This window comes from Podarcis tiliguerta (assembly GCF_965153285.1).
Source record: "Podarcis tiliguerta genome assembly, chromosome: 5".
In the NCBI taxonomy this organism is placed as follows: Eukaryota; Metazoa; Chordata; class Lepidosauria; order Squamata; family Lacertidae; genus Podarcis; species Podarcis tiliguerta.
The window spans coordinates 47,631,829-47,703,917 of record NC_139538.1 but is presented as its reverse complement, the minus strand read 5'-3'; the positions used below and the strand labels follow the sequence as shown (position 1 = coordinate 47,703,917).

The 72,089-nt window shown below is 42.0% G+C and overlaps 1 long non-coding RNA gene across 1 annotated transcript; it reads left to right on the top strand.

Annotated features, from left to right (window-relative positions):
• The first annotated feature begins 45,768 nt into the window (after positions 1-45,768).
• On the top strand, positions 45,769-48,375 carry LOC310678225. Its single transcript, XR_014511703.1, has 3 exons — positions 45,769-45,844; positions 47,503-47,636; positions 47,974-48,375. It is a non-coding gene; the product is annotated as an uncharacterized lncRNA (long non-coding RNA).
• The last annotated feature ends 23,714 nt before the right edge of the window (positions 48,376-72,089 follow it).

Here is a 72,089-nt window from a genome sequence, read left to right as displayed (position 1 = left end):
GAGTGGCACAGCATGTGCTAGTGGAATTGCTTTTGTGCAAGTGGGTTGCCACAATTAGGTATCACCCTATGCTTGTAAACTAAACTTATTCCCCACCTCGAACTAGAAAGAAAATCTGCTTCTCCCCCACATTAATCTTTAGCGATGCTATACAAGAGTGTGTTAAATATAATGATGTTAAATATTTACTTTCTATGCTTGTCAATTCTTTTGTTCTGTTCTGTGAAATTACCTCCCCAAGTGGTTATGCTAGACCATGAACTTTAACTACCGTCCTCAGTTTCTGCTGAATTATGTATGCCCATTCTTTCACATACCTACAGTCCATAATAAATTTCTTTCTCCCTCTCCTCAACTCTCACAGGGCTCACAAAACTATATAACGAAATTGCAGAGTCGCTTGAATTGGACAGCTCCAGGCTATTCTTCTTCACTCTGTGGGGAAGGGGGAGTTTGGATCCTACTATAACAACTCAAATCATTTGGTAGATTTGACTCTTGAGCAACGTTTATAACACTGCTTTCCTGGTGGCCTTGGTAAAACCAGGAACACAAATACGTAACTTAACTATATTAAGGGGATGAGAAGCAAAAATGAATAAACAAATGGGGGGAAAAACCCTCTTCCATTTTGATATAAGTAAAACCATAGGTCTGAAAGGGAAATCTCTTCCAACTCCCTGGTTCTCTCTCTCACTTCAGTTATTTGAAGGAAGCACTAGGGAAGAAGTTTCATTCAAAAGTGGAATGTCTTGCGTACTTACTTTGCCATACCTTTATTAGGCATTACAAATGTAGGCCGTGATAAAATAGCCTTCTATAAAATTTTAAAATATTACATGTAAAATATGTAATAATGAGGATTTTCATTGAAGTGTCTTCCTGCTAAATAGTGCCATTCACCACTCTAAGAGATACTATTAAAAGAAACTCATCCACCCTTGAAGTTACTTCCAGTTTAATGTCAGACAGATAGAATCTGATATTTTCATTGTGTCGTGATGTTAGACTCCCCCCAAAAAGGGGATAGCACACGTTTGCGTAGCTGGTTGTACAATGGACAGTAGAAAAGAATACGTTCTACAGTGTCCGGCACATTCAAAGTAAAAAGGTAAAGGTACCCCCTGCCCGTATGGGCCAGTCATGTCCGACTCTAGGGTTGTGCGCTCATCTCACTTAAGAGGCTAACATAAAGACTGGAATTGGACTGGAATTATTAATTTTGAAATATAAGTGACCCCTGTTAAACCATAGACTCGATGTTTTGTTTTTCAATCTCCCTTAATATGGTTTGAATATTGCGATAAATACATCGCTCACTTGAGTTATACAAGAGTTCCAAGTCGATACCAATAGATCTAATTTTGCTATGTAAGAGTTGGAACCATTTGGATTTATTTGTTGTTGTTTAGTCATTTAGTTGTGTCCAACTCTTCGTGACCCCATGGACCAGAGCACATCAGGCACTCCTGTCTTCTACTGTTTGGATTTATAAGAGTTCTTAAGTAAATCAGAAAGCAGACTCAAAGTTTGGCAACGAAAATTGCAGAGCAACCCGTATTTTATAGTCCTAGCCCATATCCAATATTCCATTGTGTGTATACCTAGTTCTGCACACATTGTCTCATATTTCATTGAACTTGGGAACCCCAGGGTACGTCTTAAGAAACTTGAGTGTATCTTATCTAAATCACTATTATATGCCTGTATCCATCTTGGTATCTCAAAAAGTAGTTGGCACGACACTTTAGCTTGAAAAATCTGAATAGCAGCTGGTATTGAAGTGAAGGCCCAAGACAGGTGTTGATCATCATGTGAGCTGCGCACAGGTGGGCTGAAGCGAGCTGCTGCCATTCCCGTGGAGCCTCCTTTTATTGAGACAAATGTGCAAGCTAGGCAGATACATTTTGGGCTGTGACCTTTACACATCTTCCATCCCGAGATCGTGGGGTGGTACAAAGCTATTTTGGCACTTGTTTCCACAGCGTCATTTTCCCCTTGCACAGTGTATGACGAAGGAGACAAAAGGTCTCAGGGACAAAAGGTTACAGACAGGACATCGCTGACTGCTGAGACCGCAAAATATCAGACATAGGGAACGATGTTACAGACAGCTGTGGCTTGTCTGAGGGGGAGTTTGCCTTGCACCCCAGGGTCACGCGTGCAGGCAGACTGTGGCTGCCTGCTGGGGGAGAGTGTCTCCCTCCGGACCTCACTGTCCACTCCGCGATATCCCTACGGGTATAAATTAGTTACCATGCCAGGCAACTGAAAATAGGACCTGGAGAAAATTCATGTCCAGGTGGAAGAGTATATGGGTGGGAAGAAGGATTGCTTGCTGCTTTGGCACAAAAACCAGCAACTTAACACTCACTTTTGGAGGTAGGTGCATCTCCCTTATATTTCTTCACTCTTATATTTCTTGTGATGAAATCCAATGCTTGAACATAAGAAAATCATCTTTTGAAAGGTTGGGGCAAACGCTGGTCAAACATAAATTAAATATATCAAAAAATACTTTTGCGTGGGCAAGAGATTAGAGGAGATCATTGCTTAGGCTTAGTTATTTCACTTATGAATCACTTCCCATAAAATACCCCAAAGCTATCAACCAATCTTTTTTAAAAAATGGCAGTAAAATCATATATAAAAACAGGTTCAAGTCCAATACAGATACAGATTGGGATAAAAAAAAAAACCCTTCTTACATGGCATGTTGAAAAAGGAAGGTCTTCATTAGGCACTAAAAAGATAATGGCACCTGTCTGATATGTAACAGAAGTTACAAAGGGTAGGTGCCACCACACTAAAGGCCCAGTTCTTTTACAATAACTTGTTTGAGTGTATACAGGGTGAGATGATGATGATGGGGATGGAGACGCTCCTTCAGGTATACAGGACCGAGGCCGTTTAGGGCTTTAAAGGTCAGCACCAACACTTTGAATTGTGCTCCGAAACGTACTGGGAGCCAATGAAGATCTTTCAGGACTGGTGTTATATGGTCTTGGCGGCCACTCCCAGTCACCAGTCTAGCTGCCATATTCTTGTTATCCTGGTCCCAAGCTGTATAGTGCTTAGTATGCCAGCACCAGCACATTGAACTTAGCCCAGCTGTCAGCAGCAGGAGCATATGGTGCCAAAATTATTTGCCATTGATCAGTCAAGCCACTCATTTTGCACTAGCAGCAACTTTCAAATCTCACTCAAGAGCACATGACAATAATCTAATCTGGAGGTTACCAGCACATGGACAACAGTACATGAGTAGTGCGTATTTCAATTCTTCTCTTCTATAAGTGTCCTAGACCAATATATGAATGGTTAAATTGGTCATTTTCCTTACAATAAGATGGGATAAGGGATACAAATCCAAAGTTCCAGAAAAACATCATACCCCTGTGTTCACTGCTTGATCAAGAAAGGAAATAATGAAGCATGGCTGGCTGTTGCAATTATTGTTAGTACTTCAAAAGAGTAAAATATACTGGATGAACAATATATGCAGCCAAATTGTTTTTGCCACAAAGAACACAAGGGCTTGCAATGCAAATGAACCCAGTATAGTAGAGAGAGAGAGAAAGAAATAACAGCTTTTATTAGTTTTACTATTGTGATTTTTCAGAAGGCTGGGCTAGAGGATGTTCTTAGCAGGTTATAGGTTATATTCTTTGGTTTGTTTGTTCTTTGCTTCAGATTGTAGCTCAAGTTTGGTAGGTGGCTAAATGGGCATATAGTCTTCCAAAAGTACAGCTATAGAATTCTGGTGAAATCATTTTGCTTCACTCCTGTATCCTAGAATAAAAATACAAGGTATGTATACAGGACAAACTAAGACCACAACTTTTTTGGGACAACTGTTCTGCAAGCTAAGACCTTAGTTAACTGTCCTACATACCGAATTACCAATGTGCATTAATCACCTCTTAGGTGACAATTTGGGAAACTATTGTTCCTTGTTGCCTTCCTGATTTGGGTGATACCACCCAGTCCTATACCCAATCCTATACAAGTGCGCCTTTGGAGGTGATGTCAAGCTGTTGGAAGGTTGCAGGATTTGCTGTGGCTGTAGAGACTGATGTGGGAGAGACATGTTTTGTTGCAGCTGGGGGAGATGAAGGTGTCCAGTGGTGCTGCTGCAGATGCACCATGGCTTTTCTTCTCTCTGCACTCCTTCCTGGGGATAAGTTGAACTGGACTTAATAGATACATATTAAGATTGTACTCTTATGCTTATTACACTGCAAGGGGCTAGGGACTAAGGGTTTATTCATGGAAAAGGTTGCTTCTGTGGAAGGATTTGAAGGAACAGAAAGAGTTGGCATCATGCAGTTCTGCTAGACATTAGGAACAGTGAGGAACAATGGGTTTAGGCATTTCTCGTTGACTACCACACGTACCTGGAATTTTGCTTGGTAGGACTTTTCCTTAGCCCCACCTGAGCCATGTGCCTGATATATAGAACTATGATGAAAACTTGTTGACATTTTGGGGGACTGCTTAAAACTGACTAAAAATGCAAGCACCTCTTGACAATAACTCAAGTGAGCAAAACTAAAACAGAGTGTTTCATCTCAACTCCATTATTTCGGTCAATTGTCTTGACTATTTCTTGCAAACATGTGGCTACTGTCCTCCCATGTAGATTGAAAACCTTCTCCTATTCCCTGTTGTGTTGTGCTTTTTTGAGGGGAAAGTGGTGGCTGGATTTCCAACTGTATCTCAGGAGGAACGATATAATAAAGTATTATCAAGGAACATGCACGAGCTTTGTGAGCCAGAAGAGGAAACAGATGAGCTTTTTCAAAATGCTTGCCAAGAAATATACCAAGCTGATTCTGACAAGCTGGAGGGAATTTGTTCATCACTAAAAACAGACCATCTTTTAATTAACTTTGTATAGCATCTTGTATAGTGAGGTACTTTGTCCCTAGATGCTACTTCTGTGCAAACAATACAAAGCATCAAAAATCTGGGAGAGTCACTAGATAAATTTCTTTTTAGATAATGCTTATTTTTCCTGTACATACATTCTGACTGCAAATCTTTGGAGTTTTTACTATTGACAAATGAAAACTCCCCCGCTAGAATAAAACTGAGAGCCTACAGTGAGTGGTTTGCACCTGGTATATTAGTACAGCAATATGGTAGCTTATTGTGGAATCATTGTGTATTGGGGTATTTGGGGAAGAGCAAGATGGATTGTTCACATTACTTGTATGGCTCCCTATAGTACAATTGGCATCAACTGTTCTTGAAAGTTGCTAAGGAAAGTGTTTTTTCATTTGTGGCTTGTTCTAACAGTAGAACAACAAAAAGTGACCAAGAGTACATCTGAATTATAAACTATATTGAGAAATGCATTTAAAGGAGGCGGGTGAAAAACAGAAGGAAACTTTGAATAGTATTTGTGAACTTGTCAAACAACAACTACTAACAACTCTGAAATTTGGCTGAAGCAGTAGCAACAACAAAATCAGCAGCTATTATTCAGAGCAGCTGTTGATCATCCCATCTGTCCCTTATCTCGAGAGATTCTACTCATCAAAAGATGAAATCAAGTTTGTAAACTACAGGGCTACTACTGAATATGGATCCACACAATTTTTCTCTTCATTAATATGGTATCCATAATCGGGTTACCAGAACTGACTCCTATAAACGTGTAGTCTTGTAAGTGCCACTGTGTTGTGTCTTTGGTAAACGTTCCTTGAATATCTTCTCTAGTTGGGGAGCCCATTTGTCAGTCATTGAACATCACCATCATGTCAGGTGGAGTGTTTCTCTTTGCAGATTGGCTTGAATTCAATGCAAATTGCTCCCCAGGACACATTAGGTCTACTGTTAGGTCTAATTTGGCTTACGGGTCCACAGTTGACCACCATTGCTCTAAAGTAAAAGAAAAACCTCTTATTATTTCATTGATAAACTAAAGCTATTCTCATATGTGTTGCAATCTTTACCCTCTTTGCAATATGTCATGACTAATTTTGTTGAGATTCATGTTGCAAAAATCATTCCATTTCAGTTGGGCCATGCTTTATAATGTAAACCCATGCAATGGCAAAGTATGCCAAATAATCTTACTAATGGTCATATGACATCAATATTTTATAGTAGCATCTTATGGCTTCAAGGTTACTCTAAGTTCTCTGGAGGTTTGGAGAGCTGACTCATTTCCTAAGGAGTATAAAATATTCAAATATGATTTCGTATTTCAGTTTTATTTTATTTTTTTTTGCTTTATTTACAATTCAATAGCAGGAAACCAGGAGCTTGTAGGGGTGGGGGTACCTCTGCATCTATGTGAAGACTTTTGACTTTAGTGGAGTTGTACCTGCATGAAAATGACATATCTTCACAAGAAACCAAACCAAATGCACTTCAGGCTTGCTCCGCTTTTAGTTTAGCTGAGAACAGCTGCTTTACTATTCTGTAGTTTGAAGGCATTTCTACCTGAGAGTCTGCAATGTGTGTGTGTTTTGCAAAGTGCCACTGTCTGTTCTGATTACCAGGCAAGGCTTGTCGAGGAGGAATGATCCTGAGGGCAGAGAACAGTGAGAAACAGCAGAGATGGACCAGTTGGCAAGCAATATCCCCTGAATACAAAGTACCCATCATCAAGTAGTGCCCAGAAACTGTTCCTGAATGAAAGGAACTGCCAGCATATTTCATAGTTTCCTATTGGATTTTTTCGACTCTCTGAAAACTTTGTTTACAAGTTAAATAAGTGCTAGGAAAAGTCCAAATAACCAGGATTGTTAATACTGCACAATACAGTTGATCCATGATACTGCCTTATATATGTCAAAATGAAATCGTGTTTGACAGAAATCACTTTTCATATTATTTCCTCACCAATATGTATTTTAATGGCAATACATGCAACTCTGAAAGTATGAAAATTGAACAGTGTTTATATACAGTAAGGGTCAAGCAGTGCCCATAGTCCAAGCACTGCCTATTCTTTGGTGTAGAAGGTGCCCGTTAACCAGGGTAAAACCAACTCTGCAAGGTAGAAGCTGCCAGCATTCCTGTTGGCCCAGCCATCCCGAACCAGGAAAATCTCAGGCTGTACACTGGGAGTCTTTAGGATTCAAGAAAAGCAATAATTAAACTGCCAGAGTCTTGACTAGCAAGTCTCAAATTATTCTGAAGCAGGCAAACTCCTCCTCCTCCTCCCCCACTCCTCCTCTTCTTCTTCAATTCCCAGAGTAGTTTAACAACCAATCCCTCTTGCGTGCTGAGGTCCCCCAAAACACCCTAACCCAATAACTCACACTTCACACATCATTTTGTTTAAGGTTTTTGGCATAATTTTGGCCACAACTTTATTATCATACAAATTGTGAGTGGTTGCTTAGGCATTGGTTATGACTAGCTGTCCCCCCCCCCGCCTTGGGGGACAGCACTGACTCCCGGACTCCGGCGGGAGCCAGTGTGGAGGAACAGGACCCAGGGATTACTGGAGCTGCGCCACAGACCCTCAGTACCATCCCTGCCTGCTCCCAGGAGCTTACTCGGCCCGCACCCTGCACCAAGGGTTTGGACGAGGGGGATGGTAAGCCCCTGAATTCCTTTAACGGAATTCCCGTGCAGCAGCAGCATTGGAGGGGTAGGCACAGCCAATCCACACCCCTCCACCAACCAATTTAACCAATGCCTAACCGCCAACCTTACAAGTTGTGACGATTTGCTACGCAGTAGGCAAAACCCAATTGGCACGCACTAATCAGCCAAAAGGTAAATTCCTACCAGGCCCCCGCACCAATGCAGACGACCCCATGACAGACATAGCAAGGTCAAAGCGCAAGCCCAATCAAGGGAGGGCGGGCGGGTGATCCGGTGCCCACAGCGAAAGAGAAAGGAAAATGCTGTGCACCTTGTTTAAATAAGCTCTGATCCCACCCCTAAATTGGCAACATCAAATTTACCCCAGTAACACCAACCACCAATCCAGTTCCATCCCTTTGAAACTAGCCTGCCTGGTAACCCTGGGGTGCTTTGTTTGGCCCCATCCGCAACACGTGCTCTCCTTTAATGAGAACATGCTTTCCCAGGGAACTCTAGGAATTATAGCTCTGGGAGGGGAATAGGGGTATCTTAACAATTCTTAGCAAACTACAGTTGGGGGAAGCCAAGACTGTTAAAATGGTATAACAGTGCTTTCAATCTATAGTGTGGATGTGGTCTTAGAGTCACTAATAGAGTTCTGCAGCCTTTATAAATGATTTCCACTTTTCAGCACTCTAATATTTGTGACTTGTAATGAATTCTAATATTTATGAATATTTAGGCTGTTCTTCCATTGGTATTTTCTAACTGTGAAGTATAGACTGTATGAAATGAAATAGTAAAAATTCCGGCAAATGGATAACTTATAGTCCCTTCATGTACAATGGCCATCAAATGGTGTAAGTTTATCTTAGAAGCATCACACAGAGAATGCTGAGGTATGATCCAGATCTCAAAACATGCAGAGAAACAGGCTATAATAAGTGAACAAAATTTCACTATAGTTGGGATTGAGATGATAACAATAGAAGTGGATAGAGATGAAAGTATGAAAAATTCTGCTTGTGGGGGAAACATTAGATTGACTCTAGATTGAGCAACATTGAAAAATAATTCTTAACGTAAGATAACACTAAACCAGGTTGCTTAGAGATGCCACCTTTGTATTAGAACATTTTATCTTAAAAGGAACAGAAATAGGGTTCAGAACTATCAAAGCAAAATAACTTGTGGATTCAGCACAGGAAAAGCATCTAACAATTGTTTACTGGTTTTGTAGTTTTGCTCTCTCTCTCCAAATCCAAGCTATCTTCAAAAGATAGTTTTATGAATCGTTTCTGCTTTCTTTAGTGATGTGTCTGAACACTACAGGGGGTATTATTTTTAAATTAGCTTTTGCATCATGTTAAGGACTGGAAGTTTTGTAGAAGTAAAACACAATGATGAGTTTGGTCCTGAAAGGATGGAGCATTGCAATAACTCAAATACCCAAAACAGAAATATGCCACTACAGAGACTGATATTTGCACCTTAACAGCCTCCTCTCTTTATGTGGATATTTCTGCACTTGGGTAGGAAATGGCAGAAATGCCTATCAATCAAAATATAAAGTGGCTGAATTCCTGCAGGGTTTGCTAGGAATGGATAAACAAATTAATATTTATGTTGCATAAATGGAACAGAACCATATTAGTTATTTAATGTTCAGAACAATGATGGAACCATAGATTTTACATTTTCAACACTTTTTATTCATTTTTATATAAACTGCCTTGATTTGTTTATTGGAGACATTCAGCAAGATATAATAGGGTCTGACCCCTCTTATAGCCTATCTATTTAGGAGCCATTTTTAGCTGCTGAAGCTCTCAGAACTGCTTCCAACTTGCAACAATAAAAACTCTAATAAAATCACAATTTAACAAATCACAATAGTTACCCTGTACTTAATAAAACTATGATACCAGCTCTGTCCTACCCACCCACTAGCATACGGGGGAGGGGAAGCAATGGGTTGAAGGAAAGTCTGGGTCTCTAGGCCCACTGCATTCAGGTGTACACATAGACATTGTTCCTGATTGCTCATCAATTGTACATTATTCAGGCTGTTTTCACCTTCAGCCAAGTGTGTGAAGATGAGAGATGCCAGTGGCTTGGGGGGCGGGCAGAGTAGTGTCAGCTGATTCTTCCATCCATTGATTGAACTTGTGGAGGAAATATGAGAAGGGTCCTTTGCCTTCACAGTGCAGCTGGAGGGGCTCCTGTGCTTGTAAATTTAACCACTCTGTCTAAAAGGGGAAAAGTTAAAGCTGGTTTTGGATTCTCCATTCTGGTGAACAGTGAAACACAAAGTTTTGTTTTACACAGAGCAGTTTGGAGTGGGAAGCCTGGATAGAAGCAAAGTGAATACAGAGCAACTCAAACTTGTAGGCATTAAAAAAAAACATACACAGATACAAATATTGTCTTGTAAGTACCATCTTTGTACTCGGAGATAAATAGGGCTATTTTATCCAGCCCACAGCTTTATGGGCTTTTCAATGGAGGTGGTTCAAAGTTGATTTAAGTAGCTTTGGGGGGGGGGGGGAGGTTTAAAAGTTCACCTGACAGCTCCCAGAGTCTTTTACTGATAAAAGCTGGCAGATATTATCATCAGTTGAGCCTTTTTATCAGGGTAATTTGGTCATTAGAGCTCCTACTCACGCAGCAGAGACTCAGTTGAGACTTGACCCGGCGCCATCTTTCAAGGCCAAACAGATACTCAGATACAAATATAAGGTGAATCTTGGTGGCCATGCACTCGCCTGATATTTATGCCCTTTCCCACCCTTAACATTTTGCATGCTGTAGCTGATTGGGAGTAGCTGGGCATGGCCTTTTTTGCCTTACCTAGGACACTGCTATGGGGCGTGGGTGGCCCTGTGGTCTAAACCACTGAGTCTTGGGCTTGCTGATCAAAATGTCGGCGGTTTGAATCCCCCCAATGGGGCAAACTCCCGTTGCTCATTCCCTGCTCCTGCCAACCTAGCAGTTTGAAAGCATGTCAAAGTGCAAGTAGGTACCGCTCTGGCGTGAAGGTAAATGGCGTTTCCATGCGCTGCTGTGGTTTTGGTGTTCCATTGAGCCAGAAGTGGCTTAGTCATGCTGGCCACATGACCCGGAAAAACTGTTTGCGGAGCGGACAAACGCTGGCTCCCTTGGCCTGTAAAGTGAGATGAGCGCCACAACCGCAGAGTCGTTCACGACTAGACTTAATTGTCAGGGTCCCTTTACCTTTACGTTTCAAGGACACTGCTATGATTTGGAACCATATCTGATTTGGCTAATTGCTTTTCCTTTATATGTATTTTTTCACAACTGGCCATTGGGCAGCAATGGAGCTGGAAGACATACCCAGAAAATGAATTAACTCAAACCTGCCATTTTTCAAATGAGAATAGGCTAGGGATTAGTAAACTACTAGTACTGGTACAGAGGTAGGTACAAGTGGTTGCTTCAAAGGCTGGCATCCTGTTATATGAGAGCTGGGGAAAATTATGTGGCAGTAAATTGGTGGGAATGGTATGCAGCTGTGTGACTTTCCCCCATAGTTCAACAAAAGTTGACATAGGATCACCACCTTTTCTTCTTCTTCTCTTCCTGAAGGAAGTTGTATCTCTTCAGAGACAAGCGAAGCCTAACTTTTCACTTTATTTACATATTGGGAGATGCGCACTCATTGAATTTCTGCCTGACATAAAGTACTATTAAGTGTCTAGTAGAGGAAACAACTATGAGTGGAAATGATGAAAGACAGGTGGTCGTTTAATCAGTTCACTGGGTGAAATGAGCAAGACAGCTGCAAAACAACAACACAGAGTGACACCAAAATAATTGTTAGGAACTGCAAAGGTTGCTTGACAGGGTTTTGTAGAGGTTTCCATGTCTCTGTCATGGTGGCCTCAGGGTAGGGTGACAATATCTGTTTGGAGCATGCCAATGCTTTGCTCCTTGCCTAAATATGTACTCTGCTCATCTTGTCTTTGCCTGTGAACTTCTGTCTGGAATAGGTTAGCTGCACCTTCCGTAATATTTCTGATTGCTAAACTGAAAGAGATTAATTTGGGCCCTGGACTTACTGATAAGTTGAACGATTTCTTTAAAAATAATAATCTAATTTTATTACTTGCATGGGAGTGAAATATCATCATGACGAAGACACTAAGGATAATTAGATGACATGTCTCTGTATCTTCATTAAACTGCGTTCTCTCTGACATTCTTCCAGATTGTCAAAATATTCTTGCAATGTAGGCATGAATGAAAGTCATCATGCATACATTTTTGGTACATCTTCTGGCTCTTGAGACAGAGCACAGTGTGGGTTGAGATGTGTGCATGATGTGTGTTTTAGCCAAGTCCTCATTGCCTTTAACTTGGGAAGGTTTTTATTTAAACACTTCTGTCATGGGATCACTTTTCCTCAGAACTGGAGGAAAAATTTTATGTGGTGAAATACTCCCCCTCCCCCCTGCAAGCTACCCATCTATCTTCTTATTCTATGATTGCGAAGCTCATTAACCAATAACCAAACTGGAGGTTATTATTTTTTGCTCCGGCTGTCCCTAAGCCGCAAGGTTAATCAGCCTTTTCCAGGCAAAATGATATCTGGAATTTAGACGTTTAGTGAGATACTCAGTAATCCAGAAACTAATGTCAGTAGTTGCCCCCATCCATTGTGTCTCTTCAGTGAGGCTTAACAAACTTTTGAGGAGACATGCTAAAGCAGGGTGCATGGTATAGAAGGGCAGGCTCTCCAGAAACCAGGGTGGAATCCACACACATATAAAAAAAGCTGTGAAATTCCAAGAATTTGGGAAGGGGAAGATCTCTGGGTTCAAACTGAATAAAGGAAAATCCAAATTATTAATGAAAAATTTACGTAAGTTGGAACAAGAGGAACTGGAAAATACAACAGGTTTAAAGGTAGCCAATAAGGTAAATTATTTGGGGGTTTGGATCATCAATAAGAATATAAACTTATATAAGGACAATTATGAGAAGAAGTGGAAGGAAATAAAAAAAAAATTAGAGACTTGGGGAAAATTGAATTTGTCCCTGTGGGGGAGAATATCCACAGTTAAAATGATGGTATTGCCAAAGATGATTTTTATGTTCCAAACAATACCTATAATTAGAGGCGTAAAGTGTTTTAAGGATTGGCAGAAAGACCTTGCCAAGTTTATTTGGCAAGGGAAAAAACCACGCATAAAATTTAAGCTACTAACAGAGTTGAAGGAAAAAGGAGGCTTCGCGGTCCCTGACCTTAAACTGTACTTTGAGGCAGCGTGCTGGACATGGATTAAGGACTGGATATTAATTAAAAACACGGAAGTCCTAGATCTGGAGGGATGGGATATTGTGTATGGGTGGCATGGCTACATAGGCTATGACAAGGTTAAATCCCACAAAGGATTTTAAAATCATATTGTGAGAAGGGCATTATATGAAGTATGGGAGAGGAGTAAAAAATCAGTAGTAACCCAAACACCATGGTGGCTGTCACCAATGGAATCTATGTCGGTTCACAGGATGAATATGAACAGCGATTGGCTAACATATAAGGATTTAGTAGAGGAAACAAGTAGTGATCCGAAAATAAAGGACTTAAGCGAATTGAAACAGAAGGGAATAACCTGGCTGGAGTATTATCAATAAAAAGCCGCCCTTGAAAAAGATAAAAGAACCAAAGGATTTGACAAAAAAATATCCTATCTGGAGAAGGATATTTTATATAATAATCAAAATACACTTTCTAAAATGTACAAACTACTTTTGAATTGGCAAAGAAAGGAGGAAGATATCAAAGAAATTACAGTAAAATGGGAGAGGGACCTGGGACATACGATCAAACCCAATATTTGGAACGAATTATGGACTAAAATATAAAATTCACGGCTTGTTTCCTTATAAGGGAAAATCTTATGAAAATGTACTATAGGTGGTACCTGACCCCTGTAAAACTTGCAAAAATAAATAAATCAAACAATAACAAGTGCTGGTGATGTAAGGAACAGATAGGAACATACTACCATATGTGGTGGTCCTGTCTAGAGATACAAAGATTTTGGAACATGATTTATGAAAAGATAAAGAGATTGATAAAAACTACATTTAGCAAGAAACCGGAAGAATTTTTACTAGGAATGGTTTCAGATAATATTCCCAAAAGCAAAACTAGGCTATTTATGTATGCAATGTCAGCAGCAAGGGTTATAGTGGCAAAACACTGGAAATATAAAAATACACCCACTAAAGAGGAATGGGTAGTCAAATTGTGCGAGTACTTGGAGCTCGCAAAGCTGACAGATGCAATAAGAGATAAACCTAAAAAATTGGTGAAAGAAGAATGGGAATGTTTAAATAATTATTTAGGGGACAAGAAAGATCTGGCTATGTTTAGAATGATACCGCATAGAGAAATGTTCCCTGATAACAAGATGAGGGATTCCTTTGGAATGCAGATAGAGTTAATTGATAAGAATAATGATCTGTTGTGAGCTTGACGGAAGTGTACAATAGATGAGCTTTCCTGCTTTGGCTCATCTTTCTTTTTCTTTTTTCTTTTTCTTTTTCTTTTTCTTTTTTCCTTCTCTTTTTTCTTTTCTTTTATCTTTCCCATAGTTGCTTATGTTCTGTGTCATGTACCATGATATTTTTTGTAGATTTTGTAGTTTTTTCCCCATTACTATTAAGGAATTTTCCTTTGTAATTTTGGTTGTCTATATTTATATGTACCTGTTTATATGTACCTGTTTAAAGCAAAATAAAAGTTAAAAAAGAAAGAAAAGAAAATTATATTGAACCATATATAAAGGAGGAAAAGGTTTCATGGGATAGCAGATATTTTCCTTCAGCATTTCCTCACACAAATATATGATCACATTCTGAGTAAGAGACAGCGAACAATATTGTTTAAAGTACAGTATACATTTATATAGATAGTACATTAACCAACATGCATCCTATGAAATCTGAAGAAATTAATTAATAAATTGATTTTGGTGGTGGCTCTGCATCTGTAGAATGACCTTTCTACTAAGGCGAGTCTTACCACCTTATTATATTCATTTGGATACTAGGTACAAACTCAGCATTTTTGTCAGGCTATTTACGAATCTTAGTACTGCTTTAATGTTTTTGTTTATTATGTTTTGCACCTCCTTATTCTGAAGTAAATATTAATTTTTTTGGAGATGATCAAGACAGAAATGTCTTAATGCATAAATGGACAAATAAAATGTGTAGGTGCCCATTAAAAAAAAATATGTGAAAATGCTGTTTTAAAAACGTTAAAATGTGAAAATGCTGTTCTAAAAACGTTTTGAAAAATATATTGAATTTGCCATAGCTCACTGTCACCATCTAGTGTAACATTTGTATATTGCACTTTACAACACACTTAAAACGTTTTACTTGTAGCTGTGTAGCTGAGTCCCAGATCACATCGGGCTCTAAAGCATAAAGGAAGCCTGTGTTTTTGCAGAGCAGGCTCCCCACTTCCAGTTTTCCCCCTCTAGTGGGTGGAGGGCAGTGGGCTGGGTGATAGGGGTGAGATGGAAGGGGTGAGACCAACAAGCACAGCCCCACCCTCCCCTCATATGTTTCCAGTTGTGTTGGGGGGTTGACTGACCAAATAGGGCTGTGGTAGCTAAAGGAATTGGGACCAAGTCTTGGGCCTGAAAAGCAGGATCCGTACAGCTCCAGTTCTTTCCCTTGCTGAGAACAGGCTTCTTTTGTGAAAACTTTTTAGTTTCTGCTCACTTTTGCCTCTGGTGCTGCCCACCATGGGCATATGTCCTCCCCCCGCCAGGGTTTCTAGAGAGGAATGTGGCCCCCAGGAGGAAAAAAGTTTCTCATGTCTGGTGTAACGTATTTAAATCTGAATGAGTGCAGTCTCTAGAGATTTCAATTAGGACTTACTAGGTCAAAATACCCTTGATGTAGCTCTGCTAAACTCATGAATGTCAGTGCCGAAATTACCTTGTGACTATAGATTATATATGAAAACAGAATTACAACCAGCTATTAGTTTTATAGCTTATTCTCTGTACTTCCTACTTTGGTTTGCTGGTTTCCTAGCAACAAAGCAGAAGAACATTAAAGATCACTGACTAAAGTGAAAAGAGAAGAATACACAAGTAAACCCCAAAATTTGCGTTTCGCAAGTTGAAAATGTGGGTTGACTTAACAGGAGTAACATTATTGCCTTCTGCTACCAGCCAAGGCTAGGAAAACGGTTGCACTAATCTGCTTATTGACATTTATTTCCCATCCAATCCCCTGGGCTCAGCATACAGGCTTTCAGAAGGCTGGTTTGCCTTCAATGATTCTCTTTCAAGGTTGCATACAACAAGTGCAGTTCCCGCTTGACATTCAGTGGAGTGCTGTGCCAAGATTTTGTGATGTTCAATTTTCAGTGGGGAAATGACAATTTCAAAGGTTGCAAGAAGGTCTGCGAAAGCCCTACACCTTCAGTTCTTTTGCACTTTGCCCGGGCTTGTTCACAGCCATTTTTGCTCTTTCTGCAGCTGCCAGGATGTCTTGAAAGATCGTTGTATGCACCTTTCTTATCTTGTCACTGCTCAGTATCTGCATACTGCTGTACATATAGTACACATAGAAGTGAGTTACATTTAACTCAGCAGGGTTTGCATCTGAGTAGACATGAAAAGCATTGCATTGCACTGTGAAATATATTTTTTTACAACCTGGTACTTAATAATCTGATGTCATCATAACAGAAATATTTTCCTTTGCCCGTGTTGCTTGATTTCAAACCACATGGGCAAAGGAAGGGTTTTCCTGTTGGGCTGGGTGATCAGCTTAGAGCTAGCCCCACTTTGCGAAGGGAATAGGTTACATGATGGAGTTCCCAGATGGAAGTTCCATGGTATAGGAGGTGATCCCTATAGGGCTTGCTGTAAGTGCAAGTCAACTGCAGGAAGCCCTGTTTTGGGCAGAGATCAGCTGTTCTATAGAGTTCCTAACAGGAACTCTGTAGTGTAGACAATCACAGTGGGGCTTGTTGTCAGCTCTGGACAAATCAGGAGAACATTAAATACTGTGCAGTATTTAATACATGGTCATCTTGCCTACAGGGGAATCAGGACATTTGCCCTATCCTGCCATATCTCAGAGGCCTCTGCTCCTTGTCTGAGCATCTTGTGCTAAGGCCCAGGACATCAGTGGCTGTAGAGACCTGGGTGCAGTCAGTAAGGGGAATAAGATGAATACATAGAGCCATGGCCCTATTACCTGCACTATCCAGTAAGGCTAAGGTTGCACACCCTCCAAAATTCTTCAGGTGAAAATAGGCGCCTTCTATTCTACATGAAGGGACGCGGGTGGCGCTGTGGTCTAAACCACTGAGCCTCTTGGGCTTGCTGATCAGAAGGTTGGCAGTTCGAATCCCCATGACGGGGTGAGCTCCCATTGTTCAGTCCCAGCTCCTGCCCACCTAGCAGTTCAAAAGCACATCAAAGTGCAAGTAGATAAATAGGTACTGCTCCGGCGGGAAGGTAAACGACGTTTCCATGCACTGCTCTGGTTCGCCAGAAGCAGCTTAGTCATGCTGACCATATGACCCAGAAGCTGTCTGCGGACAAACGTCAGCTTCCTCAGCCTATAGAGTGAGATGAGCGCTGCAACCCCAGAGTCATCTGTGACTGGACCTAACGGTCAGGGGTATCTTTTATTCTACATGAAGAAGCTTCTCCTGCATTTTATCTCGCCACACACATGTATGTCATATACAACTGCCACCTTCAGTCAATTACAACTTCTCAAACTAACCTGCCTCTGGTGATCATTGCAAAGAAAAAATGTGTGAGGGAAGGGATCATGTACAGCACCTTCAAAAGATAAATGGAATGGAATAAAATTTTAGTTGTAAGCTGCCTTGAGTTCCTGTCAGGGAAAAAGGTAGCGTATAACAGCAGCAGCAGCAGAAACTGTGAGAATGATCAGGAACATACCAGATACTTACTTACTTCTTGGGACCGCAGTGCAAGACTGCACAGTCTTTACCCAGTTACTTGGGAGTAAGCTCCAGCTGCCCCAAATTCCAAAGGAGTGAAGCTTATAGGTTGGCCTCTGTGGTCTTCGAGCCTTGATTTAGGAAGTTCCAGTTGTGTTCCAGGCCATTACTTGTGTGAAAGTGTGTATAGGATGACAGCCTCTGTGCTCATTAGGAAATGATTTCCCAATTAGCAAATGAAAGCCAGGATGTACTGAAGGATGTACTGAGGGGTGTATGAGGAGAAATGGGTGCAGTAGTAGTAGAAATTTATTTATATGCTAGTGGGAAGGTATTTAGCCAAAGAAAGTTTGGTGGCCCCAGCAAATTTGGGGCATTTGGAGGATATGAGGTTACCATTTTGATTCTAAAAAATGCCATTTTTTATTTTTTAAAAAATGTTTATATGGATATGAGCCTTGAGTATGGACACAATCCTCTTTATCATGAAATGAGTAAGTTTCTGCCTTTGAAACAGTTTCTGTAAAAGCACTACCTTATGAAGCTAACAAATTTGCTTATGAAGGTAACAAATTTCTGCTCAAAGTGTGTGTGGGGGGGAAAGAGATTTAGAGAATGGTGGTCTGGAAACATAATCCTCTAATACAGAGCTTTCCAAACTTTTCATGATGGTGACACGCTTTTTAGACATGCATTGTTTCATGACACAGCAATTCAGTTTTTACTAGCAAGCTGGAGGTTAAACTAACCCCTTTCCAGCCCCAGGATGCATGATATACCTACACACTGCAGCTGACACACTAACGGGTTGGTACACACAGTTTGGAAAGCTCTGCTCTAACAGTATAGATGTAGAAAGCAGGGGTATATCATATGTAAGTCAGGATTCCTGTCCTGGAGGTACTGCTTCAAAGGGAAAATATCCATGCATGGAGAGTAACATGGCTAACATTGACACACATACTCCTTTGCTGCCTTTGCAGCTACCTACCTGTTTTTCCAACACTTGGCCAGGAGTTTGGCATTTCAGGCACTAACCAACCTTTCTAACAACAAAACCTTTCCAACTGTCCAGGGGGTAACCCCGGTTACCCATTGGTAGAAGGATCCACCTGGCTTGACCGTCTGTAGCAACTCTGGACCCTCAACAAAACTATACAGCCATTTCTGTGATCACAAAATACAAATTAAAACAACTTCAGAATGCATTACTGTACAGTATTGTTTAAAAGGCACAAGAAGTTGCGAATTAGTCCCTAAGTAACCCCAGGCCAGTTTCTAATAACCTTATTAACGCAAACAGGAGTTTTGTCATTAAATCCAATCCTGATTGTGAGTACTTGTTTAAAATAAAACTTTTTAATGAGCAGCAAAATATAATTTAAAATAATGCATTAAACATGATGCTCTCATTCTGCCAGGCACTGGCAATCTTCACGTTGGTGCTTTGTGTGTTTCATAAATAGCAGCAAAATTCAGCCAAAAGGTAATAAGGTTCCAGGAACAAACACTTCAATTATTATACCTTTAGGGGACGCTTTAATATTGTCATGTTTATTTATATGTGCAACTATACTGTACTACTTTCTGGGGCTAATATATTTTTTAATTCCACTGTCAGCACTTTGCCTATCACTTCAAGAATGGTAAGTTTTTCAAAATGAGTTTTAAGGCTTAGGAAATACTTTAGAGGTTTAACATAAATCAAAAGGCAGATTAAGGCGAGAGTTTGGAATGTTACAGTACTTGAAGTAGGCAAATTGCAATGCAATGCAATGTTTGGAAACTTAACTTTCTGTTCTATGTCTTGCATGCAATGCTTTGCGTGCTGAGATCCCCCAAACACCCCAAGCCCAATAACTCACACATCACACGTTAATTTTGTTTAAGGTTTTTGGCATAATTTTGGCCACAACTTTATTTAATATACAAATTGTGAGTGGTTGCTTAGGCATTGGTTAAGACTAGCTGTCCCCCCCGCCTTGGGGGACAGCACTGAATTCCGGATTCCAGCGGAAGACAGTGTGGAGGAACAAGATCAGGGATGACTGGAGCTGCGCCGTTCAGACCCTCAGCTTCTCCCCGCATGCTCCTAGGGGCAATACGCGGCCCAAACCCGATTCCAGGGGTTTGGACGAAAGGATGGTAAGCCCCTGAATTCCTTTACCGGAATTCCCATGCAGCAGCAGCATTGGAGGGGCAGGCACAGCCAATCCATACCCCTCCACCAACCAATTTAAACCAATGCCTAACCGCCAACCTTACAAGTTGTGACGATTTGCTAAGCAGTAGGCGAAAACCAGATGGCACACACTAATCAGCCAAATGGAAAAATTCCTACCAGGCCCTCGCATCAAAGCGAGCGACCCCTAGACAGGCAAAGCAAGGTCAAAGCGCAAGCCCAAACAAGGGAGGGCGGGCGGGCGATCCGATGCCCACAGCGAAAGAGAAAGCAGCTAGCTGTGGGCCAGACTTAAATAAGCTCTGACCCCACCCCCAAATTGGCAACATGCTATTTGCCCCAGCAACAACACCACCAATCCATGCCAGGCTCCCTCCTTCAATTCTGCCTGGCAATTAAAGGGTGCTTGTCAGGTCCCAGCCGCAACACGTGCTCTCCCTTAGTGAGAACACGCTTTGCGTGCTGAGATCCCCCAAACACCCCAAGCCCAATAACTCACACATCACACGTTAATTTTTGTTTAAGGTTTTTGGCATAATTTTGGCCACAACTTTATTTAATATACAAATTGTGAGTGGTTGCTTAGGCATTGGTTAAGACTAGCTGTCCCCCCCGCCTTGGGGGACAGCACTGAATTCCGGATTCCAGCGGAAGACAGTGTGGAGGAACAAGATCAGGGATGACTGGAGCTGCGCCGTTCAGACCCTCAGCTTCTCCCCGCATGCTCCTAGGGGCAATACGCGGCCCAAACCCGATTCCAGGGGTTTGGACGAAAGGATGGTAAGCCCCTGAATTCCTTTACCGGAATTCCCATGCAGCAGCAGCATTGGAGGGGCAGGCACAGCCAATCCATACCCCTCCACCAACCAATTTAAACCAATGCCTAACCGCCATTCGAGCCCATATGCTCGCCGCCAGCCACTCACAAACCCAAGCACTCTCTCAACTTAGCCACCACCGACTGCAGCCAGACATCATTTCCAACCAAGGAAAGATGGACTCCATCCCCCCGATAGAGTTCAGCGGCCTTTGCAGTAATATCTGGGTGGGGAATCACCAGCCCACCCAGATCCACCACCAGCTTGCTCACTGCCGAATTAATGCGCTTCCTGATGCGCTCCGTGGCAGTTGGGCATGGGCTACCCCGCCAAATGCGGCGTTGCAGCAGCTGTGACCAAAGCAGCTTAGTATTGGGCACCATTGCCGCCAATTCCTTCAGGTCCTGCAAAATAACAGCACGTAAAACATAACATGCAGAGGAAACCATATCTTTTTCCACAAGCTGCACCACCATCACCATAGGGGGGCCCTCCAGGAGAACACGCCTCTGCATAAGCGGTAGGAGTTCCTTCCACCGCATCCCCCTTCTGGCAAACCAGGACACTTGTACGTGCTGCGGAAGGCCAAGACCAGCTCCCAGTCCGGATTGCTGTGCTCTGCAAGCAGCCCAATGCACAATACTGTGCCCCACTATCCAGACACGAATAGTGGCCAGACCTAGGGTAAAACAGAGGTGTAAGTACACGAAAAGCACATCACTTTCGCACGTAACCTCTATATGCATCCGACTTCCAACGTCCCAGGTCTTTGATCCTCCTTACCGACAATCCCCAATGTGCAGCTGTTGTCGCAGCCCCAATCCTGAAGGAATGTGGAGCAAACTCAGAGGCCACAAGGCCGCATGCAGCAATAGCTTTGCGCAACACCCCCGTAAACTGGTGGCGCCCTAAAGGAAGCCCATCCTCGTGCACAAACAAGGGGCCCTCTCCTGGAGGCCGCAAGGCCAAATATCTCCTGAGATCCTTAACTGGGCAAGGGCCACGTTCCCCGGTCGCCGATAGGCGAATGACCGCTCCCCTTCCCAGTTGATCAGTTTTGGAGCTCCGGACCAAGACCTGGAGTTCGGACTGAGACAAACTCACGTCCTGCAATAACAATCCCTTAGAACCTCCATCAGGTTTGCGCTCCAGCACAACCTCCCCGACTCTCAGGGCCCCGAAGAATGCCAGTGAAAACGCTGCGGAAAATAACCGCACCTCGAACCCAGACCAGCAGATGCCCCTCAGCTTACATCGCATCTTGGTCAGCAATTCAAACGTGATGGGCTTCCTGGCAGCAGGCCTGGATGGACGAAGCCGCCCCCATCCCTCAAGTGCCTTTCGCACCACAAACCTCCCACATGGGTCCTTGTTAAAGTACGCCTTGCTAAAGAAGGAAATCGCTGCTGAATGCAATCTCAGGGTCCTGGCCGCCCTCCACATCTGAAACAGATGGGCCAAGTAGCGGAGCACTTGTGCAGTAGTATGAGGTGCTCGGACTTCCCCCACCAGTGACTGCCCACTGAAATGCAAAAAATCAGCCCAGGCCTTCTTATAAGACCGCAATGTGGAGGGGGCGATAGATGCAGCTACTCCCTGTAAAACTAAATGCTGCCAAGGTTCCAGAGATGATCCGGGAAAAATTCCGGACGGTCTCGAGCCACTGGCGCCAGGGACCTGAATCGCTGCATCTGAAAACAGGACAGAGCATCAGCAATCTCGTTAGACACTCCAGGCACAAAACGAGCAGAAAATACAATGTTAAAACGCAAGCAATGCAAAACAAATACCCTCAACAGGGCAGATACCCTCGGTGAACGTGAAGACTGTTTGGCTAACACGTTTACCACCGCCTGGTTATCGGACCAGAAACATACTCGCCGGTCCTTGAAATGCTCGACCCACAAATGGACGGACACTACGATGGGAAAAAACTCAAGAAAGGTTAAGTCCCTAGTGATCGCCGTCCCACGCCAAGCTAAAGGCCAACGTTCTGCGCACCATCTACCATCCCAGAACAGGCCAAACCCCAAGGATCCCGCAGCATCCGAGTGCACCTGGAAATCATTGTGGAGGTTCAAAGTGTCCTGCCACAGAGACACCCCGTTGTAACCTTCCAGGAATTCCAACCAAATGCGCAGATCAGCCTTAACCTGGCAGGACAAGCGCACCCTATGCCATGGGGCTCTCAAGCCTGACATAAGCCTGGCTAATCGGGAGCAGAATGGCCGCCCTGGGGCGATCACTCTGCAAGCAAAGTTCAGGTGACCCAGCAGCGACTGCAGCTGTCGTAAAGTAACCTTCTTTAAAGGAAGGAGCTCCACGATAACTCCCCTTAGGGTAATTATCTTATCCGCCGGCAAACTGGAAGTTTGCGCCACCATATCCAGCAAAATCCCCAGGTAAGTCAGCTGCGTAGAAGGACCCTCGGTTTTCTCTGCAGCCAACGGCACCCCCAATTCCTCAGTCAAAGCGGCGAAGGCCTGCAATAGCACCACGCAGTGCCCTGTATCCCCAGCGGAGGCCAATAAAAAGTCATCCAAATAATGTGTGACTCCGCCCAAGCCAGTTCTTTTTCGCAAGGCCCAGTCCAGGAATGAGCTAAAGCACTCAAAGGCCGCACAGGCCACCGAACAGCCCATGGGCATAGCCTTATCAAAGTAAAATCCTCCGTCAAACTGAAAACCCAGCAACCAGAAGTCATCAGGATGAATTGGAAGCAGCCGAAATGCGGACTCAATGTCGCATTTTGCCAACAGGGCACCCAGCCCAAATTTCCTTATCATCTTGATTGCCTGATCAAGCGAGGCATATTTCACCGAACAAAGCTCCGGGGGAATAACATCATTTACTGATGTGCCCTTAGGATGAGAAAGGTTATGAATCAGGCGAAATTCACCCGGTGCTTTTTTAGGCACAATACCTAAGGGTGAAATATGCAAATTGGGAAAGGGGGGAACAACGAAGGGGCCAGCCATACGACGTAGGGCCAGTTCCTTCCCAATTTTCCTGCGTGCCACCTCTGGCATCTCTTTCACAGACTTCTGGTTTGAAGGATTCCTGGCCACAGGGGATGCCACCACTGGGATCCGGAAGCCAAATAAAAACCCATTGCGCAAATAAGACGCTGCCTCCTGGCGTGGGTACAACTGCAACAACGCAAGCAACGGCTGTAGCCGCACCAGGGTATGGGCTAGGGAAGAAAGTACACTACTTTCCCGCTCCAGCAGCAGGAGCCTGGGGAGTGGCTTTTGAGGGCTGCTGAGCGCCCCCCCCTTTCCGAAAGGGCCATCGGACCCCTTGGCAAGTAGATGCTGGATGACTCCCTGAGCACTTCTCACACACATGTGAGTATCTGCAAAATTGACGCTGGCAGGTGCCCTTGTTAAAGTCCCAGCAAACTAGCTTGCGACCCACCTTTACTGGCACAGCCTTAGGCCTCAGTGGATCAGCGGCTTTTTTGTCAATACGCGGAGCCACATAGGTGGTCCACACATCCAAGTCTTTCCGGTCCCAGCGGGCCGTGGGGATCTTGGCCGCCCTGCGTCTAAAGTCCTTCTAGGATAAGCCGCTGCCACGACTCCAGCAAAAACCTGGAAGCCATCCAGCCAGCGATCAAAAGTCCTGTCCATTTTTGCCACGACCGTCCGCTTCCTAGCGGAGGTCGAAATCCTGTCCTGCGAATCCAGCCCATCCAACTGGGGAGCCAGGCTGAAAATATCAACATAACGGCCGTCCAAAATCCTGGACCGCAATTTTGTGGGCAAGTGGGCACCGGGAATCAGGTCCCTAGCCGAATTGGTGGAAACTTTGACGTCAGGCACCAACACCCCGTCCTGACATTCCTGCACCGCCCCATACTTCGCCCTGTGGGAGTTTGCTCTCCTCTCCCAAGCCCACCTTGGGAGCCCCGATGCCTCCGCAAAACCCCAGTAAAGCTTAAGCGATGACTCCTCATCGCTACTGGAAGTTTGGGAGGAAGTACCTGCGGAAGAGGATGATGTGTCCCTCCGTCTCTTCTTGGCACGCCTCCTAGAACTCTTTTTACGGCGACGGCGCCCGCCGGACGAGGGCTTCGGCGGTGGGGGAAGACTATCCTCCACCGAAGACTCCGAGACATCATCCTGTTGAACAGTACCTGAAACTGACTGAAGAGAAACAGCTTGTGAGGGACCAGGAACTGACCTCACCCCTGCTGAGGGCTGCACCGCTGACCCCCTCACCGCCCAGATGCGGGCGGATGCCCTTCGCCTGGTTACACCCTTGGGGTTACCCCGCACCCGTGGGGTGGCAGTCTGGGAGGCAGGTGAGACTGTGGGCTGGGGCAATTGAACATTAAGGGGGGTACCCCCGGCCAACAAATTCTCCCCCTCATCATCACTAGATGAAGACACCAAGGGGGATGCACCAACATGGGTGGCTAGGCCCGCAGAAGACGTCGTCGGGGTAGAGCAATATTGGCTTGGCTCAGGAGAACGCAGCGCCTGCGACGGGCCTTTTATGGGCCGCTTCGCTGAGGGAGCGGGTCCAGACCTCTTCAACGCGTTCTTCTTGGGAGCCATACCTACTACTAGCAAAACAATGAATAAATTAGTAGAGGGCACCAATAATGGTGTTCACTTATCCAGGCAATAAGCAATTAATCAGCAAAGAGATCCACACAATTCCAGGCAGGTGCAATTATACCGCTCACCAGCAGGTGGCGCAATTGGTATTCAACCAGTTAAGAAGGCCGCACCTACAGCAAATGGCCACCAGAGGCCAATGCACCCAGGAAGGTAAAACAAAATGGCGCTCCCGCCAAAACTCACAAAATGGCGGCTTCGTCACAAAATGGCGGCTCCCCCAGCCCCACCCGGTCAAGGCCTTCCAGGCTCCAAATTAGGCCGGGTAGGCACAGGCCGCACCTACAGCAAATGGCCACCAGAGGCCAATACACCCAGGGAGGTAAAACAAAATGGCGCTCCCGCCAAAACTCACAAAATGGCGGCTCCCTCACAAAATGGCGGCTCCCACAGCCCCACCCGGTTAAGGCCTCACAGGCCCCAAATTAGGCCGGGTAGGCCCAGGCCGCACTTACAGCAACTGGCCACCAGAGGCCAATACTCTCAGGGAGGCAAAACAAAATGGCGTTCCCGCCCAAACTGATAAAATGGCGGCTCCCCCTGGTCAAGGCCTCACAGGTCCTAAATTAGGCCGGGGTAGGCCTCAGTTAGCCCCGAACCGCAGGACACGGCTGAGCACGGCCCACTCAATACCGCACCGTCCTGGAGTGTCTCCCACAGCTGAAAACAACCTAATTAAAAGGCACGCGCCACCACAAGCGCGCGCGGGGGGGCACGCACCTACAACCCAGCAAGCCCCCTTTAGATGACGGGGGGGCAGAACAAACAGCAGGCCTCCCCCAAAATCAAGCCCAGTGGGCCCGGTAAAGGCGCCTGCTCGGCGCCACGCCCTGCGCGGCCTGACTCAGCCGCCCGATAAGGCCGCGACGCGGGAAAATCAACCCCCCACCGGCAAAGGTAAGATAAAGAAATTGAGGGGAGAAAATATTGGGAAATAACGAAAAACAAATAAAATTAAATAAACGGTCCCCGGGCTCTACCAAATCACCCCCCCAAGGCCTGCTAGGGCCAGAAACGGGCCGCTCGCCGGCCGGCTACGGCCCGGGGGCCCACAGGGCCCCGAAGCCCCGGGAAGGCGTGGGAGGCCTAGGTGACCAGGGACAAACAAAACGATAAAATAACAGGTAGAGGGATTAAGAAGAAGAATTCAAGAGACGAAAAGGAAGGAAAATAAAGGAGAAAGGGGAGAGAAAGTTTCTATACAACCAGTCCTTAGCTGTGTTCGATCCGATGCCCACAGCGAAAGAGAAAGCAGCTAGCTGTGGGCCAGACTTAAATAAGCTCTGACCCCACCCCCAAATTGGCAACATGCTATTTGCCCCAGCAACAACACCACCAATCCATGCCAGGCTCCCTCCTTCAATTCTGCCTGGCAATTAAAGGGTGCTTGTCAGGTCCCAGCCGCAACACGTGCTCTCCCTTAGTGAGAACACGCTTTAGGAACTTGCTGCTGCAAGAAACAGAGGTGTACTACTATGATAAACGTTTTCCTCTGTGTAGGGATAGGGAGAAATTTGGTGCACCTTTTAATGGAAACCTACCTAATTCACACTTGCTGAAACAGCATGTGAACCAAAGACACAGTAATCCATTGAAATTCATGGTAATAGCCCAGTCCTGCTGATTTTGTGTCTGTTCTCTTGAAACGACATTTTCCTTACTCAGACACCCCCCTCCCCCAATTCTAATAGTTCTTTTAAATTCTAAGTGCTCCAAAGAGGTCTTCATATCTATAAAAGGAACATCTACCAGCATTAAGAAATACTAAAATTATTTTGTCGAATAAATTTTGGGCAGATCTTACAATCACAGTAAGCAGATTGCAATCTCACAATAAGACTTATTTTGGTAGAACATTTTTGCATGTTGGATACCACAGCACAGGAGCCTGTGAATTGGACTTTCTGGTGTGTGTAGAAGTAATAAGGAGGAAGACAGGTTTCACTTGTAACAGTGTAGATCAAGCTATTACAAATGCTTTAAAAATAACTTTCCCCAATCAAACACATTGCCTGACACTGCCTCTCTCAAGAGGTACAAGGGAAAAAATCGATCTCTCCTTAGCAGTTACAAAACAACTGTCAGAATTGACTGGTCATGGGACAATACAGCTAGGTGCCTGATATTGGCATATTAAAAAGGATGAACTGTTCTGCTGTGATAATCTCCAAACCCAACATGTGCCCATGTTTGCCAAATGTACAAATGCTAGCCCAAGGCCCAAGGGACACTGAGTTTATGGAGACTAAACTCAGCCTGAAGTAGTAACAGATATACATTTTGTTCCTGCTGCATTTGCCACATCTTGAAAACCAGGCAAGGATTAATAATATTTGCAATGTGTTATCCTAAATACAATTCTGCAGGGGTAGAGGTGATGGTGATTTGTTCTTGGAAGGAATATAGGAGATTTAAAGGTATTAGATCTAATGGCAATACAAATCCTCCCAAATAAATGCAGTTGCTGTTTTTTGTCTCATGACTCATGACTTCAGGAGATTCATATGGCATCAGCTAGGTTTAGTTATCGTCTGCCAGCTCCTAGATATATTCATATCACCATCTCAGACATTCTTCCCTGTTATCTTAGTGTTGCTTCTGTTGCCCTTTCCCTACATTTGATCACCCTGTTTTTTTCAAACACGGATCCGAATGTAGGAATGCACAGACTTGCCTCAGTACATCCTGACATTCATTTGCACATTTGTGCAGATTCTACAATTCCACTACAATTTGTTTATTTCCCAGTAATTACATTGTTGATGATAGAGAGTTTCTCTTTGTGTACTGAATCAGAGAACTGCAGCGCTAGGAGAGACACAGCCACTCACAAATGTTACATTTATGATAAAAGAAACCATGATTTCTTGGATTGTGTGTGTGCTTTGTTGCTGTATCTTCCCCTATCAACTTTGCTACTCCCTTTATCCACTCAGCTTCCTAGTCTGTCAAACCACAGTGTGCCATGAGTTGAATGGACCCAAGTTCTAATGTTCATTAATTTCAAAGGGTCTTTGCTGAGTATGACTAACATTGCATACAGCCCATATTTTATACCTGCAAAGATCTTTTAAAAATAAAATAAAATCTGTCTGGTAACGTTTCCCCCTGTTTACCATCCCTCCTTTTTAATATCTGTAGAATGAAGGCTTGACTAAAGTGTGCCAACTTCTGCAAGCGCCTTTGATGACACTAGAACTGATAAATATGATAGGAATTATAAATGGCTTCACGGAAGGCAAATGCTCATTTGTATTTGTTTTTCTATTGCTCCTAGCACTTGGAGTTTCTTTTCTATATTTTTGCTGCATAATAAATAGGTGATAAAACAATCATTTTTTATGAGTGCTGGAAGCAAAAGTCTCTCAGCGAGCGTTATTTTAAAGGATGACCATTAACATTGTTTTAATGTGCGACTTGTACAAAGCTCTCTTCAAGTCAACTTTGATGCAGATCCATTAATAGGTTCTGATATGATAAAGGTCTGTGAATGCCTTCTTTTGACTCAATATCATCATCCTGGAGACATTTAAATGTTCCTCAGAATAAAACCTTGTGGATATCTGTCAGGCAATACCCAAGGGGCACGTCTACCTGGCTGCCAATTTTTATAATCCATGTCTAAAATGTATGCCTACCCTTTTCAAAACCTTTTTTTCAAACTCTAAAATTTATATAGTTTACACAGCTCTCTCCCCACTTCCAGCAATTAAAAGAAGTGATATGAAGGGGGAAGGAGATGGAGAGAAAAGCCCCCAAAGCCACAAATATCCTATGCGGGTTAATAATTGTGGGAATTTGCTGCCCAAATAAATTTGTATGCTTTGAAGGGGTTAAGAAACATAGAGTTCCTGATTAGTAGAGAGGGCACTGTTTGATGTCACTTCATTTGAGTTCTCTGGTGGGAAAAAGACAAATGAGCTTAAACCTTTCTACTTCCTGCTGCCTCAGAACTTAGTTTCCCTTCCACCATGCTTCTCAGCCAGATAGACATCTGTCTGGTCTCTGCTTCAAGCAGAGACTTCATTTTGAACTCAGCTATGTATTTCATAATCCAGAAGTAGAATTTGCCAGCCATGTTTTTGTTTCTGTTACTGCTAGAATCAAGTGAAAGACTTTATATGAGTAAACACTATTTTAATATTTAATTTACAGTCTGTTGCATGATTCTTTTAATTATGCGGGAAAAGGGAAAATGCAGGTGCCGGTACTGCATATTCTTGAGTACCCCCAGAAAAAAAGCACTGCCAGGAACCATTGTGCAAAATCTGGTTACAATGTCTTAAGAGGTCTTTAAATACATAGCAAATAGAAGAAAGAAAGAAAAGAAATTCGTAGCAAACAGCAAAACAACTTTCCAAAATACAAAGTAGGTTATGCTTTATTTTATAATATTTTGTAGTTTTGATTCTTAATGTAAGTTGAGACACTTCCTTCATTTCTCCCCACCTTCCCGCCCACAATACACACAGCTCTATTGAATTTTCTTGTTCCGACTTTTCTCTTCAGTAAGGCATGTCTGTTCCTTATTAAGTTATAAAGACCTGTGTGGGAGACAAATGGGAAGATGAGACTTTAAGGGAAAAGTAGGGCGTTGTTAAGAGTCAGACATCACAGCGAAGGGAACCTAGAGTGACAGGCTCAATGGCCATTAAAAATAGTAATACTTATGTTTTATTATAGTCCTTTAAAAAATAAAATAGGTTGATGTTTTCAAAGTTTGAGGCTAAAATTTGTAACTAGAGCAAGTTCTTTGTGGCCAGGGAGAGAATTTACAACAGTGGAGTTTGATTCCCTTGTTAATTTTCATTTAACGTGTGTCAGGATGAAGTGGTCTGAAAAAATTGTGCCTGGTTTTCAAAATGAATGATGTATGCCTCCTCTGCCCTTTAATTTAAATATTTATTATACTTTCCCCCAGTACAGTGGTATCTCGGGTTACATACGCTTCAGGTTACATACACTTCAGGTTACAGACTCCGCTAACCCCGAAATAGTACTTCAGGTTAAGAACTTTGCTTCAGGATGAGAACAGAAATTGTGCTCCGGCAGCGCGGCAGCAGCAGGAGGGCCCATTAGCTAAAGTGGTGCTTCAGGTTCAGAACAGTTTCAGGTTAAGTACGGACCTCCGGAACGAATTAAGTACTTAAGCTGAGGTACCACTGTATGATGTTTGAAGCCCCTCTTTTTCATCTTCACTGAGAAAACAAAATCAATGGCTCTTCAAAGGGTGTTGAATTAACTGAGTGAGTTTTAGGAAAAGAAAGAAGAACAGAAGTGGGGGCGGGGGGAGAAAAAGAAAAAGGGGAAGAGGGAGGACTAGTGGGATATAGCAAGAAATGAGACAGGAGAGGCAGATTGTTGCAATGAGAAGAAAAGAGCTCACTTCATGGTTATATTAGGTGGGCAAAAGGTTCAAGAACAAATACTATATTGATCTGAAGTTTAAGATGTTTTTCTCCCTTTGATTGACAAGCACAGTAAATCCTCAGATCATTTATACTGCTGTTTTACTCTGTTAGTGCTATAGTATTTCTGTCTCCTTTTCAGAGCTGAAGAATATCAAATGTTTAGCTATTAGCATTGTGGAGAATTCCTGGAGGAGGTAACTGTCCAGCAATTAAACTGCTGAATGAAAAGATTATGTTTGCAGATGGTTGTTATTTGTGAACCACTTTGGTATTTTGTCTTGACATGAAAAGTGGTATAGAAATCTCCCCCCCCCCTCCATAATACTAGTAATAATGTTGTGTCAGGGAGACCTTTGTGATGGTCACAGGCTTCTAACTGAACACAGAAGATCACTAGGTCATGTGCTTTAAATATGCATTGTATGGTCTTTAAATATATGGTGTGGATCTGCCTGCTGTCTGGTCAGTTACACATGTATTTAGCTCTAGTTTCCTTCATAAATTTCCCTCCACAGAGCTAGGAATGCATCGGGTGGGAGCGGACACTCCATCATCACCATCATTGTTGACCTTGTCCTCCAGACCTCACATATTCAGCAGAAAAGTCTATAGGCAGCTGATGGGCAGTGACTTCAAGGCTCACCTTAGGGATTAGCTTTGTGCGCAGTCAATCAATTGCAACTCTACCTGCCTCATATCTGGTGTCATATATGACATGCAGTGTGGGGCAAGTGACTATGGTTTAAAGAAAACAGTCTCGAGGGCCAAATTTGGTCCATAGGATGGAGGCTCCCCACCCCCAGTCTCTGTGTATGGCAGTAGCATAATAAGTGAAGTGGTAGAAAGTCCTTTTTGTTCCAGGCACCCTTCCTACCAGGAACTGGAAGACTTCACAGGTGTCTTTTGGATGACAATTTCCCACTGGAAAAGGTGCCCAGAGGGAGTGGAGCAGAGAGTTTGATGCCCCGAGAGGTTCAAAACAGTTGCTGCTCCATGACACTCAGATGTCTCTCCAAATAGAAAATGGGAGCTTTCCTCGGATGCCCCCATGATAGCTCAGTTGGTTAGAACATGGTGCTGATAATGCCAAAGTTGCAGGCTTGATCCCCATATGGGGCATTGCAGGGGATGGACTAGATCAGGGGTCTGCAAGCTTTTTCAGCAGGGGGCTGGTCCACTGTCCCACAGACCTTGTGGGAGGCCAGACTATAGTTTTTTTGGGGGGGGGGGAATGAATGAATTCCTATGCCCCACAAATAACGCAGAGATGCATTTTAAATAAAAGTACACATTGTACTCGTGTAAAAACATGCTGATTCCCAGACCGTCTGTGGGCCAGATTTAGAAGGCAATTGGGCTGGATGCAGCCCCCAGGCCTTAGTTTGCCTGCCCATGGGCTAGATGATCCCCAGCGTCCCTTCCAGCTCTACAGTTCTATGATTCTATGACACAGGGGTCTTTGAGGCAAGCTCCCAGTTCCGAATGGGAGGAGCCTTTGTGCTCATTTTAGACCTATAAAGCTCCAAAGGAAATAAAAAGAGCTTACAAGTCCGGCTGCTTTGCTTATTGCAGCCATGCCTCTCATGATGACCCCAGAGGGCCTGTGCCACTGCGGGGAGCTCTGGGGCAACTTTCCCCTTCCTCTTGGGAGGAGTACTTGAATAGAATGGAGTAGTGCCTCTTCAATGCTTCAAGAGTCCCAGTATGTGGGAACAAGGGATGGAGAAGAAAAGGGAAACAGTCCATAATGGGAGGAGAAAGAGAGGCAGGGGTACATAATGGGGAGATAATAATGGGCATCCTGTGCTGGAAGGTCTGAAAAAACCTGCAGCCAGCCCTACTGGTCAGTGGAAATGTAACTGGGGTGGTTTCAATACATTTGAGTTTTCCTCCTTGTCTCATTTACTGGGTCAGTTAAACTGGCATGAGAATATCTCTGATATTATGCCGGCATAGGAATCCCAATAGTAGCATATTTTCTAGATCTACTGCTACAAGGGTCTTGTGCCAATTCCTAAGGCACTCCAGCTGCTGTACATTTAGCAGAGGATTGCTTCCTGAATAATAGAAATTAGACATTCACTGGTATTGTTTAGGCTACATCCAAAAGCCTGACAGATTGATCCATATAAAACAGTAGGAGTTGTATTTTCATCCGCTGTATTCTTTTGTGTGCTGTATGTCACAATCCCCCACATTCCGTATAACAGGATACAGAAAACAGTTCAGAAGTATTAAAAAAAAAACCATTAAAAGTATGTCTGGCATCCAATTACCAGCAGCAGTCCACTTCTGTAGAGCAGGTTTTGCAAGAGTTGCTGTCTTCTGCCCAAAATATGCCCCCAAAACAAACAAAGAAAGAAACCAAAGCCTAACACACAATGCCAAGCAGCCCCGGTGAATTCCTTTTACGACCCTTTCTGAACCAGAGTTCAAAGGGATGTTTCAACCAAGATTCAGCAGGATGTTCCAACCCACAGCACAGCGGCAAATGATAGTGGGACATTTTCCATGAGCATTCTAGCCAATCAGGAGCCAATGTTAGGATTGGGAGGTCCTGGTGCTTCACAAAGCTGCTCCAGGAAGCTGTCTGAGGTTTGCCTTTCCCAAAGTTAAAAAAAAACAGAAGAAACACTTTAATGCATTGTTTAAGTAACATAAGCCAAACTTTTCCATCCTTCCCCAATAATTTTGGTGAAATGTGCTCCCACCTCATCTTCATTTCTCTTTTTGTACACTTCCCTCTGCAAATGTCTGGAGGGAGTAATCGAAAGAGAAAATATTGGTTCAGCACTACTTTTAATGCTGGAGGTGGATATTTAACCTGTATATAATCTGGCCACGTCTAAGTGGGGGCAGCAGGTATTGGGAGGTGGGAAGCAACAACGAAGTGCTGGAGGCCAGAGCTGTGCATATCATGCAGTCTGCCAAGGGTAGGATAGATTGGGATCAACTGGCAGATCTCTGGCTGATTTGTAGTAGATTAGTAAGAGATTCTGACTCATAATTATTTAATAAAGCAACGACCAGAGTGCTTTCCCACCTAATTAGGCTCCTGAAATGAGAGGGTGGGTTAGAGAACATAATCAGGAGTGGACCTCTGAGTGCACAGACTTTAAGTTCATTTATGCCACTTAAAAGAATTCGTAGGCTCAAAACATGCTTGGAGGCACCCTGTTCTTTTGTTTGAACTGTATCTTTTTTGCATCTCTTTGCACTTTTTTGTTTCAGAAATTAATTTCACAAGCATGCATCCTTGTAATGATGTCATCCATGATACATAGTTCTTGTCTGAATTTTCCCAAATTGCACAGTGAACTGTTCAGAGTACTCCAAAAGCATAGCCTATAGCAATACTTAAAACAGCTCTGTAAGGTGAGTCAGTCTTATTATCCCCCATAATGCAGATAGGGGGATTGATGCTGAGCAAGATTGGCTTTCCTAAAGCCACGGCAGAGTTGAGATTTGAACCAAGAACTTCCTCTTGCACACGTACCCGGTTGTTTTTGCCCTGAGATGTGAGATTATGAGTGGCATAGCACAGGGGAAAGGCGAACAGTAGAAAACTTCTATAATCTGATGATAAATGGGGACCTGGAAAAACTCTTGTTTACAACATAGGCAAATAGAAGCTGCTGATGGATTATGTGACACATGATGAATATTTTTAACAGTTAGAAGATATTGTAAATTGCTGAGACAGTGACAATGGGAAATAGCAAGTGAAAGAAAGATACTGTCTGATAGCTAAAGAAAAGCAATTTTAGTCAGGTTTCTTGCCACTTGCAAAATCGTCTTCTTGGTCCCAGCATAAAGATAAGCATCAGCAAATGGTCTGTTGTAAAGGATGGACAATAATGAGGTGATTAGTCTAGCCGAATAAATGGAGACATATTATCTGAAATGTCGTTTTCCTTAATCTGTATTATTATCTTGGAATGGAGTTCTTCTTAATATTTGAATTCTGCCTAAATCGCAAAGAATCAAATTTGTTCTTGCCTTGCTTGCCTCTATAACGTCAAAGCCAATAGCTTTCTGAATCATCCAGAACAGAGCACTTATTGTTTGGGTGTGCTCCTGGATTCAGCCCTGAATCTGTGGTGCCCTAGAGCTCTTTTGCATAACTAAGGCTACTGCACCAACTGCATCCAGTCCTGAAGACATTAGATCTGGCCATGGTGGTGTGCGCCGTACTCATTTGCACAGCTGTAACACACTGTACACGAGTCTGTCTGCATTTGAAGAGTGTTTGGAAACTTTCGCTGGTTCTGAACATTGGCTGGGATCAAGTATAGTTAGCTTGTGACTCCCATGCTACCACAGTGGCAGTGGCCACCAATCCATTACTAGGCACAATTCAAAATGCTGGTTATGACCTACAAACCCCCCCGTTACTTTAGACCTGAAAGACTCTGTTTTCCAACATGAACTTGTATGGGGTTTAAGAACGTCTGGAGAGGTCCTTCTTTCTGTCCCACCAAAACTTGAAGAATGTTTGGTGTGAAGTCAAGGGAGCCTTCTCAGTGGCTGTTCTTGGGCTTTCAAACACATTGGTTGTGTTAACTGCTAAGCACCTTTATATTGATAGGGAGGGTATAAATATGATTGATACCTAGTCAGACAGACATAGGTTCCCCATCCTTGATAGAAAAGTACACACCTGCTTTGTGTGGGTTCTTTTCTTGATGTCACCAGTTTTTCTCCAAAAGGCAAGTGGCCTCTTTATAACTCCTTGCTCATACTTTCAGCATTTGGATCTATTATTGCAAAGAAACCAGGTATGTTCACCTCACCTCATTTGTGTCTCCTAATAACATCCACTCTAGCCATCTTGAGATAACATGAGACAACTCTTCAGATGTCTAATTATTTTTCTACACCTGGGATCATATGGAACTGCTAAGTAATGTGTGGGTGGGAGGGAAGCAAGCACATAGCATCCAGAAGGAGGAACGCTATAGGTTGTTCTGTCTGTTTGGTAGGCTGTTCCTTGCCCACTGCAGGTTCCTCATCTCTGGGAGAAACAAGGGGGAATGACAAATCTAGTTTCCTTCTGGAAGGAAAATAACAGCTGCTAAATGATAATTGCCAAGCAGCTGCGAGGATAAACAAACCCACAAGCATGCGCTGCTGTTGACCCCCTAGAAGGAAACATAATTTCCTACTGCTCCACACAGCAGCTATTTGCTAAAGAAAAACAAAGGAAGAAACATTTCTAATTATTGAAAGGATTTCTTGTGGCTTTCCTTTTAATGAAGAATTCTGATGGTTTGCACTGGTTTTTAAGCAAGAGCCAGAGATGTAAAGCAAGGAATCATCTCCAAGTGCTTGCAGCTTGCAGAATGCAACAGCTTTTGCAGAGTTGGCTGGTGAGGAAATAGACGCAGCCTTGATATCACCCCCCCACCCCCACCCCAAGGAATCCAGGACCGTAATGGAATTGTAAAACGAGATCTTTTGATATTTTTCTTTTCTTTTTGCTTCTGTCTATTCTGTCGGTCCCTGAAGGAAACATTATGTCTTGTACACACACCAAGAGCTGTAGTGACTTGTTTTCTGGATCAAAATAGGGGACTTCAGGGGACATTAATTGGATCCACATCCAGTTTTTCAAAGGTTCACATTCATTTGTGTGGCACCATTTTGTTCCCTCCTGTATTTACTACAAAAAAATTCCTAGTTTCACCCTGCCCTGTTTTTAGATCTGGCTTCCACCCCAGTCTTTTCTCATACAAGAATGCCTCTCAGTGCCCTCAGGCTGTGTTATTGATTATGTCCCTCTTTCTGCTTGGTTTCACCTGTTTCTTGGCCTCGTTTGTCAGATGCAATATGCCAGTCAATTCCATTAAGCATATGTGATGATTAATTGCAGAATAGCAGTGCATACTTTGCAGGACCTCCTGTAAAAACCTATAGAAGAACAAAACCAAAAAAGTTTTAGTTTATGGCAACAGCATATTGTTTTCTTCGTAGGGTAAATGTTAATTGTCTGTTTCTTTCTATTATTTTAATTTTGTTTTGTTAATGTTAAAAATCTTCTTATGGAACATATATTCCATAAGTTGAGAAGTTTTTTATATTTAATACACAGTTGTGTTTTTATACTATGTTGGAAGCTGCCCAGAGTGGCTAGGGAAACCCAGTCAGATGGGTGTGGTGAGGTATCTTTTTTGGCCAATAGTCTGATCAAACAGGGCTCCTATTTGTGATCCTTCCATCAGTAAACTGATGAGAGTCATTTATTTATTTTGCTAGTTCTTGACCTTTATTCTTTTTCTTATGTTGTTTCTGTCTGACTATCCTCTTCCATCAGGAACTCAGCTGTCTCTCTGTGCCCCATCCTTTTCCTGTGCTCGGGGTCATACAATGGGGCTGTCTCATTTTATCACTATGAAGAAGATTAAATGCAGAGATGATGAACTGTCCCTGCCTCCTTCTTCCACAAATGTTCCCCACCACAATGTTTACTGTCATTATGGTGGCTAATTGTGGCTGAGCAATCCTTGCACTGCAGAGATCATGCCTTTCCAGTATAACTGTTTCTCCCAAGCAAATATAATGGTTGTTGTTGTTTAGTCGTTTAGCCGTGTCTGACTCTTCGTGACCCCATGGACCAGAGCACACCAGGCACTCCTGTCTTCCACTGCCTCCCGCAGTTTGGTCAAACTCATGCTGGTAGCTTCGAGAACACTGTCCAACCATCTCATCCTCTGCCGTCCCCTTCTCCTTGTGCCCTCCATCTTTCCCAACATCAGGGTCTTTTCCAGGGAGTCTTCTCTTCTCATGAAGTGGCCAAAGTATTGGAGTTTCAGCTTCAGGATCTGTCCTTCCAGTGAGCACTCAGGGCTGATTTCCTTCAGAATGAATAGGTTTGATCTTCTTGCAGTCCATGGGACTCTCAAGAGTCTCCTCCAGCACCATAATTCAGAAGTAAGGTACATTCACAATTTGGGACAGATCGTGCAATATGCTATGTAATATTTTTAGCACTATCTGTAATATAATGCTCACTGCAGCATATCATGACCAGTGCTACAAAATTTGACAAGGCACAAATAAATAGCAAATAGCAAAAATAAAAAGAAATATTGCTGACGCTACTAGAGTTGGTGAGGTTTGCATTTTCTCACAACTATGGAATCAAAAGCTGCTGAAACAATGTAGGGATGGGCAGGTAATGGAAGAATGCTCCAGTTCTGGGAGAATTCCTTCATCCTATCTTCTATCATTCTCTGCACAAGCACTAGCTTTGATTACAGGGAATGGGGTGAGGCCCCTTCAGTCTTCATTAGGGTCAGCTTAATGTTCAAAAACTAACCCAGTGGGCATAAAGGAAGTCTGGGTATGCAAAACTTTCATATCTGTCCTACCGCCACTTGCTCCCTTCTTCCCTACCTGTTCATGGTTACCATAGCAATGGCAATTGCTAATCCTAATGCTGCTTGATGCATTCCCCATGCCCCTTCAGCTGTGCCAGGATGAAGGAAAGAAGAATTCCCCCCACTCCAATGTGGCATTATCTTAAATGCCAAATCTGACTAAAGGAAATGCTTCTTACCTTCATTTTCACATAGTGTCACATAGCCAAGCCTGGCTACATGGTGCAATCGTAAAGCCAAATCAGAGGAAGAGTTTGAAGCATTACCTTCACTCTGATATGGCTTTTTGTCATCACATAGCTAGTCTGTTTTTGCAGTGTGATGATGGCACGACACCAAACTGAGTAGCTAAAGAGTGGGGGTGGGGAAAATGGCACTGGGCAGCTGCAGGGAGCATGGTCACCACTCAAGGAAAAGTGTTTTGCAGTACACCTCTGAATAATTTGCCCCATTTGGGTTGCCAAAGAATCTCTAATGGCGTTTTATAGCCTGTGAACAACACAAGGAAACTGAGGTTTGATTCAGTTCCACCCCAGTTGTCATCCCTTCATGCATTATTTTCTTATACCACCTAGAGGAAAAACAGTGGTGGGCAGCTGATTTCAGACTGACATTCATCTCCTCCTACTCTTGATCATGGTTGTTTTATTTGTACCGGTTGCAGAAGACAAGAGAATTTTGTCGTGTCTCAGCATTTTCTAAGGAGAGTTTCAGTTTCTGTAAAATCGTGCCAACTATAGCAGCTGCTTGAACTCGGAGTTCTCAACAGATTTTAACAGTACACAGAAAATGGATCTATGCAACTTTTTTTTTGCACTGATAAGAAGCCTCATTGCTTGTTTCCCATTGCCTTGCATACTTTATTTTTAAAAAGAGACATACTAAAATAGTCAGCACAATCCATTCCCCCTTTTGCTCAGTACATTTTGGATTCTAAATGGGTATGACAGGGGGAAAAATCTTACTCCAAAAGGAAGTACACAGTGAGAAACTGAATGTTCAGTTATTTGTCTCTCTGGCCATGTATCAATTTAGCCTGTCAATTAATATTGTTTCTCTTGAAACTTTATATATAAACAAAACCCTGGACAGCCATGGGAAGTATAACATGTATTGCAGATGCATTAGTAACAACATTCCTATGACAAATACAAGCTTCCTTGTCTCAACAAACAAGCCAGAAGGCCTAGAACGACTTATCTGCCTTCACTTACCATCACTGATCTTTCTTTCTTTGCAAACTCCCATTTGATATTGTTGGTAGGGCTTAGCATCAACTTAAGGCGGGACAGTTACTAGTGAGAGGAAGGCTTACAGAACACATAAAGGGTCTAAGTTTTAGTTCAGCGTTGTCAGGACCTTATCCAGGCAAGTGCAGTGCAATAAATCTTTGCTCCCAAGGGTTAGGAATTTCTTGAGCAGTGCTAAGGATGGCCTAGTTCCCAAGAGCCTTAAAACACCCTTTACACCCTTCTTTCTAGCATCCAGGTCTTGGACATGAACAACATGCTTAGTGCTGAGCACCATTTGCATTTTGCCCAATTTCTCAGGGTGTGTGTGCCATCCTGTCCCAGAATTCCCTGTAAGAGTGGCGTCCATCATTATGCAACTTTGTTCCTGGGGACCTTTTGGGAAAGGGAAATGGTGGCCATCAGCCCCTGGGAGAAGTTTTGAGGAGCAGCTGTGAGTTTCTTCCCCACCTTGTCTTTCTGCTTCTTCCCATGAAATCTCCTGGCTAGGTTCACCACTCTGTCTAACTCTCACAACCCTCCCCCTTCAAATTAGAGCCAAAATATCTTGTCTAAGAGCTTTAAGCTCAGAACTAAAATAATCAAGTGCAGTAACAAAAACAGACAAACCAGAATTACACAAGTGCAATTATAAAATAATTTGTAGCTTAAAGGGGGGGGGATCTAAATGCAAAATAGACATTGGTACATCTGCAAATGTAATGGTTACAAGGTCATTCTCAACATTATAGAAAATAGAGAAGCACAATGATTCTTAGTGGTACTAGAGACAAATCAACAAGGAAAAAAGACAGTTGCTTCCACGTCAGTCTTTAAACTATAGTCTGAAGCCCTTTCTATCAGCAAGTGGTACTGCATGCATGTTGAACACTGAACACATACCTCTAGTCAATTTGCAAGCCAACAGAAACTTTTTTAGTGATGAGTAGTATGTAGCACATCAAAGGCACAATTGCTCAAAAACTGAAATAATGTATTAAAAGGACATGGATATTATGCAGGCTCCAAAGCAGATGGGACAATCAAATGGAGAGAAAGAGGGAAATTATGAAATGGGAAATGATATCATTGCCAGGTTGACAGATCTTACAGAATAAAAATCCTAGGAAAAAATATATAGTTCTAGCAATTTAAACAAGGTATTATTATCAAATGCTTGCCACATAAGAAATCTTACCTGATCTTGCAATGCCTGTGCGGGATGAAAAATATGGATACTGGCAAGTCTCGTTAGATGAATAATGCCACTATCTTGCTACAATTGAGACTTCAAAAGGCCATTACTGATAGCAACGGATCCTATCGAAATAAAACCAGCGGCAGACAGAGAAATATCAGTACCACCAATGGAATGTGTCTTTTAAAGCAAATCAGTGCCAAAAGAGCTGAAATTGTAATGTATGGCTATAGAGACATGATAGAGAAAAGAGTAGCTTGCTAATACTGCAATCTCATTTGTCTCCTACAAAGGGCCAGAAAAATAAACCTAAAATCCAGCAAAAATAAAGTGAGGCTCTGTCTTACAACAGTACCTTGCATGGCACATCCTGGATCCTCACAATTTGCAACCGGGCTTTGAAAGGGCAATTCAACAAATTGCAGAGCACCCAACCTGGTCATCTTACATCATTTACTAAGTGATAATTACACTGCACACTTTCACAGGTTAATTCTTTAACAGCTCTTAGATCCATCTGGACCCAGTGGCTGCTTAAACTGTATTCATTGGTAAAACCAAGAAGTTAATCTTCCAAGTGCCCTCCCTTGACTGAGACACAAGTATCTGGTGGTCTGTCTCTTTCTTGGTGAAGCAAAGAATTTGCTCATCTCCTTTAGAAAATCCTTACATTCCTTTAACATTCTTTTGATATGCTCATCCAGGTTTTACAGAGGTCAGAATTCTGATCAGTGGCGCAGCAAATGTTGTGTGATATACTAAGTAACAAGGCCTCTGTATCTGGGACAGTATTAAATGATCAGGGCACATGCTTTCTTAACCAACCAGCCTCAACATCTTGAAAGTATAGCACAGAACTGTATGTGTTTCCTTAAAGATCAATAATATAGATTTTGCTCCCTTTCCCATGCAAACATTGCTGGAGTCAGTTAGTGTCTGTAGCGCATAAGTAACTTTATTAACAGTTTGATGCATGGCTTCCTTTGCAAATATAAAATCATTTAATCAGTTTAGTTTACCAGGGCACAAGAGTAATGGATTATTGCTACAAGCACATGTTCAATTGTGGAGAGCCTTTTCCTTCAGTACTGGACTAGGCTCTCTGCCCCAGAACTCTCTCTCATTGTTTCTGGTTTTTCAGGAGCAAGTTTTAATGGTATAACTATTTGGTAAAAGCAGCAACAACCCACACAAAGAATTGTGCCTAATCAAACATAATTTTGTGATCTATTTCCCATTGTTGGTCTTCAGAGCTTCACTCAAATTACTGATGGTCTACATTAAGATTTTGCTGCAGTCATTTGTGCTTTTGTCTTATAAAGTAGGCTCATAACATTTCTTGAGATATGTCCAGCACAACCATATACATCTCTTGAGTTTAATGGACGTTACTCCCAAGTAAGTGTGTATAGCACTGTAGCACAACACAATATAAAAACATTTTAATATTTATTTAGTCACCTCACAAAATAATTTCTCTAGGCAACGCAAATGGGCATCAAAAGATCTGCTGGAGATCACTTCAGGTACAATAGCTTTTGCTGTGACTCTCCCTTTAAGTTGGCCCCAATCTGCCTCACCAAGAGATAAGACTGCTGCTACTCAGCCTGCATAGGGGGAAGCAGGGCAGGATAGAAGCACCTGTTACTGGAAGGGCTGTTGAGGCTCAGGAGCTTAAATAGCCCAGAAGAAGCAATTGCCAGAGAGGCGGGAAATACCGGTAGTTTCCTGGAAAAGGAGCCAAGCTGAGCTGAGGGTCTCTTGGCTCCGCTACAGGTCCCTCTTCCACCTGCAATGGAACACAGAAGGCCCCAACCCCATATGACAAGCATTTGGGAGGAGCAGACCATATCTTAAGGGGGGCCAGCAGCAGAACCCCTGGACCTTTCACTCTCCCAACACCCAAACCTTGGATAAGGAGGTCTTGGGATGTACCAGCTGAGAAGTTGTGTTTGTACTGCCTGAGACGGGCCTATGGAGTTGGGAGCTTGATCCTGTACCTAATGCTAAACCTCTGAAAACCCTGTGTAGCTACATTTAGCATGTCAGATCCTGATCTGGGGCTCAACACACTAGGGAGTCTACGGACATTGAAGCTTTGAAGGTGCCCCTTCTGCAGGTTGACATCACAGTTAAACAGTAAAATTACAGTAAATTCAGATTTACTGAATCTAAACGAAGCATAATGGAATAACACAAATGCCAACCACAGCAAGGAAACATTTAATGCGTAAGAATAATCCCAAGCCAAATTATTGGCAGTTCTAGTTTGGATCTTGACAGGGCATGAATAGATGACAGTTTAAGGAACTGGGTGCATATTCCATGATGGAAGAAATGTGGGATATATTAATCAGATCTATTGATTTATGATCCATTTCTTTTATTGATGTGATTTTTTTGTTGATTTTATGTTGCTTACCAGCATTATAGTTTTAATGTTGGAGGTGAAGAAAATATTCAAAATACATACATACATACATACATACATACATAAAAAGTAAGAAAATAAACAAGACTAGCAGAGGATTTCAATGGGATTTCAAAGCTGTGCATTTTGAGCTTCCAATCCTCTGAAACAAGGGGTGGATGGTCTGTAATTCCTCAGATATTTCCTTCTGTTCATCTGGTTAGCAATATGTAAGCATCCTATGGATCTTTTGCAACTTTTTAAATAATAATAATAATACACATATAGTTTATCAGTGTTGTTGAATGAACAGTATCAAGGCTGCAATAATAGCCAATATCAGTCAGGCTAAATAGTAAGGAAACTGCTTCTAGGCTCTTGAGCCTGATGCTTTTTCAATAGAATTGTCAGCCTCTTTTTAAATGCAAATTGTGACTCATCATCTGGGGATCATCACAAGCTCCAGAGAAGCACTAGAGGCAAGTGAATCCATCCAGTTCATTAAACTGCATCCCCTTGTAATGAAAAGTATCATTCTCTCAAGAGCGTTGACTAGCGAAGTTCGCTCTTGGCAGAGTCTGCTTTGCTAGGAGCATGTGATATTTTAGCTACAGAAGAGAATGCAAGTTTCATTACTCAAATGCAAATTTAGCCTGTGGGGAGGAAAAAACTTTGATCCTGAAAATGTGCTACTAGCAGGGTTCTGAAGATTCAAAACTTAAACAAGATGGCGGACATCTGGGTATCCCTACAGACTGAAGGACATCAAGGACATCTGGTAAAACCAAGTGGGATTCTAGGAAAGCCTTCTTAATTTTGGTTGGATTTACATCAAAGTAAAATATAATTAGAGCTGCATTCTTAGTTAAAATTTAAAAGAGCAATTTAGGAAGCTGTTTGCTTATTGGTGTTTTTATTCATTTGGATTATAATAGCTAGGTACTGCTAAAATGTATTTTTTTCTGATTAGTAGTCTGGTAGAGAGAAGTTTTTCAGATAAGCTCTTTAAAATGAATTATCCATGGTGTATATTGGCATCATAATACAACTCTGAAGTATTTAAAAGCCACTCAGGAAGTAGCAGAATTGTCACACAAAGAGATAGGCAGGCTCGGTCTTGGAGATTAATCCAGTCATTTCACCCTAGCACAAGCACTCTATTGGGTACTCAAGCAAAAGCTGAGGTTTATTCTTTTCCAGTAGTTTACTGCATTCTTCACAAATCCATGCTGCAAAACACTACGACATTGTGTTTCCTGCCTATCATAAAATACTAAAGAGCATTTTAAACCTGCCAAAAATAAAGTTGAGATCCTGGATCCCAGTGTGGAATGTTCCACAGATTCTACAATAATTAAAGAAACAGTTTAACAGATGGCTCATATGTATGAGCCAATCCCTTTCCTGAGAGCATTGGGTGAAAGGGGGATTTTTGGCAACACTGGACCCAGAAATCCAATACAGAAGACCTAAAGGACAGTATGTACACATGCATTGAAATACATGCACAATTAAATAAGTTATCTTCTAACTGGGATTGGATGCCATAAATATGCATGAAACCCATTTATTATCTCTTGCATACAAATGAATGCAGTTCCTACGGAGGGAAAGTAAAGCAGTGCTCTTGGGCAGGGGGTAGGCATGAATACACTAAGAAGGTCCCCAACCTGTCCTCCATCCCTGAGACCAGGAACTATGGCTTCTACTGGCACTGATCCCATAGGCCTCTGTGTGCAGTGTGAACTAATGGGACAAGGAGGGAAGAGGGAAAAGGAAATCAAACCGAGGCACCTGTTCTTAAAGAATTGTTCTTATAACGCAGGGGTCAACAATTTTTTTTAGCTGCGGGCCGGTCCACTGTCCCTCAGACCTTGTGGCAGGCCGGAGAAGTGGCACCGGGGGGCAGGAGCTGGAAGAAGAGGCGAGGGGGACAAGTAGTCCTCCTCCTCATCCCCCTAGCCCCAGCCGCTGTGCTTACCTTCCCTGGGGCTGCTGCCACCACCACTGCTGCTGCTTCTCATGGGTAAGCAGAGCAAGCTCGTCTGCTCTGCTCTCTGGCCCAAAGGAGCACCAGGGCAGCGGCGGAGAGAAGATGAGCAGCATGAAAGGGCTGGCTGCGGAGAGGAACTGCTTAAAATGGCGCTCAGCAAGCTCAGCCCAGCCCCCTTCCTCTTATGTAAAAAATTATGGATTATGTAAATTTTTTTCCAGCTATTTAGTTACAGAAAATGGATGCAGCTAAAAGGGTATAAAGGGCGCAGTGAGAACACTGAAGCGCCATGGTCCCTTTGATGCATCAATTCTACATCCAATCACTGCATGTAAATTACCTGTCTGAAGTTATACAAGCTCTTCAGTTAGGCTAGCAGTGCCTATTGGTAATTTATTTAGAAGCAAAAAAAAAAAGAGGGGGGAGAAGAAGGAGAAGGAAAAGTTTTGAAATTATTATTCTCCCCACCCCCACCCATCAACATTCCCATGGTCATGAATAAGTATGTCTCATTTGCTGCAATTTCAATCTGAAAGAGTTCTTCCATTGGGGATGTGTTTACCTCTTGTGGCCTGCTACTGTGAAAATTGGTTTTCTAGCCATATTGGAGGAACAAGCAATTTATAGTGCTATATTAAATTGTTCAATTTCCCCACACATTCTATGGTTTATGGCATTACTACATATGCCGCAATGCTATCGCTTAGGAAGGTGGGTAGGGTAATGTTTTAATGTGGTTTTTTATCCCATAAACTCACCCCCCCCCCCGATTTGTACTGTAGTACAGGATACACTGAAGATTGAAGTGTAAATAAAGGAAAGCATTTCAGAAAAACAAAAATGGCGTTGGTAGCTACTGCAAAGGTTTAGTGTAAGAGAACAGTCTCACAAATGCAAAGGATAAATTAATTCCTGATTAAGTGAAAAGGTGCTTTCCATATAAGTAACCTGAAGTGGGCAACATCTAAGGATTTGACTATATTCTGTTCTTCAGGTTGGTTAGTTAAGCTTTCATCTCCTGGCAAACAATGAGGGGTGCAACTACTCAGGGACAAAGTATTCCTTGAAGGTACTTCCCAGTGTTCAAGTTAGGATACTCCAGCCCATCTCCTTCTCCTGCTTTCCTTAAAGGATAAAATTACTACTGGTCTTTTGTCTGAGGCTGCAGTTCTAACCCCACTTATCTTGTAGTAAGCCCTTTTGAATTCAGAGGGACTTGCTTCTAGGTAGACATGGTTAAGATTACAGCTTCACTTTTGTGCTCTGTCCCCATCATACCCCCAGATATAGACCCCAGACATATAACATGGTTCCAGTGGCTTTCCACTGTGGGAAGTCATCCTGCTATGCTGTAAAAGAAGCACTCGTTTGGGCAAGACATTGGCAATGTATTCTGTTTACATGCTGCCAATCAACCCAGCCAGTGAAGCAGCACCTCTCCATTTTACTATCAGGATAGGCATTTTAGCCTAGGTAAAGCTGAGGTGATGTCAGCCTCAGTGCTGCTCTCTTGTGATGAACTGTAAAGAAGCCTTATGTAGGATGAATTAGGACCACGTCAAAGGGCTATATGGAGGCCTCCACCCCAAGAAAACGGTGCTGGTTCAACAACTGTCAGGGTATATCATGTTTGCAAAGTGGATTTGCAGTTCCATATAGCAAAAGTAACTTTTTAAAAGCTCCTGCGCATGTTTAAATTTACTCAAATGCCCTTGAGATAAGATTATAAGAATCACAAATGCCACTGTTGCGGATGATTTTTAATGCCCCTCCACTTTAAAGAGCAATCTTTTGAGGTTTCCATCCCTTCACTTCATTAAGAAGCTTTCATCCTTGCTTTCCCCTCCACATTAAGAAATGTAACAAAATAAAATGGAAATTTTGTTTCCAAATGTGCTTTGGAATCAAGGCTACAATTTATGCCTTCTTATTAAAACTTAAGTGATTAATATTAAAGTTTGTAGTTCTTAAAAGATTAAGTATTCCAAGTGCTTCTCAGCAGTCTATGCTAATTGAGCCCCCCTCAGTGGCACTAAGAGATTCATAATGTATCGAGAGAGAATTTATACTGAATTACAAACAATTGGCCTGGGCTTTCAAAGTTCCAGTCTGGAAAAGAACAATTATTAGCAGATGCTAATGACTTAAAAAGAGAAGTCATAATGATGTCCAATGTTTGAGGGGTGTAAACAGAAAGAATGGCAGCATAATGTAGCTAATTATGTAGCGGAGCAGCACCACTCACATGACTCACTGAGTCGCTGCTGCATTCTGGGATGGAGGGGGGAAGGGGCATGGTGGTGGCAAGGTTGACATGGTGCAAATGTCAGTAGGAATGCCAGATTACCTCTGCCAGCATGTTTGCACCACACCCACCTCACTGCTCTGTTGTCCTTTAACCTGGTTTGCAGAAGCAACTCAGCCAGAGGGAAGTCAGGTAAGCAGTACATTCCCAGTGCATTTCTTGACTTCTGGTGCAGCTGCCATGGCAAACTGCCGATACCATGATAGCGGATGCCAGCCGTGCAGTTAATTAAGGATAATTTGGGAGTATTATCCCCAGGGTTGGTGGGCGGGAGCTTTCTCTCATGGATCGTCCGATAACTGCTTCTGGTTCTGATGGAATGCGGAGTCCGGGATGCAGAGGGCATAGTACTGCCTGTATTGGAAACTCCTGGAAACTCCCCAGTGCGGTTGCCATGAGGGGAGGTCTCTGTTTCTTTTAAGATGTGTCTGAATTTGGACTAAAGAAACAGACGTGTTTTGGAAGAAGAAGAAAGATAATCTGCGAAATGAATCAGCCACTGAGTGCCAAGGTTTTGATCTGGAGAGGACTCTTGTCATCGTAACTGGAATGCTAAGTGAAGGGAACCTTTGTTGTCTTTTTTTGCTGTGCTATGAATTAGCAAGCCTTCACTGAAAAAGAATCAAATATTAATGGCCCCCCATGATGGATTACAACTATATATGGAATGCAAGGGGGATTCAACAAGAACTTATAATTTTCTTGATGGGGTGCTTGAAAGAATAGACTGTGTGAAATACTGTGATGACTTGTAACATTGCCAACTAAAGAGAGCTCCAGTTCTGATTTATGATAGTTTTGGTGAGACACCAGCTCGTTAGAAGAAACAAGGAGGTAAACACTGAAAGTAAGCCAGAAGTCACGGACGGACTTGTTTCTGTTTTCGGTTTCAGAAAGGCAAAATTGAGCTGTGATGCACCTAGAAATGAGCTTTTGAAGGAGGGGCAATGTTGAAGAAAATTGACTGATTATAACGTGAAGGAAATGAAGAAGGTAAACAAATATTTCACACAGCTACAGGATATAATTTCCCTCTGCAAGTTAATGGATTTGGATTTACTAAACACGATCAAAAGTCATCACATCAGTGGCTGCTAGAACAAAGGATTAAGATAGGAATTGTGGAACTTGGACTAATTAAGAGAATTGGCACAGGATCAAGGAATATCAACTCCTGATAGCCGGAACATGGAAAGTCATCCAAAAATGTTTCATTCGGAACTGTTTAATTGGCTCTTTTGATTTTATTGTGATTTCGCATGATTTGGCATTGTATTAATGTGGCCTCCATTGGATTGTTATTAATGAAAAATTAATAAAAATTATTATTATTATTATTATTATTTAAAAAGAGTAGCATTTCTTCAGGTGTGATCCATTTTAAAGTTAATCCAAGAACAGAGCAGCCTATTCAGAACTGGGGCAGAAATTAAATTTCACAAAATGTAAAAGTTAGTGAATGCTTAAATTTCAGCTTGTAATTTGGTTGAGAAATTCAGCCTTGGGGAATCCCAATTTGACAACAAAGTTAAAAAAAAATCACCTGCTTTGACTTCTTTGAATGACATGTACAAAATTCATTAAATTATATTGCAACTCATTTATCAGATGGTGTCAAATGTTGGCTGCTATTTGTCATCCACTTACTATTAGATATTACTGGTTTCTCATCAAAACTGTCAAATTCTGTCATACACAAAATATGGGAGCTGTCTACATAAGCAGAATACACCTGGATGATATTCACTGTGAAAATTCTCAGAGAAAAATTTTAAGGAAATTCTGGGCAGATTTGTTTCAGTTCTCATCATAATTACTGGAAACATCACAAGTGCAAAGCATGACTAATGAATATTTTTGGGATCTCCCCCAATTAATTATAGGACGGTTTTATAGCAGCACATAAGAAGCTTGCAGCTGAGAGCCTTTCAGGTTTGTGAAAATAAATTTTTCATGAAGATATCATGTTGGTGAAAGTTAATTTCATTTGGTACGTTTTTATAGATTAAAAAACTAAGACACTGAGAATCAGTGGGAATTCCCAGCAATATGTTAATTATTTTGCTCCCTAATCCAAAATGTTGCCCTTTAAATGTGAACAATTGGACCATAACATGATGACATCTTTATCCTAAACCATGATAACACACAGTTCTAAATGTGATTGGCTAATATAGCCCCACTGAGTGGAAGAAGTGATTGTGGAGAATGCGTGACCAATCAAGACAGTAGTTGCTTGTTAACAGTCAATGGGAATGCTAGCAATAGTAGGAGTGGTGCGAGAACATGGAGAATGATGTTAAACTCTTTGAAGTCAAAACTAAGGCTTTTCAGAAAGTTTACAAAGTATTATTTGCTTTGGAAAGAAAATTGTATGGGTAGCTATTATACACACTTGGCTATTGGACTGCTTTTCAAACCATTTTATGGAAATAATTTTTTTTCTAAACAATTCAGATACCAAGCTTAATCGGTCAACTGTAAACTGAGCTGCCTTTGAGATTTGCAATTTCAGTTTGAAATTGCAGTTTCAAAACTGCAACAATGATTGAAACCAGGTTGCACGGGAATTGTTTAAGTCACAATTATTAAAAGGGGGGTGAAGTCATGAGTGATTTGCTCTGGAATTGCTATGGTTTTACTAGGGTTTGTTGCAGGCTGTTTTCTCCACATTTTAAGGAAGGTTTTAAATGAAAGACATTGCTCCAGTCTCAGGTCCCTAGGCAAAAAGTTGTTGCATAATGTAACTTTTGCATTTCACAATAGCTTCTATTTAGTCACTAACAAAAATCAAATATTGATAGGAAAACAGGGTAAGCTACAAGATGTTCAAAAGATCATTTGTGTCGGTTGAAAGGTGACATAAACTTGTGCTTTTACTCAAAATCATTCTTATTGTTTCTATTTAGACCTCTCTGACAGAATAGCTCTCAATATATCTCTGAATAACAATCACTTTCCTCTTCTGGAACATTTCATTGTTAACTTCCTGTTGTTGTTGTTGTTGTTTTAATTATTTTTCAGTTGTAAAGTGCCTAACATTTTCACACATTGCACAGGGTTTAAAAGACACACCATCTCCTCTTTGCAGACTCATGATCTGAAATGTTTGATAATAAAAGGAAACAGAATGGGGAGGGAAGCAAGCAAATTCAGGTACCAAGTCATACTCCAGCATTATCATCTCATCTGGAGTGGTAGGCCTCCTTGCCTTCAAGTACATGTACAGAATCCAGCAAACCATTACCTCTAGGTAATGCTATTCCCTTGGTTCTGCAGTGCCAGGGCAACTTGAATATGGAGCAGAGTGTTCTTTCTGGGAGTAAAGAGACGCATGTTCTCAGCTGCTGTTTTCTGTACACCGCTTACAGATATTTTTATAGGGCTGCCATACGTCTGGGTTTCCCCAGACACGTCCAAGAATTGTTCAGAAAATGGCGTCCAGACGGGATTTTGCTGAATCAGCAAAATGTCTTGGAAAACCCTGACATATGGCAAGTTGGTCTATTTTTATTTTTAAAAAATCTTTAAAAATCTAAGAAAAGCCCCAAAATGAATGTTGACCCATCTTTGACACCCCCCCCCCCAAAAAAACTCAACAACTCTGTCTGGATTTTCACTTTTGGGAATATGGCAACCCTATTTTTTATATATTAAGTGGTATAGAAATGGTGGAAATAATAAATGAGAAATGGATACCTTTTCTAAGATTGGTAAAGGAGTCAAAATCCCCTTTGTTCTGGGCTTGGAGGAATTTGGACCCACCAGAGGTGTCGCTCTACCAGTTTTTGTTAGCTTCCCATTGGAATGAGACCATTGTCACTCTGCTGGCACAACACTCTCCCTTTCAGCTGACAAATATGGGTGGATGGATGGATGGATGGATGTGCAGTTGGGATCCCTGCTGGTGGAAACTGGCAGAAACAGGGCTCTCTGGGTCAGGGAGGGGGTGAGGCTGAGCTGGCCTGGCTACAATAGTGTGATAGCACCTGGTCTGATACAGACCCAGTTGCTGCGCCAGCTAGAAACTTCAGCAAGAAGTTTGCATTGTTCTTTATTTTATTTTTTTAAAAAAAAAATCTTTTAGACTGTGCAGATGATGAACAAGTTATCTGTTGCATATTCAACATGAATTTTTAAATGTCCCTTAGTTGTTGGGAAGGCAGCAAGAAAAACAATAATAAGTGAACGTGTTATAGATATTCAAAGCAGCTCTGGTTTATCGAGCTACAGAAGCTCTTCCTTCAAATTCCATTCTGGGAGAAAATCTCCCCTCACTACCATCAGCAAAAAATTACCATATGAACGCTGAACATAATGAATCAACTACTTTTACTGAGGTCGTCAAGTCAATTCCCTTTGTAGCATAGGTCAGCTGTGCTAGTTCACCACAGAATAACAGATAAAACCACGAATAGAATATTTCCAAATTCCACTCTGGTGCTCCGCAGAAACTGTTAGTCTTTAATATATGTCAGGGAACTGCCATCGGCTCAGGGGTGAGAAGGGAAAAGGCGGATGGATTACAGAGAGCCCCCAAAGATCGTGGGAAGCAGCACTTCCTCAGCGGAGGAAGGAAGCCACGCCTCTAGTGGGGAGGAGATGCAGGGCTCAGAGGATGCAAGGCAGTGCCAGGACATCTTGCCTGAGCAAAGCGGGGAGGAGGGAGGTCCCCCGTTACCCAAGCCTTCCTTGCGCAGTAGGCTTTCGCGCAGAAAGGGGAGGCGCAGTCTGGGGGTCAAGACACTACTCTGCTGGGGAAGATTTAAGGACCGCCCACTCTCAGATTCTGCCAGTGAATGAGCAAGACATGAAATAGAGGCGCTCTGCATTCTAAAGGGTTTTTAGCACCAATAAGAAAGCTTTAGAACAGACTAGTGAGGCATATTGCCTGATTGCTCTCAAGCAACCACCCAATACCCTTAACAATATAGAATATGAATTATAGGATTTTATGAAACAGTCTTAGAGAGAAATCATTGTTTTCCGTATATTTATACAGAGAGATTATATAATGTATGTATATTAAATTTAATAGCACTATGGTCAATGCTCCCAAACTGGCTTGACTACACTTACATCTTGCACCAGATCCTTGGCACCACTCAGAAATATGTCCAGCGTTACCTTCCCTCTGGTTCTTCTGATTGGGCGCAGTCATTTAAGGTATCAAAAAAAAATTACCTCTTTGTTGTGAATGGAACACATATGTAGTCTGCCTGTGTCATGATTGTGGAAGTCATCCAATACTACAACATTTCCTCTTTTGTCTGAGAGTGATAGCTCACCTCCAGTTCAAAATGACTCTTAGGGCCCAATATTACAACCTACAGCAATTCTGCCCCTTTGGGGGTTTCTAGATTGTTGGACTCGGAGCTTTCTTTGATATACCTAGCAACACCACCTCCGTTACATCCTTCTCTGTCTTTCCTATTAGTTTATATCTGGAGATCACCAAGTCCCATTGATTCTCTCTGTTTTACTAGTTTTCTGTTATGCCCACTGTATCACTGCTTTCTTCTAAGACAAGCACTCCAATTTACCCAATCTAGTGTTAGTGTATAAGCACTTGCATACAGGCTCTCTCTCTTCAAGGGGCTTTGGCATGTATTTTGACCTGTGGTGCTTTGGCCTCTCTTCATTGCTATTCCTTTGCAGATGCCAATGCTGAATGTGTGGATGTTTCATGGATGGAGATGGACTGGCATGTAATGTAATGTCAGGGATGGGGTTAGAAGGCATAGGGAAGACCCATTGGAAGACAGCTCATTGGCTTTATGAAGAAAACCGGTGGATAGAAGAAGGAGACTTTGTGGGGCATTTGTTCAAAGTGGTAACATCCAAGGGGCAAATCTTTTATAAAAAAAATAGTAAAGAGAACTTTAGACAGTAAGTCTATACATGGAAATACAGTTTCTATGGATTTTTATAGAAACTAAGTTACTTCAAGCATAAGGACAGTCAAGTGGTATCCAAGACCATGAGCAAATGCCTAGTAGTACACTTTCTCAAACATGTTGTGGGATAATTTGAGCAAGAGTTCACATAGCTACTGGTACCCAAACCTGCTAGATAGGCTTTATAGAAGGCCTCGTGCTTCCAGTTGTGCAAAGGGCTATGCAAATTCTTTGTGCAAATGGAAGAATATCTGACTTTTAGAAGACACCTGAAGGTAGCCCTGTTTACGGAGGTTTGTAATATCTGATGTTTTATTGTGCTTTTAATTCTGTTGGGAGCCCCTCAGAGTGGCTGGGGAAACCCTTACTTTTCTCCTGCATGGAGAACTTTTGTGAGCGGATGACATCTCCTGAATGAAAATAGGATTCTTTTGGATACATTCCAATGAAAACAGTGATCTGTTTGTGGCTTTATAAGTATGGCAAAGCTGAAAGTCAAACTTACTGCTAGGTATGTCCTTTAAGTCTGAAGTTCTTTAAATAATTGCTATGCGTTTAAAATGAGTGGATTCTCTGCTATCTCTATATTTTTTCTGGAGAGACAGCCACTATCTCTTGGCCCATACGCTCATTACTATTCACAGCGAAGCGTCAGCATAATAAGGGCATCTGTAATTACCTTCAGATCCCGTGTTGTACATTTCCTTGCCAACAGCACATTCTCTAGGGAAGCTTCCACCTTCACTCATACATTGCTTGGAGGTTGTTGGGGTGGTTTGTTGTTGTTTTTTGTTACATACAGAGATGCAGCAGTGACAGCATCCAATTGTTTTTTCTAGGCAACACAGAAGAAAAATTCTGCTGAAGTTTATTACATCTTCTTGGTTTGGATCTTACCAGAGCAACCTTGGAAGGGTTGAGGAAGACGTTGTGCCATTAGGATGCATGCATGGCACAGTTGCACCCCAAGTGTTATTAGTACCCTCTCCCCAATATTTTTCCACCTTACCCACTCATGCTCCTACAGCAGTGATGGCCAAACTTGGCCCTCCAGCTGTTTTGGGACTACAATTCCCATCATCCCTGACCATTGGTCCTCTTAGCTAGGGATGATAAGAGTTGTAGTCCCAAAACAGCTGGAGGGCCAAGTTTGGCCATCATTGTCCTACAGCATCAACTTAACCAACAATGCATCACTTCCTCTGTATCTCTCAAATATTTGCTGCTCTCCACTTCTTGAAGCTGATGGATTCTACCTCTATGCCATAGTCACATTCTTTCTCTTTTATACAGCTACATCTTACACATCTCAGATTGCATGGGTTGTGCGTAAGGTGACCATGTATCCTACTTTACAAAGGCAAGCATCTTTCTGAAGGGCTGTCAGAGGATAGTCCTGTGTTTGAAGATGTCCTCTGTTTGAAGGCCTGCCCTTCCTAAGCTCATAATAAAGAACTAAAGCCAAAAGAAGGGAGAAGAGCAAGGCCCTCAAAGCTTCCCATCAAGAGTTAGCACCTAGACAGCAGACTGACACAGGTGATCAGCTACAGCAGGCTTCCTCAACCTCGGCCCTCCAGATGTTTTGAGACTACAATTCCCGGTATCCCTGACCACTGGTCCTGCTAGCTATGGATCATGGGAGTTGTAGGCCAAAAACATCTGGAGGGCTGAGGTTGAGGAAGCCTCAGCTACAGTCTTCCTCACCATGGTGAGACAAATTGTATTTCTATTTAAATTATATGGTAGTAATAATTTCTGAATTTGCATCTCTACTTATAAATAAAAATATGCATTTTCCCTTTCTGGGGGGTAATTCATAAATGACCATCCTGCTTGCTCATAAATATATTCTCATCATAGCAACAGCTCTTGGGAATTGCTTGGGGTTGTGTCAAAGGTACTGTTAAATAAAAATTCTTTCAGTGCAAGCATTACTGCTTGTGCAGCGGTCTGCACTCTCCCTGCATGCTCCCTAAATCTGTTCTAGGTGTTCCCCCAAGCCTCTGTAGAAGATTTGGGAAGGGTGCAGGTTGCATGCAGGTGAAGGAAAAGGGGTAAAGTTTTGTTGCACAAGCAGAAATTGAATGAGTTGATAGCTGTGTAGCTATCAGGTTGCCTCAAGGCCTGCTGGGGACAAGAAACATTACAGTGACTTGTAACCTTCTGTGAAAACACAAGACCTGACTGTTAATCAGGTCTGTCTCCATCCTTGGGTGAAACACACAGCCTCCTTTGTAGGTAGAAAACAGGAATCAAGAGAAACTAGTCAGTCGTTATATAAGCAAAGTTAGAAATCAGTTGAAAGTTGTGTGCTGGGCAAAAAGTCAATGGAAACCAAACTGGATAGCTTTAACTAGCTACTCAGCAGGATGTTCCCTCAGATAATAAAGCCTCATCTTCAGGTGGCATGAAAACCTTTTCCTTCAGTTTAGGTTCCCACTGCAGAATTACAGGATCCAGTATTTTCTGTGCCACTCAAAAAAGTAAATGCAGCTATTTTGGCTCATAAGAAAACTTCAAAATCCATATTAGGGAAATCCCTTTATTAGGAAATACTTTATAAGGATCAACAGATCCCAAAATAGTATTAATGTTTGTCAGCATTTGAGGAGGCACTTAGGGATGCTTGAGTAATTTCATGCATATGGATTCCATGCCCAAAATACCCAATCTCCATCCTCGTCTTTACTGAGCCTTACACCAATATTTTATTGTCCACTGGCTTCCATAGCTATTTGAATATAGTAACACAGCTCCTTAATTTTGTCTCTTTAAAACGCATAAAAATGGGGGTTTGGTCAACATGAGCTTAAAAAATATAATGTTTCTGTTTATGTGTAAAAGTAGATAGAAAGGCATTCAAGACAAACCATTACATCTCATCACAGCTAGTCAAACCACATCTGTAAACAAGACAATAAACTTTTACTTAAAGTGCCGGATTTAAGCAAGGTAGGCTTTCAAATGCAAAATCATATTTCTTTGAGGAGTCAAAATGAAGGAAAAGGTATCATGTACATACATACATACTAGTTCAGGATACATACTAGTTCAGGAAGGGGAAGAAACAAAGGACTGAAAATTTGAGAATGCAAAGAAAAGCATGAAAAAGGAAAAATATGATAATATATGCAAATCATGGGGGAAATAGAATATGGAAGGAAAAGCTATAAAGAGAAGGTCAAACACAATCTTTTTTGCTCACATGTCAAGTGAAATTTAAAATGTCACAATATATACTTAACAATTCTTGTAGAAAAAATACATATTTGGGTGTTGTTGGGGTTTTGTTTTTTTTAATTCCCTGGATGCCTCTTCACTTCATCCCACATCTCAAGATCATATTGAGCAAATTCCTCTTTCATCTTGCCAGGCTGTTCAGTGCCCACTTTTGGTGCTCTTTAAAAACAAACAAAGCCCTGGAGCAGGGTGGCTCCGCTTTTCATACCAAGTGGGCCACAAGAGTACTTTGACATGGAACCTGTGGGAACACTGCCTTGGGCTTCCAAAAAGGCCTTAAGGGTTGCATGTGGCCTTTGGGCCACACTTTGGACTGTCCTGCCCTGGAGTTCCCTCTTTTTGGAAAGTGATTCCAGTCAGGTAATGACAAATTAGGGCTAGTATGGTGATGAATGGCTAATCACTTCTCTCTCCCCCCCAAAATTAATACTTTTTGTTGAACAATAGATTTTATTTTATTAAAACTGTCTTGCTTGCCTCTCTGCATTTCCCTGACTCTCTGTAATATCTCATCACACACACAATTACTTCATGGGTAAAAAAAAAGAACCTTTCTTGAAAATATCCTGCTGCTTCTGTAGCTAAGTCATATTGTTTTAAAGAATGTTTATGGGGAGAATATGTCAAGAGAGAATAAGAAATGCAGATGTGAGATATCTGACCACATGGGGCTAAAAGTCTGGTCGCATCTGATGAAGAAGGTACTTTCAAGTTTGGGCTTGTAATTCAGTTAGGTCTGTGGATGGGTGATTTCAGTGTTTATGCACTTTGTATAATTTCCCAATTCACTCAAGCAAGGGTGATGTGATCATTTCACTCCAGGAGCAAGCTAGCCAGGGCTTGTTTGCCCAGTACCACATACCAAGTTATTAACATTTTTCTCTTTACATGATCACTGAAGGTGCATTTATAATGGAGGTAGGTAGGGGGTCAATACAAATTTTCCAAGGGGAGGGAAACATCCTATAAACATAGTTGGTACATCAAGAAAAGTGAGATGCATGAAGGATCAAAGATGTGGCACAAATGACCAGAGAATGTAACATTTCAGGCTTTTTGCTCAATATAGTATTGGTGACTATAAAGTTCTGTGAATCTGCAGTGAGCTATCTTGTTACTACCAATTTACAAGTGAAGATGAAATGCAGAAGAAAATCTGCACGAGTTCTTTCCAGAAGGCAGAGATTTAACCTGTTTGAGCCCTGATCTACAAGACAATCTTTCTCATTAAAACAGTGCTCATAAATCAGGAGGTCAGGAATGGAATTAGTTTTTTAATATCTGAAGTTGGCATGCAGAGCTCTTATAGAGTTCTGATGCTGAAAGGAGCTGAAGGTGAGCCACAGCTAGAAATGTTTTTGATTCCTCTGCATAGTTCATAATAACATCCACCACACTCATTTATTGCTGTCAGCTACTGTGTGCATTTATGCAATTATCTCAGAGCTGCCAATAATGATGTACTGGTCCAAATGTTTCCATCCTGTTGTAGAACTAATCTATACCAGGTAAGCTGATAGAGCTGTGAAAAGTGAAAAGGGGCTTGCTCCTTTGTTCACATCTATCAATTCAGAAAGGAAAGATGGAGGGGAGAAAGAAAGACAGTTGGCTATATTTTTCTTCTTTCTATCTCCAACTTTCTGGCCCTATTTTTCACAGAAGATAAGTGATAATGCTGAAATGTTCCAAGGACACTTGTCCATGGCTTTATAGTTCAAGGCCTTAGATGACTTCTTTTTTTCAATTTTTTTGAACCAAACAAGACACAGTTAAGGTGAATTCTGCAAAATTGTCTCCTCTGCTCAACAGCTATTGGCTACTTTCTGGAAATAGCCGTTAGGTAAGAGCAAAACCAGTGGGCAAACCCCACTCCCTGCAGCCATTTGAGGACGATACCATAGTCAACAGTATCAAAAGCCAAAAAGAGATCAAGGGGGGGGTCACTCTTCCCCAACCTCTCCTGACAAATGTCATCAACCAGGCAGTTTCAGTGCTATGACTGGGCCCGAAACTGGAATGAAATGAGTCCAAATAATCAGTTTCCTCCAATTATTCCTGGGCTGCTAACATCCTCTTGAGCCCCTTGCTCCCAAAGAGGATACTCACTGCTGGGCAATAGCTGTTGTACTTACTTTTTGGTGTGCAAGGAGGCCCCCTTAAAGAGAAGTTACTCCCTGTGTTAAGCTAGATAGCACCCACCTCCCAAATGACGCTTTATTAAATAAGCCAAGATAGGCAAGTGTTAAGAGGGTTGGTGACCCACATCCTGAATCTGCAATAGTTGAAACCTGATCCAGAACAGATGAAACAGTCAGTGCTCTGGATCCCTCCATAGTCTACCTGTGTCATCCAATTCAAAATCTAGTGTGACTTCACGGCAGGATGTTGCTGTTTTCAACAGGATACAGTGGTACCTTGGGTTAAGTACTTAATTCATTTCGGAGGTCCGTTCTTAACCTGAAACTGTTCCTGAAGCACCACTTTAGCTAATGGGGCCTCCTGCTACTGCTGCGCCGCCGGAGCACGATTTCTGTTCTCATCCTGAAGCAAAGTTCTTAACCCGAGGTACTATTTCTGGGTTAGTGGAGTCTGTAACCTGAAGCATATGTAACCTGAAGCTCATGTAACCTGAGGTACCACTGTATAGTAAAAGCTCCTTATAACATAATAACAAATTCTGAGTCCCTCTGGGCTTTTCTTTACAATTAAATGGTATATTAATTTTGTTACATGAAATGAATTCTAAATTTTCTGTGGCTACCATTTTAAATGCCACAGAACAGCAAGCTTAAAAAAAACAACCTCCCCCCCCCAATCTGAACAATGCAGCTCATGTACTGAGACTTGGGACTGCTCTTCTTGTGCCAGTTGAGTTAGGCCCACATGCAGTCTCTCCAGTACAAATTTTACACTCCCATACAGAAGTAATACACAGTCATCACATGCCCCCTTCATTTCAGTGAAGAGAATCTGTTCTAATTGGTCCTTCCAAATTGCTGCTTCCTAATTGTAACAGGTCTTCTCATTAAAATGTTGGACTAAATCCTAATTTTCTGTGAAGTGTTACCTGCAGGGAGAGATTTATATTCATCATTAGCTTCTTATCTAAGTAAACATGAGTTGGTTGAGAGATGGGAAAAACCCATTGCATCTTATGTCAGGAGCTAAGCAGATCAGGTGAGCAACTGAGCCCAACTTGCTTCATGGTTAAAGCCGTTCTGGAGATGAATATTATTGCTTTGGGGTTCTCTGTTTCATTAAGATGCCAGTCAAAATTTGGCAGTTTAAGCTGCATGTTTGTTTGCCATCAGAAGTGTTAAGCACATCTTATTAGTTAGACAATGTATTTCTGGGACCAATATGAAGACAGTCAAGCACTATGTGCTCAAGAGAAACAGAGCATTCTCTTTGGATAGGGCCTTAGAAAACACAGGATTTCCAGTTTGAAAAATCCTGTCTCAGCAGGGCTTTTTTTCAGCCAGAAACTCACTGGAACTTAGTTCCAGCACCTTTCAGGTGAGCACCATTGCCATTATAAGAGAACAAGGGAGGTGTTTCATGGTGAATTCTGGCACCTCTTTTTCTAGAAAAATAGCACAGTGTCTCAGATTATTGAACTTTAGTTTGACTTGCTCTGAGAAGGCTGTTCAAAATAGTAAGTACAGTAGATTGGTGGTTAAAGTAATTTTTTGTCTGGAATTGGTTTAATATTTTCATTGGAATTGTTGGTTTGACTTTATATTTGGTGTCTTCTTCTTCTTCTTCTTCTTCTTCTTCTTCTTCTTCTTCTTCTTCTTTTGCTTAGAGCTGAGCAAGATTGTCTTCCATAAACACAATTTCAAAAGTGAGTCTGTAAGTAACTGTGGAGGCCAATTCTGGATCAACACGTCCTTCCACAGTGGGGACATAGGTTTCCTGGTGGGAGTTGATCATGGTGAGGGTTTGCCAAGTGTGCCTTCCTCTTACTATGTCTCTACCTTTCATCCTGAGTTTAGCGTCTTCAAAGTCCATGACACCTTTGAAAAAGGCTGTTCTCCAATATAATTTCATATTTGGTGTACCATGCTCTGGGATGACTTATTTGATGAGGGTGGCACGTTGAAAATGAAATGAAATTAATCTTTGTATCAGTGACCATAATGAACACTTCTGGCCAGTAAGCAACCACATGCCTGCATAGTGCTGACCCAGTCAGCTCCTATTTCCAGAGCCTTGCAATGTCCACAGGTAAGATCATGCCCCCTGCATCCTTTAGAATGCTGACCAGCTGATCTGACCTCTTCTAACACTGTGGTGTAGTGGTTAAGAGTGGTAGACTCATAATCTTGTGAACCGGGTTCGCGTCCCCGCTCCTCCATATGCAGCTGCTGGGTGACCTTGGGCTAGTCACACTTCTCTGAAGTCTCTCAGCCTCACAGAGTGTTTGTTGTGGGGGAGGAAGGGAAAGGAGATAGTTAGCCGCTTTGAGACTCCTTAGGGTAGTGATAAAGTGGGATATCAAATCCAAACTCCTCCTCCTCTTCTTCTTCTGAGACACCACTGGACATGGGTGAGGCACTGAAGCAACAAAATCCTATGCCTCACAACTTATCATTTTGACATCTCATGTAGGATCCTGAAGGAAATGAATTGATGAATAGTCACCCAGTGCACTTAAATCTCAACACCACCATTCTATGCTCTTTTGTGCTGTTTGTGGTACTGGTTACCAGAGTTAGTAGTTAATGCAATTAATTAACTGAATTAAACTGATTTAAGTTAACCCAAAATTGGGGGGGGGGGAGCTCAAATACTGAGTCTCTTCTTCGTTTCTTATATTTTAGCAAAGTTCCTTAGGAGTCAAAAGTTCACTGCTGCTTTTCCAGCAAAACATAACTTTTCTCCCACATTTGAATCAAGGTTAGTTGGGTTGAGAGTGTTTCTGTGATCCACAGCTGAAGATACACTGTGGGTGCAGGTTAGCTAATGCAGTTTTGTGGAGCTAGTTGTATTATTGCATGATCATTAATTTCAATGCAGTGGAGGTGGTCAAAAGTGCTAGAGAGATTGCTTAAGAGCAAAGTAGATGTGCTATTAAAACTGATGCTCTGAAAAACGCTGCTCATTAGATTTAGCCCATTAAATTTGCTCTGGAATCAATGATACAACATGCTTTGTGCTAGTGCAGAATCTAACATGATTTTCACATATAAATACCCTTTATTATCAATTAAACATTCTACGAACTTGAACTCCTGTTTTCTTAATGGAAACTATTTGCATTCATTGAGAGAAATACATGCCTGTGCCCTCTGACCGATGCTGTCAAATAGAGAATTGACTTTGGATTCTCGGACAAGTGGGCTAAGGCTGCCGTATTTAATGGATAACCTCATGCCACTTGCTAGCCCTTAACTATTCTGCAAGGTTGCTCTTCTTAAAATACTTCCATCTCATTCCTGAAAATCTGATGGCTATGTAAAAAGAAAGAAAGAACAAAATTAGTCAAAGGTCATCTAGGTCTCCTGCTAGATTTGATTTGCAAGCAATTGCAGTGCCACATGTGGACATGATCAAGCTGCAAATAAATGTTCTCATTTAATATCAGACCTCATGAATGCTTTTTATATAACAAAAAGTAGCAGTAAAATGAATACGAAGTATTAGAGTGGTGGGGGTGGGGAATAGCAGCGCCTGGAGTCTGCTTCCACCAAAAAAGGAGGAAGACCATTTCTTTTCAGACAATCATTCCAGATGAGAACATGTTCATGTTTGGAAGAGGAGGAACAGGAATCATGGCGTGTCCCCAAACAATATACGTACAGTAGATTCATTTGAAGGTCAGAACAGATTTTACACTGAATCACAAAGGAGGGCAATTGTTTAGAGAATAATCAACAAGAGTCAAAGTACCGATTAAGACCCACAGATAGAAAGCATTGTACCCATCATCCTCCTTGTTACCTGATTGTTCAGCTGTAACAAAGAGTCAAGTAACATCCCAAGATGAAAGGGATGAGTAATACGGGAAATTGGATGCTGATAAAGTTTTCCAATTCTTTTCACATCAAAGTATTTAGAATACCTGCTGCCCTAGTGTTGAGTTCTATATTTTCAAAACAATGTAACACATTTCTTTGCAACCTGAAATCTGTCTTGCACACAGCACAGTCTAATCCAGCCACACTCCCACCCCCAGTGTTTGGGACTGCAGGCTACAATCCCAAACATCTTTATGGCACCAGGTTGGGGAAGGCTGATCTAAGCCAATTAAAGCTGCAATCCTATGCACACGTTTTGCAGGGAATAAGCTCATGTATCCATTGGGACTTGCTGCTGAGTAAACATGTGTAGGGTTGAGCTGTCAACTGCTAAAACCTCCTGTGCTTCATCTTAAGGCTGTTGCCAACAGTTGACTTTGAACCTTTCTGTTATGTCCAGCTTCTTCTCTTCTCTCTAAGTATAATTGCTTAGCACCTAGCATGAAGATAAGTCCAGCAGAAGTCATGAGAAACTCACTCATTACTTTGTAACATTTCAGTTGCTCCTAGTAAAGATATTACCCTGCCTTTTGGACATTCTCTACTTGTGGAAGTATTGCCAGTTTTATGTGAGGTCAATACTTCCATGAAGTAACATTATTGGAGTGCACCATTCTCCTTTTGTTGCTGCTTTTTACAGCTGGTCTTCAGTGCTAATTCTCAAGGTAAATGTGTGGATATGGGTGATTAGCTTGATCTTGGCTGGAAAATGGAGCAATTTCAAGTTTGAATAAAGTTGTATGAGTTGATGTGATTGATAGAGCGGCTTTGCTGACCTGACAATCCTGGTAAGAAGTCTCTGAAAATGTGGAGTACCTGTGGCTCCGCAGTTGTGTGAGCCCAACTCTAGCTGGGAAGCTAATGCTCAGTGATGAAAATTATAATCCATTGACATCTGGGAAGCCATAGGTTCCCGATCCCTGGTTTAGACAGAAAATCAATTTAATTTCCCTTGCCCCCACCTGCAGTTGGCAGCTTTTAGAAACATTTATGAGGCATATGGAACACAGCGATCACATAAGTTTGGCACATATCTATTTGTAATAAACAATATTTGTATCCCAGCAACAAGAACACACAGGTATTAAACAAGAGTGGAGTTTACTACCCATCTATTCAATCTCATTAATGCCAACATTATAAAGAGAGAAAGAAAGGAATAGGAAATGTTTGCTTTATGTTTTAGTTCTTATTCTATTGCTCCTGCTGAGCCTGTATGGTGGGCGTGCTAGCAGGCAGACCTAAGGCATGTGTACTGTTGCACTGCCAAATGCCACAACAACACAGGGAGCCGTGTTTGTTTAGTTTCTCATTTTATCCCACTTGCGTTCTGAGCAGAGTTTTAAAAACTCAAGTCAATATAGTTCGGTGTCAACAGTTTTTAACAGTCTTTTTTTTTAAAAAAAACGAAGGAGATATATATGGATTCATGGATAATGCCCAAATAATGCAATCATTCCAGTTCTCCAAAGAACACTGTGTATTCCTGAGACCCCAGTGAGGGTCACCGAAATTAAATGGAAGACTTAATAAGAAATTAGGGGCAACCAAGGCCTGGGAGCACAGCTGTGTCTCGCCAATAGCTCTTGGGAAGCTGCCACACTTATATAACTACAAGGGCAAGCCAAATTTATGACTTTAATACTTCTAAGCATCTTTGTGTAAGTGGGCACAAATGCTGCCATCAACTCATTACTAGGAGAGAAAGTTGTCCATAGGGTTGCAGGTTTTACACAAAGTTGTGTGCACGGCCCTAAATAGCCTTAAGCTTAACTATTACATTTTACATATTACATTTTATACTACAATAATGACATTTTAACAAAGCTATTATTCTCTGGCCAGGGTTATTAAGCATCTATTATTTTACTAGTTTAATCATTATAACTGTATAATCATTATAACTGTATTCTGAAGCTGGTAAACTTTAGGGAAGGAAGTTTTATTGAATGTGAGTTGTTGTGTTTTATTCTGCCTATGTTCGCGCCTCCCCCGTCTTTTTAATTTGTTTGGTTTATATTTTCAGTTATTTTGTTAAATTGTTGTGCTTACTGTTATTCTTACCAATGTCAGGGGTTTTGTTAAACTGTAAGTGTCCACATCCTTAAATTAATAATAAAGTTACAAAGTGTATCCTTGGTTAATGCCAGGGCTACAGAACAGGAGCAGGCGATATAGGAATAGATTAGCTACAGTGAGATTTATGCAATCTAGAATCTGGGTTGAATATTGTGGTGCTGGAAATTCTGTGTATGTTTTGGGAAGAGACTGGAGTAAAGAGGCAAGAAGAAAGAAAATGAAATGAGAGAAGCAGGAGGTGGCAGCAAGTATTAGGACTTGTCTAGTGCTAGGGTAACAGCAAGACAGATGGCCAGAAACTGGCATCATCAGGGAAATTGCATTTCCAATGTGTCATTTGGGTCTAATGGTAAAAATCAAGCAACAGGTTATCTGTGTGCAACCCATGATGCACTGTGATGAGGGCACTGTGATAATGACTCTGATGAGAAAAAGAAAAGCAAGGGAGTGGGGAGAGAAGACATTTTAATGGCAATGCTGGGGGTTTTTTAAAACCAATACAAAACTGGCCTAAGATTCCCTGTGTACCATGATTATTATTACCCACTGGTGATTTGAAGAGAAAACAAGGAAATTGTTTGAGAAGTGTCTCCTGCTTTTATCTGAACCAGTTTAGAAATTGTCAGAAGAAAGTAAACTGTGGAAGAAGTTGTCAATAACGACTAAAGGGGGTACATGACAGAAATCCCATCAATGTGCAGAACTGGAATAATTCAGTGCTAACTTTGGAGCGGCAAATGCAGCTATAATGAAATGGCTTTTTTAATGCTCCAAATGACCATCTCCAATGCATTCCTAGGTGGAAGGTTTAATAATATTCCAGTTCACCAAAGACTCTGGACTGATCCACACTGTACCTTAAAACACATGCACACTTTACTCAAAGAAACCTGGTAACTCTAAGTTGTTAACAGTGTTGAGATTTGTAGCTCTGGGAGTGGGAAACTATAGGTCCCCAGATTCTTTTGAGGAGGTCATGTGCTTTAAATCTGTGGTGGGTGTGCTTGGTGTGGATCTGCCCTCTGTGTTTGTGAGTCCAGCAAGATGAAGGATGTATCCCTTTAACTGTTGAGCTGCTGATTATATGAGCACCACACAAATGCCCTACTTGTATCTTTCAGTTTCCAGATCCATCCTGGACCAGATATCTACCTTGCTTGTAGGGCGAAGATAGATTTGTTACTATCCAAGTAGCAAAATTTTCTCTAGAAGCCAAGCAGCTATGAGTCAGGTTTTTAAAAAACTTAAGGTAGTGGGAGATGCTTCTGGATTAGTGTATTTTTAACCTCTTTATAGCTTATTGGAGAGGCTTGTGCGAATTATGCTGTATTTCTGTATTATATTTCAGTTTTCTGTTGTGTATATATATTTGTAAGTTGAATATGTCAAAATAACTTTTGCTTGTAGTATTTGTACTGTGGTGACCTATGGCTTTAAACAATAATGTTTCATTGCCGTTGTTATTATTTATCAGATTTTTTACTCACCCTTCATCTTGAGGTGTCAGGGTGGGTTACAATTCAATATACAACAGATTACATTAAAAATTCGGCTAATAAAAACAACATCAAATAAAATCATATATAGGGACCAGAAATAAGATAAATTGAAAGCTTGACAGAATAAAATAAGTAAATACCACAAGAGGAGGTGAAGGAATTCTCAGGTGAGGGAATTCCAGAAGTGAAGGGCTGCCACAGAAAGGGCCCTGTCCCTGGCACCTGCTAATTGACCTTACTGGCAGGCCAGACAGCAAGTCCTTTGATGCTGATCTTATGGCCCAGACATGTGCATATAGGCACTCCTCCAACCTGGTTGCAAACCATTCACTAGCACTTTAAATTGAGCCCAGAAATGAATGCGTAACAAATGCATCTGCAGCAAAATTGACTTGATATAATCTAACCACTTTACTACTACAAGAATTCTGCCAGTTGAATTTCCTCCACCCGCCCTGAGAAATTTTGATCCCATAGCTAGGGCTTAACCACTGCTTCCTTTCGGGTGACAGGAACCAACTTTCCGCTGGAGAAGGACTGATAACCACAGAATGATAACAAGGATATTTTTAGAGGTCAGTCTTCCTTGGGCAACATGGCAGCATGTGCGCGTGTGAAATGTTGTGATGACATTGGGGGCAGGGCCTGCATGCACATCTCTCTCTGCCATCCAGACTTCCAGCATTCATGAATTTAAGCAGACTCCTGAACATGCCTTATGTCTCAATGGAAGATGACCAACAATCTGCCGACTAGATGCTATTTGCACTGAATTACATAGGTTAATTCCCCCTGCCCATCTTGCAGAGATGTGCTTCCTTTTACATTGCTCCCTTGGGTTGCTTCTTCAGCACTTTAGTTATTGTAGCTGAGCTTTCTTTTAGAAAGGTCAGTCAACTTGGTGTAGGTACTGCATATGAGAAGCTACTTCTGTGCTGCCTTGGGCCAGGTTGACCCCTAAAAGGACCTTTTTGGCCGTATAGCATAAATTAGACAAGGTGAAGAGTTTTGATTTCTTCAGCAGTCAGCTTCAAGTGTTTAGGCCCAAACTAGTGCCTTGAATTTTAAACAACTCCCCCATTCCAACTTGGCACTGTTCTAAGCTGTTACACAGCCTTAGTAGGATACACAGCTTAACATTTAATTCCCAGTATCTAGCCCACATGCTTTATCATTGCACTGTCAACAAAAAATCCAGGATAAGGGAATTATGGAGCCCTTAATCTCCAAAATTCATGCATCTACCCTTATGCAATTCAAGTTTCATCAGGTGGGAGAACAAGACTGCACTCGCCAACCCCGACCAGTGTGATTTAAGAATCCTGAGCAATTGGGGTTATAAATCACAGGGGAAACTGAGTGGGCCTGATTCCATGCTTCAACATTCAGCCCTCTAATATATGAAAGGTAATGCAGCTGGTGACAGGGGACACAATAGAAGGTGAGGAGCAAGCAAGTACAATTACGCCCCCCCCCCAACCTATGCATGAATAGGGCTTGTACACTGTGCCACTCAATTCCAATTAGATCAACTCTCAAATGAATAAATCTAAAAGCTACCAGTTATTCATTCTTTCTTTCCTGTTTGACATCAGTAAGGATCAGTGCTGCATAAAGAACAAATCTATTTCTCTAAAGCATCTTTTCTCTGAAGGCCTATTGATTTTGATGAAGGAAGTTTTCACCTCAACATGTTTAGAACTGCAGCCTTTAAAAAAAAATATTCCATTTTGTAATTCAGTTATATTATCCTTTGCATATGAAAAGTGCCTTTTGGTAGAGTAGCCACAGGGGTCCAGGAATGGGAGATAGGATTAGGGAGTGAATTAACTTGCTCATTATCTGGTGATGCATAGATATTAGGACTGCAGCCAAACTGATAAGAGAGGCCACACGAACCCTACTTATCTTATGGACTACAGATCCCATACCTGTCAACAGCCCTGGAAAAACCTGGGCATCCTGCTTTTTTCTGCATGGCCACAGTGGCCATTTTGGGTGTCTTGCTCTCACGAAATTTCGAGTCTGCAATCTCACCCCGAAAACAGCACTTTTCCGGATCCGAAATCTCACACAGTGCCCCCAAATGTGTGGTTTTGGGTGCTGTATCTGAACAAGTTTATTTTCCAGGTCCACAATCTCAGGACTCATGCGGAAATGTGGAACCAGAACATGGCACCCCAAATTTGGGCCATGCTGAGTTGAAGGATATGGAATCTTATCACCACCTGGAACTGATGGGAGTTGTAGTCCATGGCATTTAGTTACCACCCTGAAGTAGGTAATTCTAGTAATTCTCCCAGATTTGTGTGCCTGTACCTAAGCTTCAGCCTCCTCCTCAAATCTGTTTTACAATCCAAAGGAAATGCTTTTGCAACAGCAGCAGAAGAAGATGAAGGTGGGGTGTAAAAGTTTAATTAACAGGTCTCCAGATTTCTCAGTACAACTGGTATCAACAGGCATGCTAAAGCACATGAAAAGCAGCAGAAGAGAAAGATAATGAAGGTAGAAATGTGATATGCATGTGGAAAGCATAATTTATAACTAGTGAAGAAAAATATCAGTAAGGTTGCTTAGATATGTGTAAAGAATACAAGAATGATTACCTTAGTACTATAGCAGACTTTGTAGGATTACCTGTGTGTATCTCACAATGAGTTTTAATTAGACAGTATTTAATTGCTTGGGGAGAGGGAAAAAAAATGAATGAAGACTCCGGGGGAGGGTGGAAGGGAGTTCCCCTAGCTGTAAAACTACCTCACTGCTCGCTGTAATGGTTTTTTTTTTAAAAAAAAATGATCACAAGAAAGTCAAACAAGAGTCATGTTCTGTAGATTTCATCCACAAAAAAAATAGGGATTTTTATTTTATCTCAGTTAGAATTCTCAGTTCATCTGCAAGCTGATAATATGAAATAGCTCTTTGGCCAGCCTTTCATGCAGAATGAAAGGAACTGGATTAAAAAGAAACAAAAAAGAGAACAATGAAAGAGAGAAAACTGAAAACTGGAGTTCTAGTTCTCACCTCATGCCCATCAGACACTAATGACACATACTTACCAAGCACCAATCATCCTGAAAAATTGCATAAATGATGTACAAAAGTGAAAAGCATTTCAACCAAATTGCAGCTTCTGCAGTGGGTGTGGGGCTGGTTTTCTCTGGGGGAAAAAGAATATGATATAACATCCTATATTCCAGAAAATAACATTTTAGCTATAGCGCGCCAAGTCTTGAATTTATATAAGTTTCCCTGAAACTAAGACCCTTGTATCTGTACCTGCAGGAGGAGCCACTGCTCCCATCCCCTGCGGAAAAAAGAAAATAACCCTCCCCAGCCCACCAGCTTCCCACTCCTATATGCTCCGCTATCTTTCTCACCCTGCTAAATCAGTCAAACCACCAGAGAGCCTCATACGTATGGGAGACCTTCACAAAAGCCTCCCACATTCCCGCTACGGATAGATTTCAGAAGACCATTTATTACAGCCAAACTGATTTCTTCCTCTTCCTCAGAATGTTGGATCAGATGCACAGCAAGCACCAATGTCCCAGCATAAAAAACAGAAATAACGTTTACCTTTAGGACCTAAATATTTATTGACGTATAGGGAGCATGGGTGTCTAGGCAATGGAATAAGAAGCTATGCAAAGGATCAAGGAGCAGGCCGGATAGAATAAGTGCAAATCCACCTTCAATGTTTCTGAGGGCTCAAAAGATTACTAAAATGTTTTGTTTATCATAATATCTTAATCCTACAAAAAGACACTGCTGCCTATTTACCGGATTAAGGTCCAATGTGTTGTTAACTCCATTAAGCTGTGTCCTCTAGCAGTATTTTCTTGCCTCCAAACTTTTTTGCCTGGCTTTAGATTGATCCTTAGCAAACAATGGGCCTTCTAATGCGGTGGTGCTAGGTCTAGTCACCGGAAATGGATGATGGAAACCTGTAAATAATGAATTAACATGACTCATTCAGAATAATAATAAAAATATACCAGATTGTTTTTCCTCTGGTTTAAAGATCTCTGGAAGGCCTTTTTGTTTTAACCTACCGGCAAAGTGAACTTTCAAATATCACTGGAGGCTGTGTGAAAGTCACAGGATAATAGGAGTCTGACCTTCATTGCTTGGAATCTTGTCATCCTACGGGGTAAGCATTTTCTTCCCATCACATATATTGCGCTCTAATCTCATTCTTGGAAGTGTTTGCTGAAAATTAGTGATGAATGCATTATGTTGTAGGATTTTGATTTCATCGTTTACTGGAAGCTTCATGCCCAGAATAACTTGAGACTTCTAAGGAACCAAAACAAATTGGGCAATTTTGATAGGTTCAGTTCACCACCTGGATGCAAACTTGTATCCAACTATAGATTAAAACTTGTCCCTTCATCTCAGGAGCCATCATGCAAAATTTGGTTACAACATCTGAAGAGGGGTCCAAATGTGAACAAACAACTTTCCAAAATATATACAGTGGACGTTGTGAACGTGATCTGTGAGGGATGCATGTTTGCAACCCGCAGTGTTTGCAACCCGCAGTGGCGCATCTGCACACGCGTGCGTTGCGATTCAGTGCTTCTGCGCATGCACGACTGCCGAAACCCGGAAATAACCCATTCCGGTACTTCTGGGTTTCGGCGGGTCCATAACCTGAAAAAACACAACTTGAAGCATCTGTAACCCAAGGTATGACTGTAGTAGATTTTCCCGACTTCAAGAACTGGATTTCCACATGAACACCACCTATATTTTCTAAGTTTTAGCCAATTTTAAAGTTTTTTTCATTGATGCAATAATTACTCAGTTTTTCACATGACTGAAACAGGCTTTATATTTTCAAAATATCTGCTCACAGCTCCCAAACAGGCTTGCCTGATGTGGTGGAGCTGCAGCAATAGCCTACTGGGGGGAGGGAGGGGGAGGTTGTGGCAAGGTTGGCACTGTATGGGGGGGGGGTCACTGGATGGGGAACACAGAATTGGCTCTGGCTCCCACTGGGAAAGCCAATCCTGGTGCCATGTATCCTAGATTGTGTAGCCTGTTACAGAAGAGAATGGCATCTACTTTGCTATAGGCCACAGTGCATCACTGTCTTCCTTAATGCTTTGTCAGGAGTTCAGTGTCCTTGTCCACTTCTAGCTTATACCTGGCATCGCTGGATGGTTTTGACAATGCATGGGGTGGGATGGCAAAGGGTCAAAATATTGCATGGAACGAATGAGCGAGACAATGTAAAATGTGGCTGATGTAAGTATGACAATAATGGATATTTGCTTAAGGGTAAAGTTGTGGAAGCTTTGTTGAAAGTATTGCAGATTTTGGCATGAATGACAGAGTTTTGGGGTAATATTGATAACTACCAAATTATGCTGTTCATTCTGAATGATGGGCTTTGCTCATCCTGATGGAGTCTAGCTAAAATCCATCCCCTTCCAATTTGCTAACCCCTTGTGGCTATTTCAGGCCTGATCTTCTCAGCATCCATTGTTCTAACACAAAAAAGACAGCCCTCTTGCTATAATCTGGATGGTTAGTCACCGTTATTTCCACAGTCTGCCTATTGTCCATTTGACAGAGAGCCCCAAACTTCATTAAAGGATCAATCAATGTTGCAAAAACAGTTTATCCCAACCCAGTTATCTTCAGTACCTCCCACCCATTTGTCTAAATGTCATTTGACTCCACCATGGGTCAAAATATGCATATTCCAGAAAAGTATATTCACATGGAACAGTAAAAACTTCTTGTCTAGCATTTTCATATGCTTTCGTATGGTTCTAAAAACCAAATTATTTGCTGTCAGCATTGTGAAGGCTCCCCATCTGCCCTTAGACCAAGCAAGGTGAATTAGCTGTTCTTCACTTCCACCAATAGGTGGCGCTGTAAATTTTACCAATGAACAGTAGTATTAAAGAAAAAGTTCCTGCCCTTTTCTTATTCTATATTTCAGGCTGCACCCATCTAACAAAAACAGATAATGCATTAAGAGTGTTCTTGCCCATTTTTCCAATCTTTGTGAAAATATATTTCTTGGACTGTCGTCTCCTGTTGGCCTGCAGAAATATAGGAGGCTGTTTCTATGTTAATGCCCCTTTTATGACCCAAAATATCATTTAATAAATGCCTTTTGCAGAACCTGCAGGAACTGGTCTGCATTTCATTTTTGACAGGGTAGATGGTAAAAGTGAGGGAATTTATGTCCTGCTGTGTAAAGCATCTCTTCTGAACCTTTCAAAAAATGAAACATTTCATTGCAGGAGTGTTTGAG